General features: G+C 41.0%; 5 protein-coding genes and 1 long non-coding RNA gene across 9 annotated transcripts; 3 read left to right on the top strand and 3 right to left on the bottom strand.

Annotated features, from left to right (window-relative positions):
• Positions 1-14,117: 14,117 nt before the first annotated feature.
• Positions 14,118-39,400, top strand: LOC125314195 (cactin-like). Its single transcript, XM_048275731.1, has 3 exons — positions 14,118-14,143; positions 38,760-39,182; positions 39,271-39,400. Exons 2-3 carry the CDS (start codon positions 38,760-38,762, stop codon positions 39,388-39,390), a joined length of 543 nt encoding a protein of 180 aa, XP_048131688.1. The 5' UTR covers positions 14,118-14,143; the 3' UTR covers positions 39,391-39,400.
• LOC115730416 (F-box/LRR-repeat protein At3g26922-like) lies at positions 32,403-60,752 on the top strand. Of its 3 annotated transcripts, XM_048275726.1 has the most exons (5): positions 32,403-32,539; positions 57,971-57,993; positions 59,033-59,966; positions 60,082-60,231; positions 60,325-60,752. In XM_048275726.1, the coding sequence occupies exons 2-5, from the start codon at positions 57,971-57,973 to the stop codon at positions 60,604-60,606; spliced, it is 1,389 nt and encodes a 462-aa protein (XP_048131683.1). In that variant the 5' UTR covers positions 32,403-32,539; the 3' UTR covers positions 60,607-60,752. The 3 variants fall into 3 exon arrangements, with proteins under 3 accessions (XP_048131683.1, XP_048131684.1, XP_048131685.1); XM_048275727.1 differs by lacking the exon at positions 32,403-32,539 and having other exon boundaries at positions 57,862-57,993; positions 60,082-60,226; positions 60,320-60,752; XM_048275728.1 differs by lacking the exon at positions 32,403-32,539 and having other exon boundaries at positions 57,862-57,993; positions 60,305-60,444.
• LOC115731088 (ferredoxin C 2, chloroplastic-like) lies at positions 41,535-43,013 on the bottom strand. The gene is made up of 3 exons (XM_030661714.2): positions 42,730-43,013; positions 42,319-42,382; positions 41,535-41,624 (listed from the first exon to the last, which is right to left on the bottom strand). Exons 1-3 carry the CDS (start codon positions 42,973-42,975, stop codon positions 41,575-41,577), a joined length of 360 nt encoding a protein of 119 aa, XP_030517574.1. The 5' UTR covers positions 42,976-43,013; the 3' UTR covers positions 41,535-41,574.
• On the bottom strand, positions 44,428-45,580 carry LOC115731087 (cactin-like). The gene is made up of 3 exons (XM_048275730.1): positions 45,442-45,580; positions 45,177-45,353; positions 44,428-45,079 (listed from the first exon to the last, which is right to left on the bottom strand). The coding sequence occupies exons 1-3, from the start codon at positions 45,571-45,573 to the stop codon at positions 44,771-44,773; spliced, it is 618 nt and encodes a 205-aa protein (XP_048131687.1). The 5' UTR covers positions 45,574-45,580; the 3' UTR covers positions 44,428-44,770.
• LOC125314196 lies at positions 47,890-50,191 on the bottom strand. Of its 2 annotated transcripts, none has more exons than XR_007197750.1 (3): positions 49,699-50,191; positions 48,197-48,372; positions 47,890-48,158 (listed from the first exon to the last, which is right to left on the bottom strand). It is a non-coding gene; the product is annotated as an uncharacterized LOC125314196 (long non-coding RNA). The 2 variants fall into 2 exon arrangements; XR_007197749.1 differs by having other exon boundaries at positions 47,940-47,998; positions 48,106-48,372.
• A 3,292-nt stretch (positions 60,753-64,044) lies between the features above and the next one.
• On the top strand, positions 64,045-65,832 carry LOC115730415 (F-box/FBD/LRR-repeat protein At5g53840-like). The gene is made up of 3 exons (XM_048276251.1): positions 64,045-64,836; positions 65,309-65,458; positions 65,551-65,832. Exons 1-3 carry the CDS (start codon positions 64,045-64,047, stop codon positions 65,830-65,832), a joined length of 1,224 nt encoding a protein of 407 aa, XP_048132208.1.
• Positions 65,833-71,132: the final 5,300 nt, after the last annotated feature.

Genomic DNA, 71,132 nt, shown 5'->3' with positions numbered 1-71,132 from the left:
GCAAGCGCCACAATTGAGAGGACCACTAAGGGGAGCCATGCCACAAAACTTCCGGAATCGTCCCCAGGCTCAAGGAAGGGTGTTTGCTGTCACCCGTGAGGAGGCGAAGGATTCGCCGACCGTTCTAGGTACGGTCCTCTTGCATAATCAAGTCGCCTATGCTTTGTTTGATCCGGGTGCTACGCATTCCTTTGTTGTTGATAGATTTGTTAAACTGGCTGATTTGAGTGTAGTACCATTGGATGTTGTTTTTAAGATTTCTACACCTTTAAAGGATAGCGTAGTGGCTGCAAATGGATGTCCTAACTGTAGGCTGATTATAGATGGACATGAGGGTAGAATAGACTTGATTGTGCTGGAAATGTATGACTTTGATGTGATTGTGGGGATGGATTGGTTGATGAAACAAAAGGCTGTAGTGGATTGTTATCGTAAGGCCATCCAGTTTAACCCGTTGGATGGAATGGATTTTGAATTTGTTGGGAGTCGAGGTGGAACCTCAACCTTGTTGATTTCGTCGTTGGAAGCGACGCGTCTGTTGGAAAGTGGATGCCAAGGGTATTTGGCGGCCGTATTGGATGTATCGGTTGAGGAACTGAAGATTGAGAACATCGCAGTAGTTCGCGAGTTTCCGGATGTCTTTCCTCGAGAACCGCCCGGTTTACCGCGGAAAGGGCAATAGAATTTGTAATAGAGTTAGCTCCGGGGACGGAGCCAATCTCTAAAGCGCCGTATGGGATGGCGTTGTCAGAATTGAAGGAACTGAAGAAGCAAATGCAAGAACCGTTGGATAAAGGATTTATCCGCCCTAGTGCGTCGCCATAGGGAGCACCCGTATTGTTTGTTAAGAAAAAGGATGGATCTATGAGGTTGTGTATAGATTACAGGCAGTTGAATCAAGTAACGATCAAGAATAAGTACCCACTGCCTAGGATTGATGATCCGTTCGATCGATTGCAGGGAGCATCGGTGTTTTCTAAGATTGATCTACGGACGGGCTACCATCGGTTGAGGATAAGGAAAGAAGATATACCGAAGACGGCATTCGGGACGCGCTATGGACACTATGAGTTCACAGTAATGCCATTTGGTCTTACGAATGCTCCTGCTGCTTTTATGGATCTGATGAACAGGGTGTTCAAAGAGTTCTTAGATCTCTTTGTGATCGTATTTATAGACGACATTACAGTGTACTCGAAGAGCCTAGAGGAGCACGAGCAACATCCGAGAGTTGTTTTGGAAACACCGAGGGTACATCGGCTTTATGCGAAGTTTAGCAAGTGCGAGTTTTGGTTAACTCGTGTGGCGTTCCTAGGCCACGTGGTTTTCGGAGAAGGAATTGAAGTAGATCCATCGAAGATCGAGGCGATTATGGATTGGCCAAGACCGACGACGATGGATCGAGATTAGAAGCTTCTTGGGATTGGCGGGCTACTATAGACGATTTGTGGAGAAGTTTTCCACTATAGCCTCGCCTTATGACTAAGTTGTTGAAGAAGGATGTGAAGTATGAATGGACAGGACCCGGTGCGAGCGTAGCTTTCAAGAGCTTAAACATAAGGCGACTACGGCTCCCGTGTTGACTATTCCGTCCGGGTCTGGAGGATTCGAGATCTATAGTGACACGTCTCTCGGAGGTCCGGGTTGCGTGCTGATGCAACATGGAAGAGTGGTAGCGTATGCATCTCGCCGATTGAGACCCCACGAGTTGAATTATCCAACGCACGACTTAGAATTGGCTGCGGTCGTATTCGCCTTGAAGATTTGGAGGCATTATCGATCGGAGAAAGTTTTCAAGTGTATACCGATCATCGAGCTTGAAGTACTGTTCTCTCGAAAAGAGTTGAACATGAGGCAGCGTCGATGGATGGAGCTGCTCAAGGATTATGATTGCGAGATCTTGTATCATCCGGGTAAGGCGAATAAGGTTGCAGATGCCCTAAGTAGAAAATCGGTGATTGCTCAATTATGTGTACATGAATGGCGTTTGCTTGAGCAAGTGAGAGACTCGGACTTTAAGTTGGAGATTAGTCGTCTGTCGAGCCTAGTGGCTACATTGAGAATTGAGCCGAAAGTGCGGACTAGAATTAAGACCACCGGGTCAACGGACCCTACTATACGTAAGATCCCTGCAAGAAGATGCGGCTAAGCGAAGGGTAGATTTTCAAGTGGCCGAGGATGGGATATGAAGTTTAGAGGACGTCTAGTTGTGCCGGTCGATGAAAGTTTAAGGGAGGATATCTTATCGGAGGCACATCGTAGCGGTTATAGTATCCATCCGGATAGTACGAAGATGTATCAGAATCTGAAGCAACACTACTGGTGGAATGGCATGAAAGCGGATATAGCCAAGCATGTGGCTAAGTGTTTGACTTGTCGGCGGGTTAAGGCGCAGCACTGTAAACCTGGAGGTTTTCTGCAGCCTTTGGAGATTCCGGAGTGGAAATGGGAGCATATCACGATGGACTTCGTGATGGGATTGCCAAGAAGTCAAAGAGGACATGATTCAATCTGGGTTGTGGTAGACAGATTGACGAAGTCGGCGCACTTCATTCCAAGAAGAAAAGACTTCGCTTTGGATAGATATGCAGAGCTTTATGTGAGGCATATTGTGAGATTGCATGGAGTGCCGGTGACGATCACCTCGGATCGTGACCCTAAGTTTACTGCCACGTTTTGGAAGAGTCACGAGACTACTTTAGGAACGAAGCTGCAATTTAGTACGGCCTATCACCCGCAGACAGATGGTCGGTGCGAAAGGACGATACAGACTTTGGAGGATATGTTAAGAGCCTGTGTTTTAGTTTTCAAAGGCGGTTGGGAAGAGCGATTGCATTTGGTTGAGTTCGCCTACAACAATAGTTTTCAGCAGAGTATTAAGATGGCACCGTTTGAAGCGTTGTATGGTAGAGCGTGCCGAACGCCGGTTTGTTGGGACGAAGTAGGTGAAAGGAAAATCACTGGTCCCGAGTTGGTGGAACGATCTATGGAAGCGGTCAAAGTTATCAGAAACAGACCGAGAACCGCTCAGAGCCGTCAGAAGAGCTATGCAGATAGGGAGCGCAGACCTTTGGAATTCCAAGTGGGCGATCATGTTTTTCTCAAGGTGTCGCCTATGAGAGGGACATCTCGTTTTGGCAAGAAAGGAAAGTTGAGCCCTAGATATGTCGGGCCTTTTGAGATTTTGGAGCGGATCGGAAATTTGGCATATCGTCTTGCATTGCCGCCAAGACTAGCTCAAGTACATAATGTGTTCCACGTGTCGATGTTAAGAAAGTACGAACCGGACCCCGTTCATGTCCCGAGTTATGAAGAAATTGAGCTAGATGAGCGAGCTGCGTACGTGGAACGTCCGGTCAGAATCGTGGATAGGAAGGAGCAAGTGCTCCGGAGCAAGACGATTAAGTTAGTCAAGGTGGTTTGGCAACACCATGGGCCCGGAAGGAGCTACCGGGAGAATGAGGAAGTTATGAAGAGTAGCTACCCGTATCTTTTGAAGAATCGTGGTATCTTGTAATTTCGGGGACGAAATTTCCTAAGGTGGGGAGAGTTGTGACGCCACGGAAATTAGGCCATCGGTACAGAGACCGAGTTCAATAAAAAGGATTATTATTGATCTTTAGTTGGTATAAAATTTCGGATCGAAAGGACGTACGTGACGAAATTTGTACAATTCCCGAAATATCGTTCGATTTCGATTGGGTCTCGAAATCTTGGTCATCGTGACTTAGGATTTTCATTCGTCGCGCCTAAAGTTTTCCCGGACCGAACCTAGCCCGTAGAAATCCAAATTTTATTCCCAATCGGTTGAGCCAAAAATCCGATCGATCCCGAATTGTCAAATTACGGAACCGCCCTTGGATATTATACGTATATGACGAAAACATTTATTTTTGAGGTGACCGTGGGCCCCACTTTCAGTCCAATCTTCTGCCCACCTCGGTCAAAGCGTGGTCAAAGTTTTCTCTCTCCTCCCTCTTTTCTCTCTCCCGTCTGCTCCCTTTCTTCCTCTGTTTTGTGCGACAACCCCCTCCCCCTAGCCGAACCGAACTTCATCTCCTCCTCCCTTCTTCATTTTCGCGAGCCACCACGTCCATCCACCACCTTACTCCTCGGTCCACTGCTCCTCGCCGCCACCACCGCCATCTCGGCCGCCGTTCGCCGCTGCGAGCAGCCCACAGAAGCCCCGGCGCCCCCTGTGCTCTGTTTTGGAGTTAGAGGGCTGTCCAAGCTTTAGCCGCCTTTGTCACCGCCTCGGACCGCCACCAACCACTGGGTCTTTGTCCTCCGCCCTCCCACAACCCTCTCAACTCTGTTTCGCCGCCCGTACCTCGTCGGACCGCCGCGATTCAGCCCGGAACAGCATCTCGGCGCAGCTTCCCACTTTTGCGCCGAGCCACTGTTCAGCCGTTCTCCGCTGCGATTGAGCTGCACCCATTGGCCGCCGACCACCCCAAACCATCGTCCTCCACCTCTAGTTGTCCCACGAAGTCGCCGGAAGCCGATCGCCGCCCGTAGAGCTCGATTTGAGCCCCGATCGGACCTCCCACGTTTCGCGCCCGTTTCCCCTGTTTTCTGCGCGATTCTGTACAGCCGCTGTTCGGCCGCTTCCGGTCGCCATCCGCCGCCCCCAGCTGGTCCCGAAGGTCGTCCTCGACCTGTAAGTGAGTCCCCCAGCCTTCCCCCAGCCTCGCCTCAGCCCGTGAGATCGTTTTCCCCCAAATTCAGCCCGGTTTCCCCTGTTTTACCTCTGTTAATTCTGTTTTCCAGCTTTCGTCGCTCGCCGGACCTCCAATCGCTGAGCCGCCACCGTTTGCATTAATTTCACCGCCGAACTCGTCACTGTTTTCGGCCGTGAACAGTGTCGCCGGAACAGTGTCGCGGTGAACAGTGTTTCCGGCGTGAACAGTATTTTCCGGCGTGAATAGTGATTTTCGGCCCCGACCTCGAAATTCGTGCCCGACCCGACCTCGACCTCCATTGTTGGTGAGTTGACCCTAATCCTTGGTTAGGGCGCTAATTGCGCCTAGAATTAGTTAGCTAGTCGGTAGGGCAATTAGGTAGATTTGATTATGGTCGGATTAGTTAGAAACCCGGTTTAGGGTAAATGACCATAATCGATTAAATTAGAATTGTCTGTGGCTAATTGTTGTTAGATGAATTTGACTGTATATTGTGATTTGATCGCGAGCGAGCGATAGGTTAAGGACGAGCGATCGATTGGCGATTTTAAATCAAAATGGGCTAATTAATGACTACGGCACGAAATTGAGTCCGTATGTGGCCTAATCGAATTGGTTTATTCGTGTTGAATTGATGACTTTGTTTGGGCGGATCGCCATGTTGAAATGTTGATTTGAGTATCCTGGATGCTCGTTGAGTGAATTGGCGTCTGCATATGCATATGACCGTGTGCAAATCAAAGACATATTTTAGCATGAAAATGGCCTTGGGCCGAGTCTTTGAGCACGTTGTGTGAGCATCCGGCCTAAATCAAAGAGAATAAATTGATTGATGTGTCGGGTGTCTTGTATGGTCATATGAAGGAACGATGATGGGTTTTCCTGGCAAGTTCGATCTGTACACATAGTACACACCGTACCATTTTTATGGAACCACACGACTTGCTAGAAGCACGATAATTCATGCCCCGTATGGTACGTACGGTTTTAAGGGATTATCGGATGCCGGTCGCAGCTTGTGATGGACCGAAGCCCCGTATAGGGATGCCTACTTGCCGTGCCGTGCGGGGTGCACTGGATACACCGCTTGTAGTAGCCGTTGCCGAGAGGGAAAAGGAACGTAGCCCGGTCCCGCCGGAAGAATGCGGGATCGCATTAATTGTGAGAGTCGATCGCGCCGGTCGCGTGGATCCTCATCACCGTGGCGCCGAGGGCGCGATCATCGTTAATAAATGGACTTGTGTGGTGTCCAGTGCATACTTGTGAGTGTGATGCGTGTTCGGATGGTTGTCTGATGTGGCTGTTGAGTGGAGTCAAGCATTGCATTATGTGTGGCTGAAGATTGGTAAGTATGCATGTGGGTGATTATTGTCATGTGATATGATTGTTGGATATATGGTTATATCGTGGTGTTATAATCCTCGTGGTTAGGATGTTTTAGGTGAATCGGTGTCCTAACCGAGCTTAGGCTTGATTCACCGAGATTTATATCTCACCCCGTTGTGGGAACCACTTTCGGGTCCCAAGTGATGGAGCTTTGCGGATTCCAAGGCCAGGTTGAGGATAGTCTTTTGGAGTAGATGAAAAGTTAACCTTATCCGACCTAGTACCCTTTGGAGGTCTTAGCGAGCCGCCCCGAAGTATGGGGTTGTATATCTTTACGTAGCTCAGTAGGGTTAAGGCTCATCTGCTGTTTGGTGATTGTATATGTTACCTTTTGTTTATCTGCCTTGGTATGTATTTCCTACTATGCTATCCCCGTTTGTTTTTATGTTGTCCGGGAGTAAACCGTTTCCGCATGGGTATATAATTGAAAGGTCGATAACGCGCCTGGGACGTTATCCTTCGTGACCTCGTGGCGAATTGGTAGGGATGTCGCGGGCTCGAGAGTCGGGGCGTGACGGTTCTTTTTTCCATAACTTAGGCAACAAGCCTTAAAAGTTGAGGAAGAACAAGACATCATCAATTAAATCTGAATTTTTGACCTCCGATAACCTGAGGACGACATCTAACACTGGACTAAAGTTGTGGGACTTGATTGCACAAATTAAGAATCAAAATTCATGTGAGTTATAGGATGAAAGGGAAACTACATTTAAAATTATGTCTTAGATAAGAAAAAAATCAACCCCATTTGAAGAGTGACGATACGAGTTGACCCAATCTTAACCACTTGCTTTATATACACTTCAAAATCGCCAAAAGAGAAACTTTTTTTTTTTTTTTTGCTTCTTTGTTCTGAGCTAAGTTTACAGCGGATAGCTTGTTTCACCAAGATTTCTGCTAAAAGATGAAGTTTACTGGTAGTCTTGTTATCGATCAGATTATGTTAGGAAGTATTGTTGTAATTGTGGATGAGGGGATGAATGACGGGTTGGATATTAATCCGTGAGAGTTGAATGTCTAGAGTAAAGAAATATGATTTTTCCGACCTTCTGTTGTGAACCGAAGATATATGTTTTGGCTCTAGTTATTGCATCTGATGGTGCTTTTCATCCTCTAGATAAACCAGGTTCAAGTTACGGATGAATCTGCAGTCGCTAAGAAATCGAAGTATCGGAAGCTGAATGAAGAGCAAGGCGTGGATGCGGTTGCTTACAACATTGATGATCTTCCAGAGGCAATCCTTGAACACATCCTATCATTTGTTCCGATGAAGGATGCTGTTAGAACTTGTGTACTGTCGAAAAAGTGGCGATATCTTTGGACCTCTCGTCCTAATCTTGCACTTATGGAGTGGCGCTTCTCGGGGAGGGAGCATTTTACCGTGGCTCCGCTCACATGAAACGGTTCAACCTCAATTGTGATGTTTTCGGCGACGCATCCCGTGTTAGTTTATGGGTATCCACTGTTGTAAAGCGGAATGTCGAAGAGTGCTTTGTCGACCTTTCGGATATCCAAGGAAATTTCATCTTGCCTTATTGCTTGTTCGCTTGCGCAACACTGACTCACTTGGTATTATCCATCCCCAGGGCATTGAAACTACCTTCTCGAATTCGCCTTCCAAATCTTGAAGTCTTTCATCCCATGAACATCACATTTGCAGACGAGTGCTCGACCGAGCTGCTGTTGTCAAGCCCGGTGCTTGAGGAGTTGAGCGTAGAGGAATGTACTTGGGATAATCTCGGGACACTGACTATTTGCGCTCCCATGCTGAAGTTCTTGACCATACACGACGAGGATTTCGATTGTTCATTGATTGACCCATATAGCTGTCGAGTTTCAATATGTGGAAATTATCTCGAAAGTTTGCATTGCATAAGTCCATTCCTGAATGATTATCAGGTCGAAAACACATGCTCACTATTGGAGGCGCACATCAGTGTCACCGACTGTCGTCCAAGTAGGACTGAACAACTGGCCTACCATCTAAATGAGCTTCTCGAAGCGATATGTTCCGTCAAAACTTTGAAACTTTCAAGTAGGACTGTCGACATACCTATCCCTGTGCTTACATGACCAAATCTGGAAGTTCTATCTAGCCTCCTTTAAATATCAGTTCCGAATTCTTTTGGTAGATGTTGTTATGTCTCTCACCCGATTCCTCAATAGTATTCTGATTAGCGAGGATGTCTTGGTTTGCCTTCTTTGCAGGTTCTAAGGAGTGCAGACGAGCTATACTTGCATCTGCCTGTCTTTCCTAATCTGAAGTCATTGGAAGTCGGGCGTTTAGACTTGAATTGTCGAGTGCTTTTTAAGTTGGTGCATAATTCCCCGCATCTTGAAGCGCTTCAATGCGAAGAGGTGACCGGATTTAAAAGATGAACATCATTCCTTCTTGTCTTCTGCCATCAAAACACGTCAATGTCTAAATCGTACTGCTCTTTGATAATCAGGGTATCGAACTACCTCCGAATGATGAAGAAGATGGTGCAGTACTGGATCCGGCACCCCCCTGTTTCGGCTCACACCGTAGGGAGATTGAATTATTTGATTTGTTCCTGTGTGAGGAGAAGGTTCGCACGTTGGAATTGTTTCTGAAGCATGTGACGGTCCTGGAAAAATTAATGATATGCAGCAGCTGGCTCCCTGTGGAGCGGAGAATCAAGGAGATGTTCCAGGAAATATTACTAGAGACCCGTTGTGGATCGAAACGTCTAGAAATTGCCTTTTCCTGACCCTAAAGAGTTAAGATTAACCCAAAGCCCCTGGTATAATCTGTAAGTTGCTGTCTTGAAAGTGCACATTTCTATTGTTGTTCCAGGAAGCTGGATTTCTTTTATGGTTATCATATCTCACTCTACAAGCGCAACTATGCCGATGCCCTTGTATTCGAATGATCCTAATTTTGCTAAGTCATGGAGAGTCGGTGTGATGATACATGTTCTATAATTGAGCTATTTCTTCAGATCTGCTCGGAAATAGAAAAAAATTGCGTCACAACGAATTCACCATTCCAAATAGTTCAGTTTGAATTTTTCACCTATAAAAGGTAAGCAATTTTATTAATGAGCGTGTTCAGTTTATTCCTAATCGTTCTTCTTCTTCGTCTTTTTTTTTTCTTTTTGAGGAGGACAATGTGCACTTCCGACGATCTAGAGACCAAGCCTTCCCAAGCTTTAAATTTTTGTTCTTGGAGAAGTTTGTTCTCCTAATGTGGAGCTCGATCTCCACCTCAGGTTTGGGCTCGGGCTTGAGTTCCCCCTTTGACCTGCCCTAATCGTCAAGTCCTGATTCTCAAGCATGTGCACCGATTAGGTTCTTCTTCAGCCATAGTCAGAGGAAGCAAAACCCAACAACCTACCCAAACCTACCCAAACCTGCCTTGAAAAATAGATCATGGAGTGTACCTTCTTCTTCTTTTTTCTTTGAAGAGGGAGGGGGGGAGAGGCGGGGGGCATTTTCAAAAGCCAAGGTCAACCCGACCCAAATGTAGAAAATTCCGGGTAGAATCGAGTCAAAACTATTTAACCTGACTTGACCAGATGATTTTTTGCCGGAATCATAGTCAAAATTACATAATGTTCAATCTAGTTAGCCAACATATGTATATTATCTTGAAGAGATGTGGTACATACGATTTCCTATAGTGAATTGGTGAATCAATATAATTTGACAAATTTTTTAGACGTACTAAGACCCGTGTCTACTAAACTTGCTTGGGAAAAAATATGGCAAATTTCGGTACAATTGCCAAAAAAGTCCTAAACCTATTGCAATTGTGCCACTTGAGTTCCGAACCTTTGGTTTTTTTTTTTTGGTTAATTGATTCCTAAACCTGTTACATTTGTGTCAATTCAATTCATTTGACCAATTTTAGTCAAAATCTCTTACGTGGCCAAATTTTAAGGATATGTAAATATTTTTTGAACTTTTTTATTTTTCTCCTTTTTTGTGCTTTTGTTTCTCTTTTCTCTTTTCCTTCTTTCTATATTCGATACCGACCACCAGCCATTGGTGAGGGCTGACAATGTTGACCTCGCGGGCAGGAGCTAGTTTCATCACCTTACCTTTGGTGGGTTGCTAGAATCGGTGACTGGCTGGAGGAAGAATAAAGAAAAAAAGAGAGAAAAAAATAAAAAAATAAAAATGAAAATAAAATAAAAAATAAAAAAATTGAAAAATAAAAATATATGATTAAAAATTGGCCACATTAATGCTGACTAGGCCACGTCGGCGATTGCTGTCCAAAATTAGCCGGATGGTCCGAATCGGCAAAAGTGCAAATGGTTTAGGACTCGATTGGCAAAAAAAATGTTTAGTGAATTAGCACAATTACAATAGATCTAGGACTTCCTTACCAAAAAATAGATTTAGGACTTCTTTGGTAATTCTCCCGACAAATTTCTGATTCTTTTTTGAATAAGCCTACTGGCGTAGTAATTACTTAAATTATCACATTAGTTAGTAAAGTAATTTACTAGACAATCTTGGTAACTTTAGCATCGTGAAGTGATTTATATTGAAGTTATGTAGATCTCTTTCAATCTTGCTTTGTTTTAATTTCTATATTTATCTTAAAGCTATGTACCTCTCTTTCAAGTAAAATGAAAATATCCTTATGACAAAAAAAAAAGGTGATTTATAGACTGGGTTTGGTCAATGGGGTTTAACTTGACTTGACTCAACGTATAAAGAATCTCCTCTCTCTCTCTTTACAATCTCTTTTTTGTGAATCATAGCTGGAATTTATAATAATCAATACCACATATTCAGCATTATAAGCTAAGATATGTGTAAGATTCTAAAATATTTATATAACTTTTATAATTTCTCAGCATTATCATTTTTTATAATGGAAGCTCAATTTTTTTCTTTTTGGTCGAAGGAAGCTCAAGTTGGATGGGAGGTTTTGTTTGAAAAATATTAGATAACATAAAAACATAAGAATTGTTCTAAATCTATAGAAAAATATGAGAAAATAAGATCAATTGTTTAAAGCGTGCAAACAATGTACTTAAGGATAATTCTGCCCCTTGGAATATGAAACTCGCTGCGATAGGCTTCTAGCATATAACAAACCTTCTTGTATAATTTGCACTGCATATTACAATGAGCAGGAGCAAGTTATGTGTACAACATAGCGAAGAAGAGAAAAGAAAGAAAGGAAAAATTCTTTCTTGTAATTCGTAGTCTCTTGAAGATTGTCTTTTGAAGTTCAATGTTATATTCAAACAAAAGAAAGCTGTTATGAAACCGTTATAAAGCCGTCATAAAAGTAAGAAAGATTTCTAAAAATAAATCACATGCTACAAAACCATCATATGACCGTTAGAAAGCCGTTAATATAATGATAGCTTCCCGACCCCTCCCTCCCTCTCTCTCTCTCTCTCTCTCTCTCTCTCTCTCTCTCTCTCTCTCTATATATATATATATATATATATATATATGATAGCTTCCATTGTGGTCATTACTTCTATCAAAGCGATTTTAAAATATTTCAAAACTGCTGAAATATCAACAATCTATGTGTTTATCTTGTTTAAGGTACTTTTCTTTATTGGTTAATAAATATATGTACATATATATATCTTGGTAAATTATTTTGCTTTCTTTTGGTTGAAAGATAATTTATTTTATTACTAAGGCTAAACATAACAGCCCATAGCTGGAGCATCATTACATAGCAGAGTCCTTAAAGCTTTGGGAAGAGAATAAAAAGTCAATTTCTTGTAAGTTATTTCCGACGGCTTTTGCGATCCAATTTGCTATCGAGTTGGCTTCTCTTAATAATTCGCTAACCGGATATTAGTGAATTGGAATAAAAGATTCAAGCTCTCGAGGGTAAGCACTCTCAACTCCTAGAGAAACCGATATGCACTATACAAAGTGCTTATTAGATCAGATCTATGAGTTAGTGAATTGTGGAATCAAGTCCTATAACCCTTAATATATGCAATCAATTCCTATAATTCCTAATATGTGCAAACAAGTGCTGTAACTTTAGTACATTTTCAAAATTGTCCTCCGAGGACTCAAGATCTCAAAATTTGCTCGAATTGATAACCGGACTTACGTGTAAATTTAACCTTGAAAAATGACGTGCCATCCTACTAAGGAAAAGGTAAGTACCAGCTTGTAGTCAATATAAAAAATATTTATATATACACACACCTAAATGGTTTGATTGTGGTAGGACAAACAAATTGATAAAGCAACAAGCTCGGAAGTTAAAGGAAGAAAACAAGAACAAGACGTCATCAATTTGGTCAACATTTCTTATCTTTCGTAACTAGAGGACTACATCGGACTAATATGGACTTGATTAAACAAATTAAGATTTATAGGAGTTGGTTATACAAATCACATAAGTTAAAAAGTTTTGTTTTTAATAAAAGATAAAATAAAGAAAGATCAATCCGTCCAAATAGAAAAAAAAAAAAAAAAAAAACCTTAATCTTCAAAGATCCAGATTCATTTAGATTTATCCTATATTTCCTTTTTCTCCCTTCCTCGCCGAGCTCACACATATATATCCCCGCAAAACTCTCTAATACCATATACCTTCTATGAGCAGCGGTGGCAGCAACAGCAACAGGTTGTCCAACCTCCAAGTGCCATTGTCTTTTTTAAGCTGATACTTTTACTTCTTCCTAATAGCTTAACATTGCATATTGATGCCCTTCTTCTTCTTCATCATCATCACCATCATCATCATCATCATCTTCTTCTTCTTCTTCTTCTTCTTCTTCTTCTTCTTCATTTTTGCTGTTTTATTATGGACGAAGTTCACAGGGAACAACCTGTTTTAGAAAAGAAAAAAAAGCAAGCAATTTTGGAGCATGATGACCCATAATATTACCGATTCATTTTAGCAATTATCAACCATAATTAGAGAGATTTGCAGATTTTTCTCCGATTAAGTTACCAACTAGCTTCGGACTAACAACTTTGAACTGAATTATTATCAACTTTTCTTATATTATACCAACTTTTAGTTACCTTCTTATGTAAGCTTTAAGTTTAATCGTGAATTCACTTACTTTAAGTTAAGTGACTTATCAACTATTCTTCAATTAAGTTATCAATCAGTTCTGGATTACCTATTAACAATTTAGTTTGCTACCAACGTATTGATTTATCAACTTTTTCTTTTAGCTTAGGGAAAATGACACAAATAGTTCATGAAGTTTGGCACGATGCGCAATATCGTTCCAGAACTTTTAATTTGTTTAATATAATTCCTGAACTTTAACTCGATCTGCAATGTCATCTTGAGCTTTTAATCTGTTTAATGTAAATCCTAAACTTTTTGGTGCATGTTCAATTTAGTGTTCGGACAATATGAAAATATTCAATGTTGATCTTGAACTTGAATTAATGCAAAAATAATATTAAATATATTCATATAGTCTAGAAACTAGATTAATCATTTACCAAAACAATAATGGAACATTTGCAATAATGTTTTATTAGGCTTATATAATAGCATTTAAATTGGGCCAGCGGATGATGGACTTAAATAAATGGTTCCGGGCGTAGATAAGCCCGCGGGATGTAGGATTTTCCCAAGCTAATGATGTGTTTTAATGTACTCACAATAGGAAAGAAAGTCTGGACTCTTTCTTTGATAAACCCTAGTCGTCCCCTCACCTATAAAAAGCTTTTCAGAGAAAGAAGAATCTTCGGTCCATATCCTTGCACACGACGGAGAAGAACAGAGAGAAAATTCGGGAGAAGGAGAAGAGGGTTCGGTTTTGGCCTCCCGCCTCCGTCCCAGAGAAAGAAAAAGCTTCGATTGTCATCAGCCGCTGCCGTAGCCTTTGGGTCCATATCCTTGCACACGACGGTTTTGCACACGTGCGGCTTGCATTGTTTTGCTGCTAATCGCCCCCGCGCACGACCAGGCGGCTACTTATTCCCTTCACCTCTATTGCCATCAGCCGATGCCGTAGCCTTCACTAACAAATCCCGGGGCCTACGCTAGCTGTTGCACTCTTTGCCGTCGCATACCCCGCAGTCGGTCCAAGCTTGGTTGGCCACCCTTAGCTGCCGCTGGTCCCCGTGATCCATCGTTCTCGGTTTGATTTGGTAACTTTCCAAGCCCAATTTGATATTTTGTCGCCTAAAATTGATTTATTGATACTAATACTATCTCTCAAGATGTTTAGGCACTATCATTGTATGTATAAAAATCGTTATAATCACTAATTTGAGCCAAGAGACTTCGGAATCATTCTTTTCCATTATCTTGATTTTTTACGTTGAGTTTTGTTGAATATCGCATTGTGGGTTTGATATATTTCATGTTTCTTTTAATTTCATGCACTTTCTTGCGCTGAAAATATGAAATATAAAAAAATTTATGTTGCTCTACATGATAGTGTAGAGTAGTTTCTTTTTACAATTGCGTGTTTAGGAAGTATTGATCATTTATGAAATTTTCCAACTTTGAATTGGATTTGACATAAATTATTTCGTAACTTTGTCGATAATCTCACACTTTAGATAATTTTTGTATGTCGAATTTAGAAGGGAAAAAAAAAGTAAATACACGTGCATATAATGTAGATTTAGTTGCGGTGTCATCATTCTTGCCACGTCATTGCCATGTCATCATGTATGACAAGTCACATACCATGTCACATATTTCATGTCGTTTAGATATTGCATGGTCAGGTCATTTGATTTAAATTGCCTGGAACAAAGACGGATGCAAGAAGCAATGGCGTCAAAGCCATCTCCATCATCAGAAGATAACTTTGAATGGAAGGCCATCAAAGCCATGGGAGCCACGGAGGAAGGTGATGCAGTTTTTGGCACCGGTGCGGAGGTGAATCTGGACTCACAAGTGCTCCATGTCTCCGATTTTCTCGACTATTGCCTGAGAAAACCAAAATACTTCAACCGTGTCCACACCGGCTATGAGTGGAACAAGTACGATAAAACGTATTATGATCACGAAAATCCACCCCGAAGATGGTGCAAGGGTATAGGTTTAACATCTTTTACCCCGACCTTGTCGACAAGATCGAGGCCCCGACATGCATGATCGAAAAGGATGGGAATAGCACAGAGACGTGTATCATCCGATTCCATGCCGGGTCTCCATACGAGGACATAGTGAGTTTACTAGATCAGAAAACTCATAAATTTGTTGGCGATTATGTTGATTTACATACTTCTGGTGTACTGCAGGCTTTTAGGATTGTGAATAAAGAATGGGAATATTCACACAAGAAGGGATTCAAATGCACTTTTGAAGGAGGGATTATGCATGTTTATTTCAACTTCGGACGTCATCGCTACCGTCGATGAACAGATTTGTCTTTTTCCATGGAAACCATAGGTGAACACTTACTTGTTTTGAATTATTAGATTAAATATATTAAAGTGGGGTCTACAGGAGATACGGTGTGCGCCCATGCGGGCAACCACACCCCAATGAGCGATTATATGCTCAAACGTGAAAAGTCACGTTGGTTGGTTTTACGTCAATAACCGACGTAGTCTCCATCGTTCTCCAAAGTTACTTCATTCTGTCACTTCAAGAAAATAAAAAAAACGCAGAACGCTCCTCCCATCGTTGATTGTCGTTTGACAGAGAAAAACTCCAAGATCGCAAAGGGCATCTAATCGGTGATCAATAAGGTATGTCCTCGTGATGTATCTTCGTCGATCGCTGAATCCGGTGATCTATTGGGCATGTTTCCACTGTTTGTTGAGTATGTATTAGATCGGATTTAGTATCCTACATTGGTATCAGAGCATGTGTTACTTGATTCCCGATCGTTTTTGTGTTGATATGGTGCGTTTTGAAGATTTTTAACCATAATCGCGAAGTTACTGTTCATAGCCTTTTGATTATGATTTGTTCGTCAAAATAGTAAATTGAACATACCAATAGAACGGGCTCGTCGAGACGATCGTTTTGAGTGGTTGCCGGCCCCGAGGGTCCGCCGGAAGCCGCCGCACGCGCGCCACGCGCCGCGACGGGGCGAAGTCCCGCGGGGCCGTGGCGATTCGTCCCTTTTTATGCCATTTTTGTTCACCTTTTTTGAGTTATGAATATACCATCGTGTTCGTCTCGAAAATACGAAAATTTTGACGAAAATTTGGTCGCCGAAGAATGCCGGAAGGCGGCCCACGCGCCGGCACGCATCGGCGGAGCCGGCTGCGCGCGCGGCGAGCCACGCGCCGCACGTGCGGCGCACGTGGGGAGACCCGGGCCGCGCGGGAGGAGGAGGCCCGCGGCGCATTGGGCCAGAACAGGCCCAATACTAAAATCCTTTTGTTTTAATATAAACAGGCCTGAAGAGAAAAAAGGCCCAATCCAACCCATTTGATTATAAACCCAGGCCTTTTAATAAAAACAAAAGGGAGAGGAAATTGGGCCGGCCCATTTCATTTTTTTTTATCCGGCCCGCGACACATTACAGACCCGACCCGATCTGACCTTTGACCCGCGCCGTTGACCCGTTGACTATTGACCCATTGACCGTTGACTTTGACCGTTGACCCCGAAAAAAAAAAATGTCTTGTTGGTCAATATTAAAGGGTCCTGTTTTACCTATTATTTTATTTATTATGATATGTTCATAATAGTTACAAAATAATTGGATTTGCGTAATCCATTTGTGTTCCGCATTCGTTGCGGGAACAATGCAATGGGTAAGACGAAATGTGAGAACACCCCAAAGGCCAAGGAGAGTCAAGCTCGGCCAAGCTCTAAGGGAAAAGATTACAAAATTGGGTCTTTATAAATGGGATAATGCTTCTGACATTATAACCCATGTTATTAAGGTCAACGAAATGATCCAAGAAATCGTATGGGCTGGACAAGAAATGACCCCAGTAGATGCATTTTATGCACTACGTAACACTATACCCGTAGAATGGCATGGTTTGATGAATAGTGCGTGGTGGAATAACGCTGCTACATATAAGAAATCCGTGCTACATTTCTTACACGATTTTATAAGGATCGGAGCGATGAAGACGTCATCGCTTGCAATGAATATATCTTGGCGCAGACAAAATGCGCCATGGCGTAAAGGCAAGGGTCCTCAAAGGTTTTGTCCAAAGGAGCTGATTTTGGCCCCCGATTTGATTCATAATCCTCCTCGAGACCTTAATTATTTTTTTCTTTGTACCAAGGAAATTACATATGCTCATGTTGTAACCGGAGCTAGGAGGATCACACGTTATTATATTTAGACTTTTATTTTTAGCTAGTTCCTTTCCCGTTTGCCTTAGGAGACTTTTAGGGACTTGTGATTGTTGTATTGATGATTTTTGTATATGCATTATGTTATGTGTATATATTTCGAGTGGGAGTGTTCACAAGTTTTAGTAATCGTATGATGAACACATAGTGATGATTGTATTGGTATTGGTTTTAGATAAGAAAATCTAGATGATGATGGGGAACTTAGTGAACTGTTGATTTTAGAATTCTTTTTTGAAACTATATACCAGTATAATCGAGATGCATGAATATGATTGCATTTGTTGCATACAAATAGACTTTAAACACGTGCTAAATGTTATACTCAGATACTATGGCAACGGCACCTAAGAATATTGTTGCTGAGCTCAACAAGGGTGAGAAATTGAATGGCAAAAATTATGAAATCTGGAGTATGAAAATCCAGTATGTGCTTGAAGAACTAGAGGCACTGGAAGCTCTTAACCCGACCATGACAGAGCCAGAGGATGGTAATACTGCACAACACAGAAGAGACAAAGAAGCCTCCGCTGCCCGGAAGAAAAAGAACTCAACTGCTCGCATTATGTTGTTGAGTAGTATGGATAATGACATCATGAGGGAGTTCAGGCAGCATGAAAATGCTAAAGACATGTGGGATGCATTGAAGGCTAGATTTGGTCGGACTTCTGTCACCAAGCCGAGGCGGCTTACAATCAGGTTCGACACTTATAAGATGCCACATGAGCAGAATATAAAGCAACATTTGAGGAAGATGTCGAACATGATTAGTGAGCTAAAGGATGCTGGACATGTATTGTCCGATGAACAACAAGTGCAGGCTGTAATTCGCTCTTTGCCTCACAATTGGGAACACATGAAGGTGAACCCGACCCACAATGTGAATGTCACAACCTTTGAGGATGTTGTGCGCCATTTGGAGCTAGAGGAGGATCGTCTTTCGGCGGCTAAGATACAATCCGATGTATATGTTATCGGATCTAGCTCACATGGAGCTTCGGGCTTCAAGCGCAAGCACCCTGGAAAGTTCAAGAAGTGGACAGGCAAAAGAGTTGAACCATCCGGCAAGAAACCAAAGTTTGAGAAGCATGGAAAAGGGAATCGTCCCATGAAGAAGAACATTTCGAGGATGAAATGTTACAAGCGTGGCAAGAAGGGTCACTTCGCTCGCGATCGTGGTGAGCCGAAAAAGGTAGAAACCCTTAACACACTTAAAAGTGTTTGTTATGTATCAAGTTCTGTATTTTTAACTGAATCCCATCCTTTGTGGACAGTAGATTCGGGAGCCACGGACCATGTAGCCGGAGATCGAAATACGTTTGTGGAATTTCGACGAATTCCAAGTGGAGTGAGATGGATTTATGTAGGAAACAATTCCAGAGTAGAAGTAAAAGGAATTGGCACTTGCCAACTTATCATGCGTGGTGGACGTACTTTATTTCTACATGATGTTCAGTACGCTCCGGAGATTCGTCGAAATCTTGTCTCTGTGTTGGTATTAGTCAAACTTGGTTTTAGTATGAATTTTCACAATAATTGTGTGGATTTGTTTTTAGGAACAACTTTTTATGGTTCCGGTTATTTCACGGATGGCTTTGTTGTATTGGATATTGAACATGCTAGTGTGAATGTATGTTATTCCCTGTTTGCATCTTCTAGTTCTAATGAGAATGATGTGAATACATGGCATGCTAGACTTGGTCATATTGGCCAACAAAGAATGAATAGATTAGCCAAAGATGGCTTATTAGGCAATATTGAGAAAGTTGAATTGCCTACCCGTGAGCATTGCCTAATGGGAAAAACAACTAGAAAGCCATTTGGAAAAGGGACAAGAGCTGAATTTCCATTGCAATTAATTCATACCGACATCCGTGGTCCGATGAATGTTAGGGCAAGGCATGATGCTGTTTATTTCATCACATTTATTGATGATTATACTCGATATGGATATGTCTATCTAATATCTCATAAATCAGAAGCATTTAGTTGCTTCAAGAAATTTATGACCTTAGTAGAAAATCGCTTAGATAAGAAAATAAAAACTTTGAGATCCGATCGAGGTCGAGAATATTTATCCGATGAGTTCAGAAATCTATGTGATGAAAAGGGAATAGATAGACAGTTATCTATTCCATATACTCCGCAACAAAATGGTGTTGCCGAAAGACGAAACAGAACCCTACTTGAAATGGTTAGGTCCATGATGGCACAAGCTAATTTACCAATTGCCTTTTGGGGCGATGCTTTATTAATCTGCTGCCTATGTACTTAACCGAGTGCCTTCCAAATCGCTCACTTCTACCCCATATGAATTGTGGACGGGTTGAAAGCCCGATTTAAGCTTTCTCAAACCTTGGGGTTGTGCTGCCTATACTCATGAGTCCTCACATAAATATGGAAAATTAGAACCAAGAGGCAAAAAGAGTATCTTTATAAGGTACTCAGAACACTCAAAAGGATATGTGTTCATAGGTGAGCAAGAAAGTGGAAATGTGACTGAATTTGAATCACGAGATGTCACATTCTTAGAGAATGAATTTCCAAGAAAGGGCGAAATAGGTGAAGATTATTCCCTATTTGAGACATTGGATCAAGATAATGAGACCGTTGGAAATAATGATCCAAGTGGAAGCAATGTGAGAGGTGGGGAGTTGAATACAAATCAATCTCCATTGCAACCACTTGATGAATCAATGCCATTATCCGGTCCGAGTGGGAGCATATTGGAGGACGAAGTGCCATTGGTACAATCTTCTCCACGACGAACCGGTCGCAAAAGCATTCCTCGACGACGCTTTGAAATTGAAGGGGAAGCTTTCATGATCGCTCCATTGGATGAAGATGAGCCAAGAAATGTGAATGAGGCTCTATCTTGCCCCGATAAGAAAAAATGGATGAAAGCAATGAAAGAAGAAATGGAGTCAATGAAAACAAACCAAGTTTGGGAACTGGTTGATCTTCCGAAAGGACGCAAAGCCATTGGGAACAAATGGGTTCTCAAAATAAAGCGCAAGGCTGATGGCTCAATTGAGAAATATAAGGCACGCCTTGTGGCGAAAGGATATAACCAACAGGAATGAATTGACTATGAAGATACTTTTTCTCCCGTGGTAAGATTTACCTCGATTCGCCTCATTCTAGCAATAGTGGTTAGTTTGGATCTTGAATTACATCAGATGGATGTAAAGACCGCTTTTCTCAATGGAGAATTAGATGAAGAGATTTACATGGAACAACCCGTTGGGTTTGTTAAAAAGGGCCAAGAACAAAAGGTATGTCGACTTTTGAGATCGATATATGGCCTTAAGCAGTCTTCAAGACAATGGTATATACGCTTCAATAATGCCATAGTGGCATATGATTTTGAAATAATTAATGAAGATAATTGCGTCTATATCAAAAGGTCCAAAGGTCACTTTGTAATTTTATCATTATATGTTGATGATATATTGATTGCTGAAAATAATATGGAGTTTGTGAAGACAATCAAAAGTTGGCTATCTTCTAATTTTGAAATGAAAGATATTGGTGAAGCTACATACATTCTCGGAGTTAAGATTTCGAGAGATCGTTCGAAAAGGTCATTGTCTCTTTCGCAAGAGACGTACGTCAATAAAATTCTCGAACAATTTTGTATGCAAGATTGCAAATCCATTGATACTCCTATTGCGAAAAGTAATGGGTTGAGCCGAAGAATGTGTCCTAAGACTCCACAAGAGCAAGAACGTATGAAAAATGTTCCATATGCCGGTGTTATTGGAAGTCTCATGTACGCCATGATGTGTACAAGACCCGATATTTGTTATGCAGTTGGATTGGTCAAGAGATACCAATCCAATTCAGGTCAAGCACATTGGATTGCCGTTAAGAGAATTTTGAGGTATCCGAAAGGAACTGCCGATTACTCGCTAACTTATCAAAGAAGTGATCCGCACCTAGAGGGCTACACTGATGTTGATTGGGGAGGAGATTTGGATGAGAGAAAATCCACTTCTGGAAATGTATTCTTATTGAATAATGGCGCCATATCGTAGAGCAAGAAGAAACAACAATGTATAGCCTTATCCACCATGGAAGCCGAGTTCGTGGCATTATCGGCGGCAAGACAAGAAGGTGTTTGGCTTAGAAGATTTATGGATCACTTGGGTATTACAGGAGATGCTGCAAAACCCGTGAAGGTTTATTGTGATAGTCAAGCAGCAATGGCTTATACTAAGGATCCTAAGTTTCATAATAAGACCAAACACATAGACATTAAGTATAACTATGTCAAGGACATGGAAGCACGAAAGGAAGTGAACCTACAGTATATATCTACGCATAGAATGTTAGCAGATCCCCCGACAAAGCCAATTCCTAGAGATGCTTTCTTTGGTCATATAAAGACTCTAGGAATGCGTAGAGGTTAATGTATTGAATATTTGTAATTTTTCCCTAAACGTCAATAATTGATGATGTTGTTTATCAATATTAAAAGTCTATAAGTTTATTTGATATTCATGCATGTTAATGCTTGGTGCACTATATGTTAAAAAGGTATGTCGGACAGATGAGAGGTTAGCCCACTCACACGGGTAACCGCCTCTATTTATTATGTAGTGAATAGAGATGAGGTAATTTTAAGCTTATTATCTATGTGATAATTGAGAGCTCAAGCTTAAAATACTAATACCGCCTTAACATGATGTTAAGATGAGGACTTATTACTTACAATGTCCGAAAGTGAAATAACCCACATATTTCGCTTTATCTGTCTTAAACGCCGGATGAGAGTTCTGATGAAAACTCGTGGCTGGAGTTGTTACGTGAACTTAAGTTAAACATTGAGTGTGTCAAGATGATCATCCATACGGTATTAAAATAGAAAGACATACGCTCCATAGGGAAGGAGAACATACCGTAATACGTATTTCATATTACATATGCACTATCGACCAATGAGAGTAGGCAAGAGTTTTGATCTCAACTTCTCTATGCCGTGTGAGACTCTCGAGGATAAAATTCCTCATTTTTGTACCCTCATGACTCTTCGTTATTCTCAAGGTCTCTATTTAGTGTTTGCTATCTTAGGGTGTTGCCTATGGTCATGAAATTGATTCGATCTAAAGGGACATTTCTAGAAAAGCGAGCTGAACCGAGATTGAGAGATCTAATGAATGAGGAAGATTGATTTGGAGTTTTAAGTCACATTATGAATTATATTCACGGACCGGTCAATTATGATTATTTGGTGTGATCATAATTGTGAATACAATATGTCAATTTTAAAATGAGATCTAGTGAGAAATTTATATGTGATCGATCGATCTAGGGTACAACATACAATTCATTTCTTTTTATGTCCAATTTTAGAGCTGTCATATACTCCCCACGGATATATGACAACGAGCTCTCAGTGTATGCTGGTCGCACGGATTATTTGCCAATATGAACTTTGCGAAGATAAAAAGTTAAGTTATTAGTCCTCCGTGGACAAATAGGAGTTGTTTGCCCTACATGGGCGAGTGGGAGATATTAGATTAAATATATTAAAGTGGGGTCTACAGGAGATACGGTGTGCGCCCATGCGGGCAACCACACCCCAATGAGCAAGTATATGCTCAAACGTGAAAAGTCACGTTGGTTGGTTTTACGTCAATAATCGACGTGGTCTCCATCGTTCTCCAAAGTTACTTCATTCTGTCATTTCAAGAAAATAAAAAAAACACAGAACGCTCCTCCCATCGTTGATTGTCGTTTGACAGAGAAAAACTCCGAGATCGCAAAGGGCATCTAATCGGTGATCAATAAGGTATGTCCTCGTGATGTATCTTCGTCGATCGGTGAATCCGGTGATCTATTGGGCATGTTTCCGCTGTTTGTTGAGTATGTATTAGATCGGATTTAGTATCCTACATGAATCGTCTCTGGCACTAGGAATTGCCAGTGGGATGTGGATTCTAACTTCTAAGCTTAAACTAGTAGTGTGATGACCATTTTGGGAGCTAGGAGACTGAATTTTGCATCATGGAATATTCAGTCAACAATCCGCCCGTTGGTTATCCTTCATCTACGATGTTATTGATATTTTCTTCCTAGGAATATTTGAGGTGGCTGCCCTTGGTTATCCTTTTATCGATTTGACAATAAAACCGGCTATTTTCATGAAACAATTACATGTAGTTCTCCGGCAAGATATTATCCGTATTTTGTTCCATTTCCGGATCCATTTGTGTTGGGTAGTGATACACGGCGGGTGGACACGATCGAGGAGGGACATGGAGATGGTGAAACATGTGTTCGGGAATGAGTTTTTTTCTTGAGGTTTGCTGCATCCCATTCATTTCCGGATCGTTTCCTCGACATTGTGACTGTAAGTAAGGAATGGCTTGAGGTGATTGTGTATGGTGTTGTCCGGTGGCAGCGGTGGTCAGCGACAACGGTGATCGGAGACTCTGGTTGTTGTTAGCAGCGATACTCAGCAATGGAATGGAACGAGCAGTGATGAAGCCTAAGTTAATTATGGGTTATTTTAGTTGAGGCCAAAGTTTTAGTAATCAGATTATTGAGCTTTCCTAATCTGGTTATTATGCTTGATAATCGGATTAAACTTAGCCTAATGACTATCAATTTCAATGCTGTCGTTGGGTAACATGGGAGTTTCGAGGTCCCATTCCCACATAATGTCTCTTACAAGTTACAATCATATCCGAAATATGATGCATAGTATCTTTACCATTTGCATTTCACCTGGTCAACTCCTACAATAGGAGGTCGGAGCAAACTTCTCTTGGCTTCAAGCGCCAAATTCAAAACAATGTCTCCACAAAGCCATTGCGAAAATGCCACCATGCCCACAAAAATCACAAATTAGTATACCTATGACAAATTTACCTTCCATTAGTTTCCGTTAAATTTTACGGTTAAATTGCTGAGATGTCGGGTGCAACAGTTTGGGGTTTTACTTTCCATTTGTAATTTGGTAACAAATATATTAATTCAGGTTTTTTTTTTGTAGTGTTAATCCAATTGAATGGAAACTAATGGAGAGTGAATTTGTCATCACATTGAAATTTTTGGTAGTGAATTATTTAGGGTAAACTTGTCACGGTGTATCGGATTGAGATTTTTCAAATAAAAAAATACACAAAAAAGGGTTAAGATTTGGACCGTCATTACATTACAGTAGGCTAATTGGATATTAGTGACTTGAGATAGCAAATTCAAGTTCTCGAGTATAAACACTTAGAACTCACGGGGTTAGCCGATATGCGCTTTTGAGAATGCTTATCGGATCTATGACCGGGTGAATAGTGCGATCAAGTCTTACAACTCTTAGTTTAAGTAGTCAAGTCCTGTAACTCTTAATGTATGCAATCAAGTCCTGTAACTCTTAATGTATGCAATCAAGTCCTGTAACTTTAGTATATTGTCCAATGTAATCCTCCGTTGACTGGAGACCTTAAATTTTGTTCAAATTGATGACTAGGTCTATGTATATTTTTTGTCTTAAAAAGTTGGCATTGTCACACCTCGACTCTCAAGCTCCCGATATCCCTACCTTACTAGCCTCAGGTCATGAATGATAGTGTCCCAAGTAAGCTATCGACCTACGAAATTACGGCGCATGCAAAATATACAATTCTCCCAAATAATCAAAATCAGCGGGATAGAATAGTAGGAAAATCATCACACTCAATTCACAAAAGACAATTTCAATCACATGCAAGCTTACCCTCCAAGCCCCACATAATGCGATGCAGACTCTACTCAATAGTCAAACCATCCAAACTAATTCAATCCATTGGCAAAGCATCACAGCACTTGCATGCACATGACACTACACATAGTCCATTTATTATCATAATCAACCCGTAAGTCCAGCACACTAGTTAGTTAGTGCTCTCCCGGTAGGACCGGACATCGTCCCTTACTTCCGGCGACGACTTATGATAGTCCATGTGACTCTACTCGACCAACCATAAGACAATAATTATTGACACGACACGGAGCTAACAGGAATCCTTAAAGGTTTCGATCCATCACAAGTTGCGACCGGCAAACGAACAACCAGAAGATAATGGGTGACGCGCATCCAGCAACTAGAAGACAATGATTGCCAGGACCGATTGACCGGAAGATAATGATCGTCGGAATTATCCCATCATGTGAGCACTCAAGCACTTTGACAACCAGCCAGTTCATTTCTTTGAATTAGGTCGAATGTTCACGCTCACATGTTCAAATACTTGGCCCAAGGCCGTTTTCATGTAAAACCATGCAATTTAATCTCATACGTGATCACATAAATGTGCAATTATATTGATTGACAACTCAAGCAATTTGGGGCGATTAACCTCTAATTGGACCCCCACGGCAATCAACAATCAATCCGGCATTCACAACCAACACTTCATAAATCAATTAGTCAATTGCACCCAGTCAATTATTAATTCCAATTCCAATTCCAATTGCGCACTCGTCTCTGACCTATCGCTCGCTTGCGATCAACTAATACAATCACTCAAATCAATCAATTCTACTCACCAATTAGCCACAGACAACCTAACTAATTGACTAATCTAACTAATTACGATCATTTAGCCTAAACCACGTTTCTATCTAGCCCAACCGTAATTAATCTACCTAAACATCCTAATTATCTAATTAATCTAAATTCGAACGCAATTAGTGTCCTAACCAAGAGTTAGGGGCTAACTCACAATTAAAAATAGCTCGGGCGGTCTCCACTCGAGCAGTGGCGACACAAACTTGGCCTGGCCCGCAACAACGATTATTGGCTACTCGCGGCCTAAATCGAGCTTCGGGCTCCAACTCGGTCCGCGATAGCTTGAAAGACTTGGTGACACCTCGGGACGGTAACACGGGGCTCGGGACGGTGGCCGATGGTCGAAGTTGGCCGAAACAAGGACCGGACAGAGAAAAACAAGGAAAACCGGGGCTGTTTTGGGGTGGTTCGGGTGGTGTAAGGGCTGGGAAAGGTTCGGCCGGGGTCGAGGGTCTTCGGGGTAGCCGGAGGTGGCGTTGGTGGTGGCGGCGGATGGCCGAAGGCGGCACAACAGCAGCTCGGCCAAAACAGGGTAGCTTAACCCGAAACAAGGGATGTCCGGTCGGGACTCAATCCGAGCTCTACGAGCGGTGACCGGCTTCCGGTGACCTTGGGGATGGTGGGGGGTCGATGGTGGTTGCTCGAGTGGCCGGCAACCGGCGGATCTAGGCGGAGACGACCGGAACAGAGGCGGTGGCTAGGTGACGTAGAAATAGGGCAGACGGGTTTCAAGTCTGTTCCGGGTCGTTTCTAGGTCTTGTGACAGTGAACGACGGCTAGGATGGTGGCATTAAGGTGGCGTAACGACGGTGGAGGCCTAAGGTGGTGACCGTTGGTAGCTGAAGGCGTCGGCGAGGGCGGCCGGAGATCGAGCGGCCCACGAACGCAAAACAAAGCAAGGGTTTTTCCGGGTCTGTTCTCGGGTTTCGCGGTGGCGCGAGCGGCTATCGGACGGAGGCGAGCTAAGGTACGACAACGTGGAGCCGAGGTGGTGGTGGCCGGAGGCGATGGTTGCGCGAAAAAGGTTGAAGGAGAAGAAGAGGAGGCTCGGTGTGTAGAGGGGAGGGCGGTCTCGCACGGTACAAGGGAGGGAAAAGGGGTAGATGGGAGAGAGAGAGGAGGGAGGAGAGAGAGTGGGTTGACTGACTTTGACTGGTAGGTAGGCTGAAGATTTGACCGATATGGGGCCCTCGGGTCTCTTCAGATTTAAATGTTTTCGTCCCACATAGGGGTGTGTATGGTCCGGGCCGGCCTGATCTCGGTATGGAACCGGGGACCGGACTAGTAGTCTCGGTCCCCAAATTTTCGGAACCAAGGACATGACCAAGATCGGATCGGACCAGGACCGGCGGTTAGGTCCGGTCCCGGCCTAGTGGGACCGCTAAAATATAACCCTTGAAATATAATATGCTTCGATTGTATGTTAATTTACAATCTATACCCCCGGTTGAATAAAAAACCACGCTGGTCCGGTTTGCTCACCTTATAATGAAAGCGTGTCTTCACATAATGGTAGGTTTAATAATGACATTAGTCTAATTGCTAACACAATAGAGATATATAAAGGACATAATTGAAAAAACTTAGCTAGCGAAGACATACTAACAATGATGTTGTTTACTAAACGAATTCCACATCCAAGCAACGTGCAAAAACAAAATACAGGATTACTCATTGAAATAAACAACCAAAACACATGAACATGAAGAAATTGCTACCATTATATTAAATGAACCGATTGAATCATTTCTTTCTAGAAAGAACATGCTAGCGTATATTCACCACACAATGCCTTGGAAAAGACCATAATAAATAGGATATACCGCATTCATAACATTGATGCTGTCCGAGTTTAAAAAATGTACAGCCTAAAAATAGAAATAGCTCTAGAAATGAACATTGAAAACAAATGAAACCTTCATTTTTTTAATTATATATATTATGGGTGGTTCAATACGGGCGGTCCGGGCCGGTCCCATCCACCTGGAACCAAGGACCGGACCGCCCGGCCACCGGTCCCATTTATTGAGACCGAGGACCGGACCACCCCACTCAAGGACCGGACCAACCCTCCCGATCCGGTCCGGTTCTGGGCTAGTCCGGGCCGGTCCGGTTCAGTTTGCTCACTCCTAGTCCCACATGCATAATATCCAAGAGCGCTTGCGTAATTTGATAAATCGGGACCGATCGGATTTTTAACTCAACCAATTGGGAATAAAATTTGAATTTTCACGCGCTAGGTTCGGTCCAAAAAAGTCTTAGGCGTGAGGATTAGAAATCCTAAGTCGCGGTGACCACGATTTCGAGACCCAATCGAAATCGAACAACAAATCGGGACTCATCCAAATTCGTCACTTAATTCCTTACAATCCAAAATTTGCACCGACTAAAATTCAATTTTCTTCCTTTTATTGAATTCGGACAAATTACAAAATTTGAATTTCTCGGGCGTCACAGGCATGACACATTACTTAGGCAAAGGTGAGTGCTAACATGTAGTCAATAACAATCTACATAATTGTTTAATTGTGGTAGGACAAACAAGTTGATAAAGCAACACGCCCTGGAAGTTAAGGAAGGATAAGAACAAGACGTCGTCAATTTGATCGGAATCTCCTATCTTTAGTGACTAGAGAACTACATCGAACCCTACACTAATATGGACTTGATTAAACAAATCACGATTTATAGGACTTGATTAAACAAAAAAATCAATCCGATTTAATTCGCGTTGACCTATCTGATCAAACCCGCCCGTTTGCCTTATATGCTTGTTGTTCAAGGATAGGAGATTCGTTGAGATTCACCCTAAATTTCCTTTTTCTCCCTTCCTTGCACATTTATCCCTGCCAAACCCTCACTGTGGGAAGAAGCAGCAGCTTGTCCAACCTCCAAGCGCCGTCTTCCTTCTTAAGGTGCTACTTTTACTTCTTGCTAACAGCTTAACATTGCATGTTGATGCCCTCCTCCTCCTCCTTCCTTCTTTTTGCTCATTTTAGAAAAGAATTAAAAGCCAGCGACTTTAGAGCCTGATCACGAAGAACTCGACTAAAGAGACAATTTGCGGCTGTTGTAATTGTAGACAAGGGGATGAATGATGGGTTGGATTTCATATTGATAAGAGTTGAATGTCTAGTCTAAAGAAATGGAGTAATTCCGAACTTGTGTGGTGGATCGAAGATGTACATTTTAGCTCAATCGATTGCATGTGTTGTTCATTGATGTATGATGGCGCTTTTCGTGCTCTATATAGACCAGTTCAAGCTTATGGATGAAACTTTGCTAGCAAATCTGAGTATTCGGAAGCCAAATGAAGAACACGACACGGATGCGGTAGTTTACAACTGGGACGATCTTCCTAAGGTGATTCTTGAACACATCCTATCTTTTGTTCCATTGAAGGATGCTGTCAGGACGTGCGTGCTGTCGAAAAAGTGGCGATACCTCTGGACTGCATATCCTAGTCTTGCACTTCACGAGCGGAACGTTTCCAGGAGGGAGCATTTTGCCAACTTCATGGAAGGAGTACTTCTTCAAGGCTCCTCTCGCCTAAAACGGTTCCACCTCTCTCGTGATCTTTTGGGAGACGCATCTCGTGTTAATCTATGGATACCGCCGCCGTGAAGCGGGATGTCGAAGAGTTCTGTGTCTACCTTTCAGATTTTCCAGGAAATTTCGCCTTGCCGTGTGGCTTGTTCACTAGTGCAACACTGACTCACTTGAAATTATTCATCAAGGTGGCATTGAAACTACCTTCTCTAATTCGCCTTCCGAATCTCAAACTCCTGCTTCTCGTGAGCATCATGTTTGTGGACGAGGGCTCAACGGAGCAGCTGTTATCCAGCCCGGCGCTTGAGGAGTTGACCATTGTCAACTGTACTTGGGCTAATCTCGAGACACTGACTATTCACACTCCCATGCTGAAGATCTTGACCATACTCGACAAGGATTTGGATCGTTCATGGATTCAAGCACATAGCTGTCGAGTTTCGATACTTGGAAATAATCTCAAAAGGATGCATTTCAGGAGTCGATTCTTGAATGATTATCAAGTCCCAAAGTCATGCTCACTACTGGAGGCGTGCATCAATGTCCCTGGCTGTCATCCGCTTAGGACTGGACAAGTTGCATCCCGTCTAAATGAGATGCTGGAAGCAATGTGTTCTGCCAAAACATTGAAACTGTCGAGCAAGGCCGTCGATGTAGGTATCTCTGCTTGCCTGGCGAAATCCAGAAGTTCTATCTCTCCTCATTTGTTGTTTGATCTCTTGCCCGATTCCTGGAGATTATTCTTACTAGCAAGCATGTCTGTTTTGCCTTCTTTGCAGATTCTAAGTAGTGCAGATGATATCCGCTCGAACCTGCCCATCTTTCCTAATCTGAAGTTATTGGACTTCGGGCGTTTGCACTTGAAACATCAAGCAATTACTAACTTGCTGCATAATTCCCCGAATCTGGAAACGCTTAAATTTAGAGAGGTAACTGGGTTTCGATTTAAAAAAAGAACTTCTTGCTGCCTTCTGCAGTCGAAAAGCATGATGTCTAAGCCGTGCCTCTCTCATTTTGATAATCAGGGCATCGAACTATATCCCAGTGGCGCGATATTCGATCCCGCACCTCGATGTTTCGGCTCGCATCTTAGGCGGATTGAATGGCGTAATGTTATCCTGCACGAGGAGGAGCTGGTTCGCGTGTTGGAATTGTTACTGAAGCATGCGGTGGTCCTGGAAGAACTCATGATATGGCCCCCAAGGGGTTGTAGAGATTACAGGTGGGATACCAAGGAGTGGTTAGAGAAAAAGTTACTAGCGATCCTCTGTGGATCGAAAAGCTTAGAAAGCACCTTTTGCGGACCGAGGTCAACTGGTATAATCTGTAAGTTGCTGTCTTGAAAGTGCACATGTTTTGGTTGTTCCAGGAAGCTGGATTTCTTCTTTGGTCATCATATAAACTCTATAAGCAGAACTATGCAGACGGCTTTGTGCTCATTGTCCTGCCCTTGCGAGTATAGGAAATCATATGTATCATGCATACATACATACATATATATATATATGTGTGTGTGTTTTGCCGTTTTAATTTTTTTCCCTTTTTCTTTCCCTCCCTTGGCAACTACTGGCGTCTGGCGGCCGTTGTGTTCATATGTCCTGCCCTCGTGTTTTTATATATATATAAAGAAAAAGGGAAAAAAATTTAAAACGGCAAAACAAGAAATTTTCCTTTGGCCAGACCATTCTTTAAAACAAAAAGGGCACTTTAGGTCTTTTTTTTTTCTTTTAAACAGAGTTCACTTTGGGCTTTTATTTAAGAAAATCAGAATACTTTAGGCCCTTATTTGAAATTGTTCTTATATTGTCTTACTAAGGCTAAACAAAACAGCCCATAGCTGGAGACAAAACAGAGTCCATAAACCTTGAGGGGGAGACTTGACCAAAAGAAAAAAGTCAATTTTGGGTTGAAAGTTATATACAATAGGTTTTTGCGATCCAATTTGCCAACGAGTTGGCCTTTCTGTAGCAATTTGCTAACTAGATATTAATGAATTGAAATAGCATATTCGAGTTATCTAGGATAAGCACTCTCAACTCCTGGGAAAACCGATCTACACTATTCAAAGTACTTATCAGATCAGATCTATGACTTACTAAATTGTGCAATCAAGTCCTATAACCCTTCATATATGCAAGCAATGCCCGTTCTTAATGTGTGCAATCAAGTCTTTCAACTTTAGTCCACTATAGATGTTGTCCTCCGATGACTCAAGCTAAAAAAAAGGGTCAAATTCATAAATGGACTTATGTATATATTTAGACTTGCGAAATGACATGCCTTTCTACCAAGGAAAAGGTAAGTACTAGCATGTAGTTAATTTGAAAACGGAATTTTATAAAAGGAAATTTTTGCGCAAGGAAAAAGGAATTTTTGATGAGGAAGATATATTCAACTGCAAGAGTTTTCGTATGAGAAAGCTTCAAGGTGGATCTATGGTGCATCCCCGTCGTCCATAATTGTGGTGGATAGTACGTCCCTATTTTCATGTTATATCCAAATATTCACCAAACACGTGATTGGATTTTTCACAATCCGAAGAACAATCCGGAAGATTTCTAATCCTGCCTTATCCTATCATAACCCAATCCATATCTGGACAACCAAACGCACCTAATAATATACAGTATTATTGTAAATCTTCTGGGCGCCGATGGTCTACAGCACAAGCCCAGATTCATAAACTGGGTAGGGATTCATTCCCAAACCCGAAATTTCTGGGTCTGTGACCCGCTTCTTCTCCCGGTGCGCCATGTTGAGTCCATGTCTAATTTGGCATGGCGGACCATTGGCCTACTGATGGTCACTGGACCAGGCCAGGAATTTGAACGGAGGTGGAAGTAGATCAAACAGGGTATTGGGTAGAAGACCGCTCATCTTGAGGTACATTGATTTGATCCGAGGTTTGATTTCGAGGTGGGTTGGACATTTCTTCCAACATAGGGTCACGGATTGAAATCCCTTCGTATCTTCAATCATATCTCCAACATTCTCTTCCCCTCCTTCTCTGTGCTTGCCGCATTTATGCCCGCCAAAACCTCACAAGCGGAGCAGAGCAAAACCACGTAGTCGTCGTCGTCGTCTCGCAGAGTTGTGAAAGGTACCATCTTTTCGGCTCAATCATTCAGTGATCGTTTCGCAGACCCTGTTGTTGTGGAGTTGCGAAAGGTACTGCCTTTTCTCCTAAAAAATTCACTGCACCGCATGATCATGCTCTTTTTTTTTTCTTTTTGACATCCATTTTTCCTCTGGATGAACACACAGAGTAAGTGGGTAACCCAGTTTTGAGCGAAATCTGGCAACTTTATTGCATGATCCCTGAGTGTTCGACTAATTTCATATGTTCATAGGACTACGTGGGAACTGTGTTAGGTAGATTTCTCCAATCCCCAAATGCCAAATTACTCATTAGATTGCGCGAATTTCGTGTTGGTTTTTTGGGTGGGGAATCATGGATGAACATTGCACTAGATTTGAACCATACTTTTAGGTCCTGATTTGAAGGAATACAATTGTTCTCAGGTTGATTTTGTGGCTCACGGTGGCTTTTTGTAGAAAACAGTGGGCTTAGAATTCCTGATTCAGAAACATTTCGCAATGAGAGCATGTGGGTTCCTGTGAGATTGGTCTTGGCCAAAGCAATGACCTGCAACGTGGATATGTTGCCCAGGAAGCTCGGAATTTGACCTGGTAACGCGTTCAAGCTAAGAAACAGTTGTTGCAACTTAGGGAAGGTGCCGAATTCTCTCGGTATGCCACCCGTTAGCTTGTTATCCAAGAGTGACATCAGTTCAAGGTTTTGGCACTGGGCTAAGTTAGGAGGAATGTTTCCTTCAAACTGGTTATATTGGAGTATTGAGTTTTTTCAGGCGGCGTAAACGACCGATTTCTATCGGAATCGTCCCATAGAAACTGTTGTTGCGAAGATCAAGAAAAGCCAGAAAAGAGAGATTGCCCAGATAAGGAGACAGTCTTCCGTGGAGGCTTGCATTTTTTTTTTTTTCCTTTTTGACATCCATTTTTCTTCTGGATGAAGACACAGAGTAAGTGGGTAACCCAGTTTTGAGCGAAATCTGGCAACTTTATAGCATGATCCCTGAGTGTTCGACTAATTTCATATGTTCATAGGACTACTTTTAGGTCCTGATTTGAAGGAATACAATTGTTCTCAGGTTGATTTTGTGGCTCACGGTGGCTTTTTGTAGAAAACAGTGGGCTTAGAATTCCTGATTCAGAAACATTTCGCAATGAGAGCATGATCTTGCTTTTCATCTTGGCTTCTCTTTTTCTCACGAAAATATTTGACCACGAAAGATCGCAATAGCAAACCCTGTGGATGGGTATATCTTTCTTGAGATACTTGTGTAAGTAGACGACTTGTGCGATCATGAGATAACTGGGTTCATAATGTAAGGATTTGGCATGTTGTCCTAGCCTTGGAGTTTTACTCTAACTTGCCCTCCTTTGATTTAAGAAGTACTGTTCTCGACTTACATGTGTTCTGCGGAGGGAGGACCGATAAAGTAATGTCTCATTTCAGAAACTTGTTCATATTTTAAAAACATTATAAGATCTTTATAGTTCCTCGAAAGTGTCTTTCAAGTTGGATGGTGTCATGCAAAAAGTCAGAGCTTTATGGCATTGCCCTTTTGTTGAGTTTTTCTTCTTTGTTTTAAAACATATATAATTTGGTAAAATATTTGCTTTTGGTTATATCCTTGTAAAGTATCCTTATAAACGATTAATGCATTTTTATTAATTTTTTAGTAAAACAATTCTAGAAATGTACCAATTCAGTTCGAAGCAACAAAGAAGCATATCTATTCTATATTCAACGCAATGGGGGTGATCCCATTTTCTATGGACGAATGCAAGCATATTTGTTAATCATTCAAAAGATATTTTCATCATTAATTTTTTCAATCTATGGGCAAATTTGGAAAAGTAGTGTTATTAAGAAAATAAAAGCATAGTTACGCTTCCACATCAAAGTGAAGATAGCACTTAATCCATTTCTGGAAAAATGACACAAATAGTCTATGAACTTTCGCCTAATAAGCAATTTGGTTCTTGAACTTTAGCCCAATGTTCAATGTTATCTCTGATATTAAATTAACGAAATAACTAATTGAACATTTTCGTATAATTCATAGACTACATTTAACATTTATCAAATATCCAGAAATCACATTGAATAAATTAAAAGTTCAGAGACTACATTAAACATGAGACTAAAATTTAGGGATCACATTGAATTAATTAAAATACCGGTGATCATATTGCATATTAAGCCAAAGTTCATGGATCATTTGTATCATTATCCCTTCTTCTTTCTTTTTTATGCCTATTGGTGCTCCAAAAGTGCCCTTTCGAAGTCCCGGAGAGGAAGATGTCTCTTGGGTTGATGTATAGTGCAATTGTCGGATATATTTAGGGGTGATTGGCTCCTGGTTCGATATGATTCCACCCTGGATTGGGAATCGGTCCCTCTGGACCGATTCCTAATCTCTAGAACTAGGGATTGGATCGGAGGTGCCCGGAAAGGTCCGATTCGATTCTCAAGCGATCTAGTGGAACCAATCGCATTTGCTTGAAACACATATTCACATTTTAAATGTGTAGAATGACCCATAATAATTAAGAGAAGGTCTTTAAGAAATAAAATTAAGATAAATAAAGAAACAGTTGGTTCATGTGGGCGGTTCCACTTTTGGAATCGGGAACCGGACTAACAATTACCAATTCCAATTTTATGGGACCGGAACGACGCCCTTAGAATTGGTTAGGTCCGGTCTGGGCGCTTCCCGGTTCGGTTGGTTCTTTTTGCACACCCTTAGATATATTGTGTCATATGGGATTTCCACATTCTCTTTCCGAAGGAGATATCCTTTATTTCACCCAAAAAAAGATGTTGGATTATCAAAAAATTGCAGCGTAAATTGAAGTCAAGTGAAACTATATCTTTTTTATTTTAGAGATTATTCAAATTGGTATTATCAATTAGAAAAATCTATAAAGTAATTTGTGGTTAGATTGGGAGGACCAATAAACTGAAGTATTCAGCCATTACAAAGTTTTTGACCGTCACATATTGCGCACTTACTTTACCGCTAATTTTAGTATGCTCACTTCATTTAACACAAAAGACAAAACTACTTTTAATTTCTTCTATTTTTTTTCATTAACAAGTAAAAAAAGTCAAGTTTGATTCAAATTAATCACTTTGACTGACTGTTTTCACATACATTATAAGTAAAAAGAAAAAGATGTAGGAACCAAAATGAAGAGTGTAGTCCTTACCAAAAAAAAAAAAAAATGAAGAGTGTAGTAGCTATAAATACAAGAATATTTACTTCCATAATCTCATTGTTTTTATGCTATTTTGGCAATAACTCGAGATTTAATCTCATAGAAATGATAAATGTTTTGATTATAAATTCAATTGAATGAATTACACCTTGGCAATATCGAATCAAATTAATATCACAAGCAACAATATCTGAGCTATCAAATCAAATCATCATTGACAATTGAATAGTATATCTTAGGAAAATCTTTTATCCACACCGAATCCAAAATTCAATTCCTCATCAATCGCCCTTACTTTTACTTTTTGTTGAAATTTCTCCTTATTCTTCATTCTTCATTGTTGTTTTTTCCATAACTTAGGCAACAAGCCTTAAAAGTTGAGAAAGAACAAGATATCATCAATTAACACGGATATGGTGCAACGTTTCAGGTGGGCAGACTGGGGAACCGAAGCTTGGGAAATGGAGCATTCCTCGAGTGATAAGCGATGAGGACTCGTATAGGGCAAACACGCGAAGTGCCGCATCGACAAGTTGTCCGGACTCAGCATGATAACTGCTGCTGTGATGCTCTGTGGCATTTGTGGGGCTCATTTCATGATCAATGCTCATGAAGTGCCGAAACTGGTGGTAACACTCCCAGTCATGGTTGCCATTGAACTGTGCAGATGAAAGCGGGAACCAAAGAATCTTTCCCTTATATAGCTATTCATATACAATGTGGTTTTTGTAAAACGCGCCGTCTGCGTGTAGAGTTTTTCTTTCACCCACGAGGTGTTCCTGATCACGACATGTATAGCACATTTGAGCCCAAGGCATGCAACATCTGCAAACAGAGGCGCTTCCTGTGGAAGCAAATCCAACCCGATTGAATTTCTTGCGAGATAAAACCAATTTCCACACCGTCTGCTTGCTAGATGTAAATGTAGCCTTTAACATTAGCGAAAGAGATTGCCGTGTCCCTCCATGAACATTCATTTCGGCAACTTTCCAGACTTCTTTCGCTTCTTAAAAGTTGCGTCCGAGGAAATGAGATTTTATCGTTTGAAATTCTTTTATACGGAATATGGGAAATAATGGCTATTAATTTTAGTCTAGACGATAAAGGTTAAATATACGGATTAGGCGGCCGACGGCCTAGTGCAGTCCCAAAGTTTTATTGTCGAGCACAATCCATGTACCCATAGCTCCTAGCCGAGTCTCAAAGCAGCGAACGCAAGGTAACGCGATTAAACCGAGCTTGATTCAATTGTCTTGTTACCTAAACTGGAGGTTTTTTTTTTTTTTGGTTCTTATCTTTTTAGATTCGTAGACATAACCGACAAGGGGTGATTCCATAAATAAAGATCCCCATAATCTTGAAAATATCTTATTCATGATTATTTTGGTTTTACTTTGAAATGTAGTGATATTATGAGAATTTGGTGAATATTTGATTGGTGTTTCGTTTGTGTTGATTTGGGCTATCTTAAAGGCAAAAACAACCTCCAAAATTTTCCTTGCATGGTAGATTAGAGTGCATACTTAGGATTATATATACATATATATTAGAATTTCAGGTTTAGGATGACGTAGGATTTGAGAAGGAATTATCGAATCTTGAATAGGATTTAACTTTGCTTATTCATATGCTAGGATAGTTCAACGAAAAAAGTCACAAAGAATGATATATAAGATAAAAATTACAAATAACATAAGCATATCATATAAAACAGGTCATGCCAAGTCACGTGACATCTCGTTTAGGTACGTCACGTCATCCTGCCACGTCATCTTACCACGTCATTCAACGTCATACACCATCTCATTTATATATGGCATTCCATGCATATGGCACGTCATTCCATGTCGTTTAGTGAATGCGTATTTAGGATTCGCATGAGTTAGATTACATAGCATGTTAGAATAGCCTATGATTTTTGCCTGTCATTAGAAATAGTTTATATTAATTGCATGTCACGTCTCATTAGAATAGAAAGTCTGGACTCTTTCTTTGATAAACCCACCCTATTCGCCCCCTCACCTATAAAATACGCTTTAGAGAAAAAAAAGGAAAAAAAAAAGAGAAAGGGTCTCTCTTTTTCCTTACCCCGTCACACGCGACAGAGAAGAATAGAGAGAAAAATCGTGCGAAGGAGAAGAGGGTTCGGTTTTGCCTCCTGCCTCCGTCGCAGCTCCGTCCTGCTGCTCACCGTCACCGCCGCGCACGGCCAGTCTGCTGCTCAGTCCCGTCACCGTCGTACCTTACTGCGATCAGCCGCTACCGTAGCCTTCACTACCAACTCCCAGGGCCCGCGCTAGCTGTTGCCCTCTTTGCCGTCGCACACCCCACCGTCGGTCCAAGCGTCGCTGGTGGCCCTTAGCTGCGACCGTGAGTCAGCTGTCGTTTGTTTTGGAAGTGAATCGTCCGAACTAGGTAATTTGCCAAGCCCTAATTTGATTTCAATTTTTTTTGTTGCCTAAAATTGATTTATTGATACTAATACTACTTCTCAAGATGTTGAGGCATTATCCTTTTTATGTGTAAAATTCATCATAATCACTAATTTGAGCCAAGAGACTTGGGAATCATTCCGTTCTATTATCTTGATTTTTCATGTTGAGTTTTGGTGAATATTGCATTGTGGGTTTGATATATTTCGTGTTTCTTTCAATTTTTCATGCACTTTCTTGTGTTGAATAAATATAAATTACTGCGCTACATAATAGGATAGATTTGTTTCTTATTCAGAATTGCATGTTTAGGAAGTATTGATCGTTTAGGAAATTTTCCAACTTTGAATAGGATTTAACATAAATTATTGCCTAGCTTCAATGCGATAATCTCGCACTTTATATACTTTTTGTATCTTGAATTTGGAAGAAATTTATTTTAAAAAAAAATTACATGTGCATATTATATAGATTTTGTTGCGCGTCATCGTCCATGTCATAATATATGACATGTCACGTATTTCATGTCATTTAATTATTGCATGTTCAAGTCATTTGATTTGAATTGCATGCCATGTTATAATAGTTTTTACTCGTCATTAGAATTTTAAATAGATGGCATGTCGCAGATGGAAGAAAGACGGATGCAAGAAGCAACGGCGTCAAATCCAGCTCAATCAGCAGATAATTTTGAAATGAAGGCCATCAAAGCCATGGGAGCCACGGAGGAAGGTGATGCAGTTTTTGGCACCGGTGCAGAGGTGAATCTGGACTCACAGGTGCTTCGTGTCTCCAATTGTCTCGACTATCGACCGAGAAAACCAAAATATTTCAACCACGTCCACACTGGATATGAGTGGGATAAGTTCGCTCAAACGTATTACGATCACAATAATCCACCTCCGAAGATTGTGCAAGGTTATAAGTTTAACATCTTTTACCCTGACCTTGTCGACAAGACTGAGGCCCCAACATACGCGATTGAAAAGGATGGGAATAGCACAGAGACGTGTATCATCCGGTTCCACGCCGGGGCCCCATATGAGGACATTGTGAGTCTACTTGATCAGAAAATTACCCTTGATTTGTTCATGAGCCTTTTGGCTGTTATATGATTCACATGTTGCTGGGGTGCTGCAGGGTTTTAGGATTGTTAATAAAGAATGGGAATATTCACACAAGAAGGGATTCAAATGCGCTTTTGAAGGAGGGATTTTCCAGGTTTATTTCATCTTCAGACGTCATCGCTACCGTCGGTGAACAGATTTGTCTTTTGAATCTTCTGTGACACTGGGAATTGCCAGTGGGATATGGATTCTAACTTCTAAGCTTAAACTGGTAGTGTGATGACAATTTTGGGAGGTAGCAGACAGGAATTTTGCATCATGGAATAATCATTCAACAGTCTGGTAATACTCGCTGAACAGCTATTTTAGTTATTAGCTTGTAGTAGTTGTAATTTTTTGTTTCTTTTTTCTAAATTTGTTTTCTTGGCCAAAGCTATTTTAGAATTACGGGTTGGAAATTAAGACAGACATTGTTATTGATATTTGCTTCCTAGGAATATGCAAGGCAGCTGTCCATTGGTTATCGTTTTACCGATTTAACGATAAAACCAGCTATTTTCGTGAAGTAACTACATGTAGTTCCCCGGCAGAACATAATCTATAGTTTGTTCCATTTCTGGATCCATTTGTCTTGGCGGTGATACCCGGTGGACACGGATGAGGAGTGACATGGAGATGGTGAATTGGGGTTTGCTGCATCTCATTAATTTCCACATCATTTCCTCGATATTGTGACTGTTAAGTAAGGAATGGCTTGAGGCGATTGGGGATGGCGTTGTGCGGTGGCGGCGGTTGTCAGCGACAACGTTCGTTGATCGGAAACGCAGGTTGTTGGTAGCATCGATACTCATGAAAACAGAACTAACAGTGGTGAAGCCTAAGTTAATCCTGGGTTGTTTTAGTTCAGGCTAAAGTTTTAGTATTCAGATTATTAAGCTTTAGTAAGCTGGTTATTAGGCTTGAGATAAGGTAAGTCTTGGAATAATGGGCATTGGAAGGAAATTGCAGATGCTTAGTTAACGGGGGCTCATTTTGATTAAATCACGGAACACCACTACGGCCTGAATATCACGACAATGCCCTCCATCGTAGGGGTGAGCATGGGCCGGGTGGGCAAGGTTCGGACCTAGATCCCGAAACAGATCATGTAATAACCGGTTCTCAGTTTTTGGAATTGAGAACCTACCCTGTTTCTCTTGGATCCTATTTTGGAATTGACCTTGATTTTCGGTCCGATTCCCGGTCTACCCGAGAATCTGTTTTCCTTTTGTTTCTTTTTTTTATTTCATTTTTTCCATCAAAATAATGAGTATCGATGAAATGATCCGATTGTGACGACAACGAGAGAGAGAGAGCCGATTGTGGTGACAATGAGAGAGAGCTCGATGAGATGGCCTTCGGAAACACGAAATAGAGAAAGTGAGGTAAGGGTTGCAAGCGAGATAGTTTTTTTTTTTTTCAATATAGAAGTTACAAACCGGTTCTAAAACCGGTCCGGGCGGGTCTTCACCTGGAATCGGAAATCGGATCGGTTTCAACCGGTTCGCAAAAATTGCAATCGGTTTTCGGACCGGTTTGAACATGAATCGATTCCTGACTTTATTTTTCGAGTGGGCCGATTCGGGTACCGGGGTAAACCCGATCCGATTGCACATCCTTACTCCGCCGTAGTTTTGGAGGCCGGCTGCCTCTGCCACCATATGATCGGCCTCATCAAATACATTGATTGATAGGGGTGAGCGGTTCCGGGTTCCGGGTAGGTTCCACCTGGAACCCGGAACCTACCCGCTATTACGAGTTCTTTATTTTTCGGACCCTAGAACCTACCCTCTATACCTTGGAACCCGGAACCTACCCCATTACAGTTTCCGGGTCCGTTTCCAAGGTACCCTAGAACTTGTCAATACAATTCGCTTTGCATCAAAATAGAAAAAAGAGTTCAAAATATCCACTTCGGAGGAAATGCCAAAGCCTATTTAGAACAATTTTCTGAGCATTCAAAAAAAGTCCAACAATCTGGGAATATTTTTGAAAAGATCAACACCACACCCCACATCAGTGCATGACAGGAAAAATCTTTTTCTTGAAAGGCACCCAATATTGAGGACAACAAGCTTGTACCTAGATAATGTTAAAACTTGCAGCAACAGTGCACAAGACTAAATCAATATGATAGGCTAAACTAGCAAACGGAAGCCTCACAGCTATCATCCATTATTGTAAGCGCCACAGCTAGCTTGAAGTTGCATTCCACCCTCCGAGGAAGCCCTCGAAGAGGCATATCTGAATCTGCATCTATCCTGCGAATGAGAGACCATGAAAATCCACCTTCTATTTCCTTAGACTTTAATTCAGCAGAAATCTCCAGTGCTTCAGGCTACCTGATTTGTCCTGATTTTATTCGAACGGCACAGCTAGTACAACAACCTGTCACAGTAGCTCTCAGCAAATTTGTTTGTGTATTTCAACATTCTTATAGCACTAGCAGTAGTAACTCAGATAGTAAAAGTAATGCATGAGACAATAAAAATCCAAAAGCTTCTCGAGCCAGCAAAATAGGCCTCTCTATTTGTCATTTTCAGGTTACCAAAAAGTGGTGACAGAATGGTGAGATCCAAAGGCAGGACTAGTGCATGAGAAGGGCGGTCCATAGCAATTGAGACAACCACATTGATCTAGGAGTCATCGACATTAAACGACATGTTTTGCAAGGACTGATTTTCTCATAACAGCGAACCGACAGCTCTTACCAAGGTTGCAACTTGAAGGTGCATATCATATAGTAGGTGCATGTACACTGCATTCTTTGCCTCACCAAGGGAGCATTCGCTGTGAACCTTTTATACTCTGTTCAACAAGGTTCTTACATTCCTAAAATTGGAAAAATAGAAGACGAATTTCTCATATTTGGTCCATCGGCTCAGTGGATTCTGTGATACTATTGAGACACAAGCTGAAGACCACAATAAGGAAATCATGCGAAAATAGTATATGGACTGTTAGTAGAGTAAAATGCTGGTCGTTCCCACGCTTGTCCTGAACACTAAAAGCAAAATCTGCACCATGCACAATCTATGCACAGTGGACCAACATATTCTCAAATTACAGCACAAACCAATACCGTGCCTGCAAGCGAAAGGAAGGGAGACGTTCTGAGACTCAGCCGTGTGCAGTATATACTGATCCTGCATCCAGATTCAAATGCACCGACATTAGACAAGGAAGAACCGATACCATGATAATAAGCCACTAAATAATGCTCTTTCCTGGCACCTCCCGCGTTTTTTTCCTTTTCTCTTCGATTGTGTTGAGCAATAAGCAGCTGGAAATATAATGTCATGAAGAAATTCGCAGACAAACTCAGTCGAAGTTTTGCAGGTCAGTTTGATCGATTAGAGTGCCATTGAAGCAATTCACAGGATGCATATGTGCTCGCTCTACATTATCTCTGACTGAGATCCTAACGACTTAATCGCTAGAGGCAGAAAGAAAGCATTTGTCCGTCTACATTACCTCTGCGCAGAATTCTCACCTCAGGGACCGAAAACTCGTGAACAACGCCTCGCTGCCGATCGTGGACGGTGACCTTGTGGACCGGTACGGAGGCCGCGTGGCTCCCGCTCCGGCCGCCGGGCCCGGCCGCCGTCTGGAGCTCGCCGAACGTCTTTCCACGGCGACATCTCGCGGCGGCGAGGTGGCGGCTGCTCCCGGCGGGAGAAAGGAGGCGGCGATGGCGGCTGAGCGAGGTGGAGGGAGTGAAGGTTAATGAAATGTCCATCGGAGAGAGCGAGAGCGAGCTTGTGCGCTGCAGAGTGGTGAGGAGGAAGAGATAGCGTGGGGGCCGAAAGTAGGAATTAGGAAATTAGGGTTTTAAAAAAGCCGGTTCCGGTTCCGGTTCCGGTTCGGTTCCATATGGAACCGAGAACCGGAACCGGAACCGGCGGTTCTTCAAAATGCAGAACCGAAAACCGGATCCTCGCGTCTCAGAACCGGGAACCGAACCGGAACCGGCGGTTCGGTTCTCCGGTTCTCGGTTTTACCCTGGAACCATGCTCACCCCTATTGATTGATCACGACTTGCGTCGGTACATACAAAAGAAAACCCTAGCGCAGGATAGATGGATGGATTACCGCACCCTTGTGATGTTAGAATCCTCAGGTTCTCGTCGATGTCATGGGCGCTGCAACTCTGCTCCTCCGCCAGCGGAGCTGTCGGTGGCGATGGAGTTTTGCGTCGGCCATTGAGCGTCGGGGAGGCTTAGCCTTAGAGGTGATGCCGACTCAGTGATATTTCAATTCCTTTTTCTTTTTCTTTTTTTTTTTTTTTTTTGCTGGGGTTGTTGTGGGGGGGATCACCTCTGTGGTGAATAGTTTTATCTTATGGGATGCTATTCTGAGGAAATAAATGATTAAAAATTCTTAAAAGTTCATTAATTATTGAAAGATCATATTGCACTTTCGCGAATCCTACTTCTACGAATATAATGTTCAGTCCAGTTAACAGTACTACTTATATGGCATCACGAATGATATAATTTGAGCAAATGTTCGAGTTAATATCACGAAAAAAACCTACATTGATACAATTGTGTTAAATTTATCCTAAATTATTATTTTTTTACCACAAAAATTTTTAAATTGATACACCTATGATAGATTTATCCTAAATTATTTTTTTGACCATAAAAAATGTCCAAACCGGTACTTCTGTGATAAACTTACCCCAAATTGATACACATGTGACAAATTTACTCTTTGTTAGTTTTAGTAAATTTTTATCATTAAATTGTTGAGTTAGATAACACGTGACAGTTCATGGATATATCATTTTGGAATTTTTACCCTCTGTTCATCACGGGTGTATTAGTTTGGAATTTTTCGTGGTAACTCAATTTAAGGAAAACTAACGGAGGGTAAATTTGTTATTGACGTATTTGCTTAAAGTAAATTTATAATAGGCGTACCGTTTTGAGGTTTTTCATGATCAAAAAGATAATTTTGAGATATATTTATCGGAGGTATGTCGGGTTTAGGATTTTTTAGGTCAATTTGCCATAGGTGTACCGCTCTAAAATTTTTTGTGAAAGTAATGCCAAAAATTTATAGTAAGAAATCAATTCATCAATGGATTTAATTCAAATAAAGAGTCTCTTGCGACATACTATTCTTTCCAATCTCGAGTCTCAACTATCCATCCATTCCCATCCCATCCCATACACTCTTCATTACCAGACTGTTAAATGAATATGCCACGATGCATAGCTCCCGAAATGGTCACCACACTACTAGTTTACGCTTAGAAGTTAGAATACACATTCCACTGGCAATTCCCAGTGTCAGAGAACATTTAAAAAAAAAAAAAGTAGTAAGTGTTCGAGTATGGTTTCCATAGGAAAGGAAAATCTGTTCATCGACAGTAGCGTTGACGTTTGAAGTTGAAATAAATATGCAAAATTCCTCTTTCAAACGTGCATTTGAATCCCCTCTTGTGTGAATATTCCCATTCTTTATTCACGATCCTAAAAGCCTGCAGTACACCAGCAGCATGTGAATCACATAACGGCAAAAAGGTTTTACGAACGAATAAAGGTGACCTTCTGATCAAGTAGACTCACAGTGTCCTCATATGGGGGCCCAGTGTGGAACCGGATGATGCACGTCTCTGTGCTATTCCCATCCTTTCCAATCGCGTATGTCGGGGCCTTAGCTTTGTCGACGAGGTCAGGGTAAAAGATGTTGAACTTGTACCCTTGCACCATCTTTGGAGGGGGATTATCGTGATCGTAATGTGTTTGATTGTACTTATTCCACTCGTATCCAGTGTGGACACGGTTAAAATATTTTGGTTTTCTCGGTCGATACTTATCATGCCACCAATAAACCTGCATCGCCATGGATAAATTCAATGATCAGGTTATCCGGAAAAAGTATGACACAAATAAGTCAAAACCAGTCAAGAAAATTGGAGGCATGAAGCACCTGTGAGTCCAGATTCACCTCCGCACCAGTGCCAAAAGCTGCATCACCTTCCTTCTTGGCTCCCATGGCTTTGATGGCCTTCATTTCAAAATTACCTCCCGATGGAGCTGGCTTCGACGCCATTACTTCTTGCATCTGTCTTTGTTGTTCTTCTAGTACATCCACTCTTTTCCGTTCCTAAGAATATAGACCAGAAACCTCTGGTTAGATGAACACCCTCAACTCACTCTCCACTAAGTAGTCTGCAGGGAGCAAAGGAAGATACCAATGCAGCCCTGTCCCCTTCAGGGTCAGCGGCCCCTTCAGTTTCATTACCATGTAGCAGTTGCGGAGAAAATGATCCAGCCTCCTCTTCTGACTGCAACATCTCTTCTTTAGGTAAGGGTTCTGGGGACATTTATCCTTCATCTAAACATCAAAACCATGGAAATGGTAACTTAACACCCAGTCTGAACTGAAACGGGACACTACTTTGAGGTAACGTCCTTGCACTGCTCAAAGGCCAAACAACCATGCTAAGTGTCAATGATCGCATAGAGCTCATATAGCACTTCCATGACTAGGATAGATACCAAAATCAAGGACGCTGAGAGGCGAGTTATATAATGACTATTAGACACTAAACGAAAGTGGCTAAGCCATTCGCGTGAAAATAAAATGAATATAAAAAGAAGCATATTACCTTCCAGTACTGAACATGTGTCGGCGTGTCCATGTCCAAATCAAGACGCATTTTGAGGTCACCACGAAGCTCTTCCATTTCTTTCACTGTTAAGCCCTGAATCAAAAGCAGGGACGAGGATAGCTAAGCTAACATCATAATAAGCCTCACCAAATTCAACTTTTCAAAAATTTATTTTGAATACTTTATCAGGATAACAAACAACAAAACGAGTTCTCATTTCACACATTTCTTTGGAGACACCTACAGGGATACTTATACACCATGGTTTTACAATAAATTCACTCCATAGCCAATTAAAGCACAGTTTTTATGGCCAACAGTTTATGATCCACCTCCTATCCACCTCTGAAGTCGAGTATCAAACTGCTGAATCAAATCCCAAAGGGAAAAAGATGCACTTCCAAAGCAGCTTAATTGTCTGGTTGAAATAAAATACAATATTTAGAGCTTGTTTGAGGAGCTTTTATCCAGACTGTTTTGTGGCTTAGGACTTTCAAACCAACGAGTTGTCTGGCACCAAAGCCACAGAAAGAGAAGCTAGCGCCAGAAGCAGCCCCCTATTCCCCAACCTTTTGATGAGAGATTGACTTCCGAGTGAATGTGAAATTACTCCATAAATTGCAAGGACGTCTTCTTGATAATTTCTTCCTTTTGTTGTCTTTGGAAATGCAACAATTTCAAAAGTTTCGACTCCTAAGTACTCAATCCAATAAAAGTCAAAATGAGGGAAAAGAGGAGGGCAGGAAAAGAGGACTTAAGACTAAAATTCAATTTAGAAAGTAACAACAGCAAAGCCAGAGGCAGCTCAAACAAGCTCTTCTCAACTCAAATCCAGGTAACAGCAAACATGATCTTCAAGCAAAGTGAAAGAATCTATCAATCCAATCTTCTATACAAAAGAGATCTGGCCATTAGATGCTACTGAAGAAACTTTCGACAATGATAGGAAATAAAACCATGGTAAAATATATTCAGTTACTATTGGAGGAAGAGGTACATCTGACAATATGGTAAAATATATTCAGTTACTATTGGAGGAAGAGGTACATCTGTCAATTGTCAGAATAACATGGACTGCGGATACCACAGGTTTAAAAGATCATGGATAGAAAAGAGTATGCTGGATTATCCTTAACGGAGAATCCAATCCTTTCCTTCCCCCGCCCTCCACACCCCCCCCGGACATTTTCAGGTCAGCCACAGATGAGGAGGGTATATTTGTTGCTTTCCAAACATGAATGACCGTAATCCAGTGGAGCTATTCATGCGCATGGATGGCTCAAAAGTGGCAGGTAAAACATTTTAATTAGATGTATAAGCTTCAGCCAACCCTTACTGAACTCCCTCGTTAAAAGATATTTCATCTTAAGCGTATTATCTCAATCAGATAATCTGAGTGACTTTCACCGTTCGTAGGCTCTCTAAGAGGGCATCTTAACAAGGGACAGTATGCAGAATAGAGGTTACAGGCTGGCATATAAATGTCCTCCTATAAAAGAGCATGTGAATTTGTAAACCATGGATCAATTAATTGCTCTTTGTTGAGTCGACACCTCGATCGGTAGCTGCAATTCTTCGAATGCAGGAGGCATGAGCATTTTAAGTAGCTCAGGGCTTTGAAAGGCATTTGCTTTATCAATGACAAAAACGAGAGAAACCTGTTATGTCATATTCCTCCTCCAATTTCTAGACCTGTTTCAAGGGTGGGGAAAGTTCTACCCTTTAAGAACCAATCAACTAGATGTATGGTGAATAACTTATACACTTTACACAAGTTGAGTTAGCATTAACAAAAGAGAGACTTCTCTTTTTCCTAATCACAGTTATTAGCATACTCTCTTTTCATTAATTTACATCGAAGAGTACCTCCTCAAATCCTTGTATATGTAACAGATCATTTAGCTTGTCAAGAAAAGAAAATACAAGTGGAAAAGGCAAAGAAGCACAATGTCTGTCAGAATATGCAATATAATATTAGAATAAATTAAATTTCCACCTCGAAGACCATGAAAGGTGCCTTCAATTCCATATCCAGAGCATATGAACCAATGAGGTGCTTAGATAGGATATCAATCGCTTTTGCATGCCCTTCACGCAATCTGATCTCTGACCTGACTTTGCTTTGATCCAAGTGAAACTGCAAGAGAAAATGCGTGAAAGACTCACCATATTCAAAATGACGTCTCTGAAGGCTAGACCACGAGAGATGGGGAACTTGAAATACAGCATGACGAGTAGCCGCACCTCCTCTTCATTCTTCTCCCAATCTTGAAACTCTGCTCCAGCGCGCTCTCTGGCTAGCATTGCCTGCAGAAAGCAGGAACATAGAAATCACAAATCATCTTTCTGTACCAGCAAAACTTGTAGAGTTTCACTCCCATCAAGCCCATCACCTATTCAACCAGAGAAATCTTGCTTTGGTGACTGCACCAAACATTCCATTCCCTCCTCATGCTGAGCCTTTTGAAGCACTCTTTCTTCCCTTCTCTTCTTCACTTTCTCAATCTCTGCCTGTATAGAAATAATACTTTAAGACTTTTTGCTCTAGAACTTGAGATTTCACATTTATTTCATACAGCACTACCTATTCTTAAAAACGTGTATATAAATCAACCTATAAAGTCACTTGCGATCATGCAATTTTTTGTCAAAATTTTCAAATCTGACCTGAATTTTTCCTATCGGTGGGGAAGTTGATAAGAAACGTTTTGCTTAAAGAAAGTGGAAACAAACAGCACAAATAGTTTGATCTCACTAAAGGGAAAGTTAAAGAAGTAAACTTGAAAATAACCACCTTCCACTGAAATGCAGAGGAATGTCGAATGCTGGAATGAAAGGATAAGTTATCCTGCACTATTGCTAAGAAAAGATCACTCAAGGCTCATACAATGTAATGAAAGATGCGTGACCTAAAGAACCAAATGTAATTTGACAACCTCAGAGAAAAGGCGTAAAATAAAGGGGATGCTCGATGTAGGAAAGGAATTTCTGACATTAATGCTGCCCAAAAGACATACATCATGGTTCAGAGATTTGTGTCTTCAGTCAAAAGTGATTTTACATAAGAAATCCAAGAGCCTCAGCCCTAACCTAGTACCACTTGTTTAAGGATAAACCAACTAGGCAAATGCAAAAGGAATTTCACGGTGCATTTTTTGTGCGGAGATATTGAATGGACAAAAGCTGGGATGCAATGATCCTTTAAATCAGATTGTAGAGGCATGCTGTTAAATCTAAACGATTGAGCTGGATTACATGGATTTAGGAACATAACAATGACAAGAAAATGCCGACTAAGGTATAACTAAGAGCCACAAGTCTCACTAGGCAGGGTTTCTACTTCATAGTGACTACTACATACAAAAACATCACTACACCGAGTAGTAAACTTAATAGCATAACCAGAGAAGCGGAAGGGGCTCCATCCGAAAGGTCGAGAAACATTAAGAGGACTGTTAAGCCAACTATCTCCTAAAGGCATTCGAACACCAAGTTTTTAAGAAAATAAAAACAGGACTCTGCAATGACAATGCATTTGAAGCATAGTACAGGAAATAGCGGATTCTTAAACGAGAAGATTAGATGAAGCAAAAAAGGCTTCAAATAGTCCCCCCTGATCTTTTTGTCATGCATATTCATGCGCTTTATTTTGATCCCTTCTCAATTTATTATAGAGTTGCAAATGCATTTCTGATTTCCATTGTAAAAACTAATTTCATTACATAACCACCAGCATCAAATAAGCCAACATCAAGCACACAGATTCTGCAGGAAACAAAGTATCACCAAGAAAAAGAGAACCAAAATTACGAGGAAAAATTTAACAACTTTTTATACCATTCTTTTTTTCTGCCTCTTTTTCTCTGCTTTGATAGAGAACATGTCAAGAGCTGCACCAAAGGCGACGTCACGCTTAATCTTCTTTTTCCATACAAACCTGTAATTTCGTTACCCCATGTCAGATATCACAATCATCAAGAACGAAAACTTTAATGTTAGTCTTCTTCACAAGAGTGCATTATCCACAAATAATTTTGGAAAGTCCATGCTGCAGATAATATTCTTGCTACTTAGAGCATGGACACAACAATTCTGAGACGCCCTTGTTTAACCTGCATCTCCAAATATGGAGGGAAAGAAATAACAGCGAAGAGCCTAGTATTATAGATGGTAAACAGTAAGTTGATAACAATGGGAAAGGACAATTTCATCTTCACACCATTAGCCAACATGTCCGCATGCAAAAAGTGACACCAGTAAAGGTCGAATTCATGTTATAAGACTCAAAGTAAAAGTACGTAAGCTAGATATGTTAGGTAACTGGCAGCTAGACGGTATTCAGTCCCGTCTTTGTCCTCAACACCCAGTGCAGATTACTCGCTGTTAAGACCAGCTGTTTCGACAACTATTGTGTATGCAGTTTAAGGATCGAAAAATGCCAGTCGTGCTAGAAAAAGTAGTCACAGAAATCTAGTTTAGCAAGGAGTAGGCTAGCTGATTTGTCGTTTTCTTAATTCAGTAGTAGGCCTAGTGCTTGCCATGTGATTTGTACTTCAGCTTGTTTTGCTTCCTTAAGAGAAAACTTGCAAGTTCCAAACTACACATGATGAAGGACTCTTGAGATGGGCTTATAACTGAAAAAATGAAGTAGACTAACAACAAAAATACCTCAAGAATTTTGTCGACTCTACCACTAACTTCAGAAACTTAACGTTTCATCTTGAATTTTAAGGTACGTACAAGTTTTACCCTGCCTCTAGTACTTAATTACCATGACCATTAAGCACCGATATGACAGCTGGCTAGGCACTACATGGCACTACTGTGAAGCTGATTCCTGAAACACCAGCTAGAAGAAGAAGAAGAGAGAGAGAGAGAGAGAGGTAAGATCAACGTCCATCGGTACTGCCGAAACTAGTGACTAACAGGATCCATCGCGATTTGATAGCTGGAACTAAATTTTACAGAATCCAGTTCTGTGACTATTTACCACCGATACGAATGTGTCAGGTGGGATCCTCCGCTTAACAACCAAATCCACTAAGGTTCTCTGTCCATTTTACGACAATCCTAGCAAATCTGGCAGCAGCATTAGATCTAAAATGAAATTAAATGTGTTTCGATTAATTCTACGTCAAACTATATTAGATTTTCATGTTTAGCATCATATCATCACCAAGTCGTCATGTCACCCCAATAGGATGTGTACTGACAGTAATAACCGTCGGCGTAAGATTGAAGGTTTCACAATTAGGGTTACAATTTAAAAAGCAAACACACATAAGGCTAGTTTTCAGTCCATGCCCAAGAAGAAAGCACCCATTTGTTCAACCAAATCAACGACAAAGAAACCTTTTGTTCGCTTGGTGAAGTCATCCATTGCTTATATCTGATAGTAGCTTCATTGAGTGACGAGGCGGCGCATCAAAAAATTGAATCTATCCTCACGAAGAGTACCAATCAACAGTATTGACTGTGGTTAAGTTTAAAACTCAGATACAATTAGAGAATCCCAGTTTGGAAGTAATTCGGAAGACCTCTTTCCACGTAATCGCATAGGAGCAATAACATAGAAAACACAAGCAGCCAAGGAATACGCATAAAACTCTGTTTCCAAGGAAGACACTACTTTCGAATTAACATACGAAAGAACTCTTACAACTTTTTTCTCCACTTTACAATATACCAGTAGATAGCTCACATCTGTTGACATTGTTAAGATGGTTCATTCCTATCCTATTTTTCGTACGGACGGTCTTCTTCTGTGTTTCTTTTCTCGATGATTTTAAGAACTCCATTGTTTCGTTCTTTCATTTTCTGATAACGATGTCATCAAGAGAGCTGCAGAAGCTGCCGTTGTTGATCCATGCGATGCCACACTGGTGGTGGGAGAACTCGCTCCGGAGCTTGGCCTTCTTGGAGGAGCACTGGTAGGGGTCGCACTTGCCGTTTTGCGAGCTGTGGCGGTCGTCGCACTCTATGGGGGAGGGCGCTTGACTCAGTGTGTTAGAGGGAGTGGTGGAGTGCTTGCTGCCAACATCTAGGGCTAAAAAGTGGGAGCCTATGTGATTCTTGTTGCAGAGCTCGTAGGAGAGAGGTTAAATTCAAATCATGAAGTCGTTAGTGATGGAAAAAGATAATCGATCAAATAGGGTCACATCTCACGGTGGCGACGATGGGCGGCGGTGGTAGGTGGGCAGCGGTGGGCAAACGGACAAGCGGGCCGCGGGGGCAGGGCGGCGGCGGCGGGCTACGTCGACAACGGTGGGCAATGGCGGGCGGTGGCGGCGAGCTTGCGGTGGAGCGCGACGTCGATGATGGTGGGTCGGGGCGGCAATCGACAAAACAATTTTTATATTTTTTTTAATTTTATAAAATAAATATTTCATGATTTGGTCAAATATATAAATATTTAAATAATACGGGTTGGGTTGGATCGGGTATGAATCGGGTCGGATATATGTCATAAAATTTGCACTGTATGAAAATGAGTCAAAACGGGTTAAATGGGTCAATATGGATCGGATCATATTTGACTTGACCCAAACCCGACTCGACCCACCCATTTGACACCTCTTATGCATGAGAGAAGCACCGTTCGAAGGAAATGAAAGAGGAGAGAGAGAAGGCAATGAATGTTTTGCTTTTGCTCATCACTTTCGGGGGTTTTTTTTTAATTTAATTTTTTTAAAATAAATGTTTACGAAATTATTTTTTTAAAGAAATTATTTACAATTTTGGGCCTCGCTCGACAGTTGGGTTTGTCGAGCAATTGTCTCGGGCCTAGCCCGGTATCGAATCTCACTTGCTCTAAGCGGCCCAGTACATGCGACGGGCCTCTCCTTTTTTTTTTTAATTTCATTTTTTTAAGTGTTTTAATTATTTATACTTATAATATTTAGTTTATTATGTATTTTTTTAACATGTTTATATTTTTTTATTTATAATTTTTTTCTTGCAAAGCTTATCTTTATAACATAATTAATAATAATTAATATAAAAAATTATTAAGATCTATAATTCATAAATAATGTTGTAATTATGTAATTAATTGAAAATATTCATAAAATAAAATTGGTAAGATATATGAAATTAAGGAGGACGAGGATCTAGATGTCATTTCGTAAATATTTTTTTTAAATTAAATTGGAAAAAAAATCCTTCTTTTGCCATTTTCCCTACATTTCATAAATGACAAATTTTATCGGCTTTTGTAGTTTTGCCGGAGTGATGCGGAATGTATTAGTAGTGCGTTTTTAGATCGATTTGTGAGACAAAAATCCAATCGGAAGGCGAAACAGCGATGTGTTAAGAACCGGCGGATCGGGTCGACGACATCGGATCGGGCTCAAATTTGGTTGGCTAAAGCGAAACGGCATCCTAATTAATATTCACCGCCGTTGGCAGTGATGAACGATGGATTTTTGCGATTTGAGATCGTTTAGATGGGTTTTTCTATTTTTTTTACTATTTTTGGGATTTATTAATGGTAATTTTTGCGATTTGGGATCGTCTAGATGGGTTTTCGATTGATTATGTTATAAAGATATTGAATTAAGAAGGGGGTTCCTTAATTTCATATATCTTACTAATTTTATTTTATGAATATTTTTAATTAATACATAATTACAATATTATTTATTAATTATAGATCTTAATAATTTTTATATTAATTATTACTAATTATGTTATAAATATAAGCTTCACAAGAAAAAAAATTATAAATAAAATAAATATAAACATGTTAAAAAATACAAAATAAACTAAATATTATAAGTATAAATAATTAAAACACTTAAAAAATGAAATTAAAAAAAAAAAAGGAAGAAGCCCAGCCCCGCTCGGCAGCTGGGCTGCCGAGCGAGACCCAAAATTGTAAATACTTTTTTTAAAAAATAATTTCGTAAATATTTATTTTAAAAAAATAAAATTGGAAAAAAGCCCTACTTTCGGCAACCTTATGTCAGAGGAGAGAGAAGAGACTTCGGATTTTAATCTTTTATGCCACATCAGAGCACACGTGTTTCTTTTTTAGTGGAGCCACATGAGCTTATGCACGCGCTGATGTGGTGATTGACCACCACTGAATATTTTCTCTCTTTTGCTGCTGCTTCTTCTTTTGCTTGTTCTTCTTTTTCTTTCCTTTATATGCTTTTTCATTCTGGACGAAGTTTACAGTGGATAGATTGTTTCAGAAGAAAAAGCCACGTTAGAACTGTGTTCCTGGCCGAGGGAATGTCGTGATGAGAGCCAATAATCATGCCATTCTTCCAGGATAGACTGTACATTGGCAAACTTCATAAATCGGAACCTGAAAATTAAAGTGTGACCGTTAGCTCAAAGTTGCTTTAAAATTAATCTTTTACCAAGCAAAATTTGCATTTTCCTAAAGTCTCTTAGGCTAAGGGCCTTTGCATTTCCTCAAGGCTCGCTTCCAAAGCTAAATCAAATGCACCCTGACATAGTCTTCAAACGCTAATTACCAAATACTGTGTGTCTGGTTCATGCTAGCTTGGATGGGGTTCAGGGCCTTCTTGTGCCATCCTTATTATATTGGTCTAGAGATTATGATCTTGATAATATTGTATGGGATTAAGTAATTAATTGGTCAAGTCATTTCCAATAGGTTGGTACTTCGGTTCTCGAATTGGAATTAGGGGAAGTCCAAGATTCTGCCTAAACCGTGCTTCTCTCATGTTGATAATCAAGGCATCGAATTACATCCCAGTGGTGCGATATTCGATCCCGCACCCCGATGTTTCGGCTCGCATCTTAGGCAGATTGAATTACGCAATGTATCCCTGTACATGGAGAAGCAGAGTCGCATGCTGGAATTGTTGTTGAAGCATGCGGTGGTCCTAGAACAACTCGTGATATGGCCCTCAAGGGATTGTAGAGATTACAGGTGGGGTACCAAGAAGTGGTCAGAGAAAAAGTTAGTGGCGATCCTCTGTGGATCGAAAAGCTTAGAAATCGCCATTTGCGGACCAAAGTCAACTGGTATAATCTACAAGTTGCTGTCTTGAAAGTGCACATGTTTTGGTTGTTCCAGGAAGCTGGAATTTCTTCTTTGGTCGTCATATGATCTCCATAAGCAGAACTATGCAGACGGCTTTCTATTCGTTGTCCCGCCCTTGCCAGTATAGGAAATCATATATATATAGGCCAAGGGAGGGAAAGAAAAAGGGAAAAAAAAAAATTAAAACGGCATAACATGAAAATTTCCTTCGGCCAAAGCATTCTTTGAAACAAAAAGGATACTTCATGCCCTTTTTTGAAACAAAATCTATTTTAAGCTCTTATTTAAGAAAACTAGAACACTTTAGGCCCTTATTTGAAAATTTTCCTATATTAATTTACTATGGCTAAACAAAACAGCCCATAGCTGGAGACAAAACAGAGTTCATAAACCTTGAGGGGAGAAAAAAAGTCAGTTTTGGGTTGAAAGTTATATAGGATAGATTTTTGGAATCCAATTTGCCAACGAGTTGGCCTTTCTATAGCAATTCGATAACTAGATATTAATGAATTGAAATAGCATGTTCAAGTTATCGGGGACAAGCACTCTCAACAGCTAGGAAAACCGATCTACACTATTCAAAGTGCTTATCAGATCGGATCTACGACTACAATCAAGCAATGCTCATTCTTAATGTGTGCAGTCAAGTCCTGTAACTTTAGTACACTTTAGATATTGTCCTCCGAAGACTCATGCTAAAAAAGAAAGGGTCAAATTCATAACTGGACTTACGTGTATATTTAGTCTTGCAAAATGATTTGTCTGTCTACCAAGGAAAAGGTAAGTACTAGCATGTAGTTGATTTGAAAAATATAGCTAAATCATTTGATTGTGGTAGGACAAACAAATTGATGAAGCAACAAGCCTAAGGAATTTACTACCTAATGTGACAATTCAAATAATTATTACCAAGTCCGTTGATGCAAGAAGACCAGGCGGATCTAGGGTGCATCACCATTGTCCATAGGTGTGGGTGGATAGCATATCCCTGTTTCCATGTTATCCGGATATTCACCAAACATATTATGTGTTTTTTTATGATCCGAAGAATTTCCAATCTCGCTTTATCCTATCATATCCAAATCCATATTCAGATAATCAAACGCACCTAACAATATATAGTACTATTGTATATCTTCTGGGCGTCAATGATGTACATCACAAGCCCAGATTGATAAATTAGGTAAGGATTCATTCCCAAACTTAAGGGTGAGCATGGATCCAAGGTAAAATCGGAAACTAGAGAACCAAACTTGCGGTTTCCACTCCGGTTCCCGATTCTGGTAAAACAAGGTTCCGATTCTCGATTTTGCATTTATAGGAACCGCCAGTTCCGGTTCCGATTCCCGATTCTCTATGGAACCGCATCGGAACCGGAACCGAACCGGAACCGACATGTATAAACCCCAGTTTAGGCTTTCTAACTGTCTATTCCTCTTTCTTCCTCTCAAGTCTCCCGACACAAATAGACGGAGCACACCCGGTCGCAGCCAAAAAATAAAAAAAAGGCGATTTCTGCAGTTCGACAAAATCGTCACGTCGCTCTTTGTTTTTGGGATCAAGCAGTTCCTTTCGTTCTCGGAGAAGGCGTGAGGTAAGAAGTACTGCAAAACATCTTCTGGGTTTTGTTCTTCGTGATCATGAAGTGTGATCTTGTGAGCTGTTAGATGCTTACATAGGAAACTTTCTTGCTCTTCGTATTGCCTGTTTCGTGTTTGTCGAAATTTAGGCATTCCGCTGTCTTTCAATCAATAATTTCGGGTAGTTGATGGTTTGTGGCGCGAGAGTACGGATTTGGGGATGAATAATCATGGGGCAATTGTGGGTCTTGGTGATGGCCGTTCTGTTCTAGCCAAGTGATCAATTGCAATCCGTAGATGTGCTTAGACTCCTACCAGAACCGACTCCCTCTGTTGCAGATTGCAATTGGTATAGCACCTTCTTGTTTATATTGGGCTGCTTTTGTTCTGAAGTTTTCATCTATATGAAGTATTTTCTTTTAGCTTTTCTCAGGCTGTCATTCTCAGTCGTGAATGCATTAAGGTCATCATTAATTAAGCAAGATCGAAACATAGTCGATAAGTACATAAAAGCAAAAAGTGCATAAAATCCTCCATAATTACTCCTGCCCATTCACTACCAATACTAGAAGCCACTAGTGAAGTCACCATATAAGCTGTATAGGGCAACCATTCAACTTAGTTAAAACCAATTCTCGCAGCTCCATTGGACTCTATATGAATGTCTTCTATTTTGATGCAAAGGGGGTTGTATTGACAGGTTCTCGGGTACCTTGGAACCGAACCCGGAACCCGTGATAGGGTAGGTTTCAAGTTCCAAGGTATGCGGGGTAGATTCTAAATTCCAAAAAATGATGAACTTGTACTAGCGGGTAGGTTCTAGGTTCCAGGTGGAACCTACCCGGAGCCTAAAACTACTCACCCCTATCCAAACTCAAGATTTTGGGTCTATGACCTGCTTTTTCTCCCAGTGCGCCATGTTGAATCCTTGTCTAATTTGGCATGGCGGCCCATTGGCCCTAGACCAGAAACCAGTAGACTGGTGGTCACTGGAGCTTGCCAGAAATTTGAACAGGGGTAGAAGTAGATCAAACGGGGTATTGGGTAGGAGACCGTTCATTTTGAGACAGATTGATTTGATCCGAGGCATGATTTCGAGGTGAGTTGGATATTTCTTTTGACGTAGGGTCACGGATTTGATCGGAGACTGTTTTTTTCGATCTTTTGTCATGGTATCATAGGTGGGGATTCCTACCAAGGTTGCAAGAACAAATGAGAAAAACAAAACCGGAGGCAATTCCAGAAGAATTTTGAAGAAAGACGAAAATAGAAAGAACATATAAAAGAATACTTTTTCATATTTTACGAAACCAGAATGTGTCACGTTCAAATCCCTTTGAATCTTCAATCATATCTCCAACATCCTCCTCCTCTGTGCTTGCCGCATTTATTCCCGCCAAAACCTCACAAGCGAAGTGGAGCAAAACCACGTAGTCGTCGTCGTCGTCGTCACGCAGAGTTGTGAAAGGTACCATCTTTTCTGCTCAATCATTCGCTGATCGTTTTGCAGATGGTGTTATGGAGTTGTGAAAGGTACTGCCTTTTCTCCTAAAAAATTCACTGCACCGCATGATCATGGTAACCCAGTTTTGAGCTAAATCTAGCAACTTTATTGCATGATCCCGGAGTGTTCCACTAATTTCATATGTTCATCGGACTACTTGGGAACTCTGTTAGGTAGATTTCTTCAATCCCCAAATGCTAAATTACCCATTAGATATCGCGAATTTCGTGTTGGTATTTTGAGTGGAGAATCGTGGATGAAGGGGATGAACATTGCACTGGATTTGAATGATACTTTCAGGTTCTAATTTGAAGGAATACAATTGTTCTCAGGTTGATTTTGTGGCTCACAGTGGCTTTTTGAAGAAAGGAGTGGGCTTAGAATTCCTGATTCAGAAACATTTTGCAATGAGAGCATCATCCTGCTTTTCATCTTGGCTTCTCTTTTTCTCCCGAAAATATTTGACGACTAGAATAGAGCAGCCGATCACAATAGCAAACCCTGTGGATGGGTATATCTTTCTTGAGATACTTGCATAAGTAGACGACTTGTGCGATCATGAGATAACAGGGTTCATAATGTAAGAATTCGGCATGTTGTCCTAACCTTGGAGTTTTATTCTGACTTGCCCTCCTTTGATTTAGCAAGTACCGTTTTCGACTTACATGTGTTCTGCTGAGAGAGGACCATTAAAATAATGTCCAAAAAACCAGCATATCTTTGTCTCATGTCAGAAACTTGTTGATATTGGATGTCGCCGCTTAATGCTGAACCATGTTGCAATGGCTTCATCAATCATTGTGAATTGAATGCATGTGCAGTTGCATATTACATGGCTTTAGTGCTATGCGCTAGTCACGTCCTGAGCCCTAGTAAGGATCTCATGGTTGGTTGTTTCCAGTCTTATACTAGAGAGATGTAGTACTTCTCCACTTTTCCTGTTCTCTCATTAACCTGAGTTGTGGTCATCGTTGCAGATATTGAAAACTTCAATATGCAAGTTTCAATTGTTGCTCTAGCAATTCCATGAATCATTCTTTAATGATGGTGGACAATATGCGCTAGTAGGTCGTCACAAGTTATGGATGAAAGTACTGTCAATGGCAAACCCAAGTGTCAGAGGTTGCATAAAGGGAAAGATGCTGGTATTGACAAGATAAACAGGCTACCCGAGGCAATACTAGAACACATCCTGTCTTTTCTTCCAACGGTGGATGCCGTCAAAACAAGTGTATTGTGCAAAAAGTGGCAATATCTGTGGACATCTATTCCTAATGTAGAATTTGAGGAAGATTCTAGCTCTAAGAGAGAGCTCTTCATGAATTCTGTGGAAAGAGTACTTCTCCTTCGTGGGTGCTCTCACATAAGACGGTTCTACATTGCTTGCAATGTGTTTGATGATGCATACCGTGTCAATTTATGGGTATCCGCGGCGGTTCAGCAAAATGTTGAGGAGTGCTCTCTTTGCCTTTCAGGCATCAAAGGACCATTTGCCTTGCCGCACTGCTTATTCATTTCCACATCATTGACCAACCTGGAATTATACGTGGCAGGGGCCTTAAAGCTACCTTCTAAAATAGACCTTCCTAATCTCAAATACTTGATTCTTATGAAGATCAAATTTTTAGACGAGCGCTCGACCGAGCAGCTATTGTCTTGCCCAGCTCTTCAGGAGTTATTTGTAGAGGACTGTAATTGGTCTCATCTCCGGGCAGTGACTATTTTTACTCCCATGCTAAAGAGCTTGACAATACGGGATAAGGATCGTCACCGGGTTGGATGCCAAGTTATGATATGTGCAAATAATCTAGAAAGTATCTATTGCAAAAGTGCTTTTGTGAATGACTACTGCTTGAGAGAATCATGCTCATTGATGGAGGCGGTCATTGATGTTGCGGAGTTTCCTTTGAGTAGATCAAGAGAAGCTGCTTACCGCATAAGCAAGCTTCTTCAAGGGATGCGGTCCGTGAAAAGTTTGGAATTGTCATCCAAGACTATTGAGGTCCCTCTACTTATCCTGTGAAATTCCTGTGTTCATTTTTCTTGTCTCGTCCAATTTTCTGATATAACTCTAAATGGCGTTAGTCTTAGTATGAGTTATATTGCCTTGTTCCTAGGTGCTAACTAGCGCAGACGAGATCTATATCCATCTGCTTGTCTTTGGTAATTTGAGAAGCTTGAACTTGGGGCGTCTAGACTTGAAATGCGGAGCGGTTTGGGGCCTACTGCATCATTCGCCACATCTTGAAATGCTTGAATTCCGTGAGGTAACTGGATGGATATCATTTCTTGTTTCGATGTTTTTGGCGGCTTTGGAACTGCATGATGGCTGAATTGTAGAAAGTCACTTCGATTACCAGATGATCGGACTAACTTCAGACGACGTAGAGAACAGCAGCCTGTTGAATCCCACACCCGGATGTTTCGCATCTCACCTTAAGCAGATCAAGATTGATGATTTCATCACCAGTTTCGAAATGATTCGTGTGGTGAAAGTATTGCTCGAGCATGCTGTGGTTCTGGAAACACTCACCATCTGTTCTACCGGGAATCCTGCGGAGCCGGAGATGGAGAAGGTGTTCCGCGAAGAACTACTAAAGCTTCCCTGTGGATCGAAGGGCTGCCAGATTATCCTCTCTTGAACCTTTGTGAGCTCTACTTTTCCAGCGAGCGTTAGATTCTCTGATGTTGATTGTTTTGAAATGAACAAGGTTATTTGTGTTGTTCCTCGGAAACTGGATTCTGTTCTCAGGTTGACTCGTTAGATGGAACTATTATGCAGCTGTTGGACCTTAAGTAGATTAAAAAAAAAAAAACTTTAGTAGATATGTTTTTTTTTTTAAATAAGTGTAAAGTCATCTACATATATCAATTATTTTGTTAAAGAGACATGTGAAGAGGTTTGGAGTATCTAATATCCAATCTACATAAACGAATCTTAGTATCTTTAGCCTTGGTCAAATAACAGGGGAGTGTTCTACCACTGAGCTAATAGCCCGTCGTGTGGGCGTAAGGTTAATCAGGTTAGACTCGACTTGACTCAATCTTTAGTCTTTATTTTTATTTTTATTTTTCAGTTTTTCCCTCCAATCGTCGTAGGGTTTTGGAATAATCAAATATTACAAAATCTTCGGTAAGATTTTAAAAACATTATAAGATCTTTATAATTCCTCGGAAGCGTCTTTCAAGTTGGATGGTGTCATGCAAAAAGTCAGAGCTTTATGGCATTGCCTTTTTGTTGCGTTTTTCTTCTTTGTTTTAAAAAATATATAATTTGGTAAAATATTTGCTTTTGGTGATATCCTTATAAAGTATCCTTATAAACGATTAATGCATTTTTATTAATTTTTTTGGTAAAAAAATTCTACAAATGTACCAATTCGGTTTGTAGCAACAAAGAGAAGCATACCTATTCTATATTCATTAATTGCAATGGGGGTGATCCCATTTTCTATGGACGAATGCATGCGTATTTGTTAATCATTCAAAAGATATATTCATCATTAATTTTTTCAATCTATGGACAAATTTGGAAAAGTAGTATTATTAAGAAAATCATTGTTATGCTTCCACATCAAAGTGAAGATAGTACTAAATCCTTTTCTAGAAAAATGATACGAATGATCCCTGAACTTTGGCTCAATGAGCAATTTGGTCCTTGAACATTAGCTCAATGTTCAATGTTGTCCCCGATATTAAATTAACGGTATGGCTACATTGAATATTCTCGTATAATTCATGGACTACATTGAACATTTATCAAATATCCATGAATCACATTAAACAAATTAAAAGTTCAAAGACCACATTAAACATTAGGCTAAAATTTAGGGATCGTATTGAATTAATTAAAACACTAGTGACCACATTGTATATTGAGCTAAAGTTCGGAAACCATTTATATTATTATCCCTTCTTCTTCTTCTTCTTCTTCTTTTATGCCTATTGGTGTTCCAAAAGTGCCCTTTCGAAGTCCCAAAGAGGAAGATGTCTATTGGGTTGATGTATAGTGCGATTGTGTCAAATATATTTAGGGGTGATTGGTTCCTGGTTCGATCCGATCCCACCCCGGATTGGGAATCGGTCCGGGGATCAAAGATGCTTGGAACGGTCCGGTTCGATCCTCGAGCGGCCTAGTGAAACTAGTCACGTGTGCTTGAAACACATATTTTAAATGTGTAGAAGGACCCATAATAATTAAGAGAAGATCTTTAAGAAAAAAATTAAAATAAAATAAATAGTTGGTCCAATTATGGTGGTCCAGGTTGGCGGGTCTACTTCTGGAACCAGGAACTAGACTGACAATTACCATTTCCAATTTTATGGAATTGGGAACTGGATCTCCTCCCCCCCAAAATGGTTAAGTCCGGTCCAGGCACTTCCCGGTTTAGTTGGTTCTTTTAGCTCACCCCATATGTGATTTCCATGTTCACTTTCCCGAACGAGATATCCTCTATTTCACCCGAAGAAAGTTGTTGGATTATCAAAAAATTGGAGAGTAAATTGAAGTCAAGTGTAATTATATCTTTTTTATTTTGGAGATTATTCAAATTGGCATTATCAATTAGAAAAATCTATAAACTAATTTGTGGTTGGATTGGTAGGACCAATAAACTGAAGTATTCAGCCATTACATAGTGTTTGACCGTCATATATTGCGCACTTACTTTACTTCTAATTTGAGTATGCTCGCTTCATTTAAGACAAAAGACAAAACTACTTTTAATTTCTTATATTTCTTTTTTCATTAACTAGGAAAAGAAGTCAAGTTTGACTCAAATTAATCACTTTGACCGACTGTTTTTACGTACATTAAAAGTAAAAAGAAAAAGCTATAGGAACCAGAATGAAGAGTGTAGTAGCAATAAATACAGGAATATTTACTTCCATAATCTCATTGTTTTTATGCTATTTTGGCAATAACTATGGATTTAATCTTATAGAGATGATAAATCTTTTGCTTGTAAATTCAATGGAATGAATTACACCTTGGCGATATTGAATCGAATTAATATCACGAACAACAAATATCTGAGCTATCAAATCAATTTATCATTGAGAATTGAATAGTATATCATAGGAAGATTTTTTATCCACACCGAATCCAAAATTCGATTCCTCATCCAACCCCCTTACTTTTATTTTTTGTTGAAATTTCTCCTTCTTCTTCATTCTTCATCGTTGTTTTTTCCCATAACTTAGGCAACAAGCCTTAAAAGTTGAGAAAGAACAAGACATCATCAATTAAATTCGAATTTTCGACCTCCGATAACCTGAGGACGACATCTAACACTGGACTAAAATTGTGGGACTTGATTGCACAAAATTAAGAATCAAAATTCATGTGAGTTATAGGATGAAAGTGAAACTACATTTAAAATGATGTCTTAGATAAGAAAAAAATCAACCCCATTTGAAGAGTGACTATATGAGTTGACCCAATCTTGACCACTTGCTTTATATACACTTCAAAATCGCCAAAAGAGAAACTTTATTTTTTTTTGGTCAGATCCAAAAGAGAAACTTTGATCGTCCGGATTCATTGATATTCTCGCTAACGTTCCATACAGGTACCTTCAATTTGAAGAAGAAAAAAAGGCAGCAGCAGCTTGTCCAACCTCCAAGCATCGTCGTCTTTTTGACAGGGTACTTTCACTTCTTCCTGTTAGCTTAACATTGCATGTTGATGCCCCTTCTTCCTCCTCCTCGTCCTCCTCCCCCCCTAAAACTTCTTCTTCCTCCTTTGTTTTGTGCTTCTTTGTTCTGAACCAAGTTTACAGCGGATAGCTTGTTTCAGAAGAAAAAAGCTAGCAACTTTAGAGCGTGGTCACCAAGATTTCTGCTAAAAGATGAAGTTTAGTGGTAGTCTTGTTATCGATCAGATTATGTTAGGAAGTATTGTTGTAATTGTGGACGAGGGGATGAATGACGGGTTGGATATTAATCCGTGAGAGTTGAATGTCTAGAGTAAAGAAATATGGTGTTTCCGACCTTCTGTTGTGAACCGAAGATATATGTTTTAGCTCTAGTTATTGCATCTGATGGTGCTTTTCATCCTCTAGATAAACCAGGTTCAAGTTATGGATGAATCTGCAGTCGCTAAGAAATCTAAGTATCGGAAGCTGAATGAAGAGCAAGGCAGGGATGCGGCTGCTTACAACATTGATGATCTTCCGGAGGCAATCCTTGAACACATCCTATCGTTTGTTCCGATGAAGGATGCTGTTAGAACTTGTGTACTGTCGAAAAAGTGGCGATATCTTTGGACCTCTCGTCCTAATCTTGCACTTATGGAGTGGCGCTTCTCAGGGAGGGAGCATTTTACCAATTTCGTGGAAAGAGTACTTGTTCTCCGAGGCTCCGCTCGCATGAAACGGTTCAACCTCGATTGTGATGTTTTGGGCGACGCATCCTGTGTTAGTTTATGGGTATCCACTGCTGTAAAGCGGAATGTTGAAGAGTGCTTTGTCGACCTTTTGGATATCCAAGGAAATTTCATCTTGCCTTATTGCTTGTTCACTTGCGCAACACTGACTCACTTGGTATTATCCATCCCCGGGGCATTGAAACTACCTTCTCGAATTCGCCTTCCAAATCTTAAAGTCTTGCATCTCGTGAACATCACATTTGTAGACGAGTGCTCGACCGAGCAGCTGTTGTCAAGCCCGGTGCTTGAGGAGTTGAGCATAGAGGAATGTACTTGGGATAATCTCGGGACACTGACTATTTGCGCTCCCATGCTGAAGTTCTTGACCATACGCGACGAGGATTTCGATTGTTCATTGATTGACCCATATAGCTGTCGAGTTTCAATATGTGGAAATAATCTCGAAAGTTTGCATTGCATAAGTCCATTCCTGAATGATTATCAGGTCGAAAGCACATGCTCACTACTGGAGGCGCACATCAGTGTCACCGACTGTCGTCCAAGTAGGACTGAACAACTGGCCTACCATCTAAATGAGCTTCTGGAATTTTGACGTCAAAAAAATTGATAGATTAATGATTGTAGATCGGTAAATAAATTTGAATTTTTGAGGGAAAAAAGTGGGGTTTTCCTGAGATGTCGATTAGAGTAACTTATTTCAAGTAGTTAGACGTCATGTAAATTCGAACCGCGAACTAACCGTCCGATCCCTTGTCCCCTCACAGAGTTTAGAAAAAGCCCAAAACAATTAAAGACACGTACGTATCCCTGTGCTTACATGACCAAATCTGGAAGTTCTATCTAGCCTCCTTTAAATATCAGTTCCGAATTCTATTGGTAGATGTTGTTATGTCTCTCACCCGATTCCTCAATAGTATTCTCATTAGCGAGCATATCTTGGTTTGCCTTCTTTGCAGGTTCTAAGGAGTGCAGACGAGCTATACTTGCATCTGCCTATCTTTCCTAATCTGAAGTCATTGGAAGTCGGGCGTTTAGACTTGAAGTGTCGAGTGCTTGTTAAGTTGCTGCATAATTCCCCGCATCTTGAAGCGCTTCAATGCGAAGAGGTGACCGGATTTAAAAGAGCAACATCATTCCTTCTTGTCTTCTGCCATCAAAACACGTCAATGTCTAAATCGTACCGCTCTTTGATAATCAGGGTATCGAACTACCTCCGAATGATGAAGAAGATGGTGCGGTACTGGATCTGGCACCCCCCTGTTCCGGCTCACACCTTAGGCAGATTGAATTATTTGATTTGTTCCCGTGCGAGGAGAAGGTTCGCACGCTGGAATTGTTTCTAAAGCATGCGACAGTCCTGGAAAAATTAATGATATGCAGCTGCTGGCTCCCTGTGGAGCGGAGAATCAAGGAGATGTTCCAGGAAAAATTACTAGAGACCCGCTGTGGATTGAAACGTCTCGAAATCGCGTTTTCCTGACCCTAAAGAATTAAGATTAACCAAAAGACATTGGTATAATCTGTAAGTTGCTGTCTTGAAAGTGCACACTTCTTTTGTTGTTCCAGGAAGCTGGATTTCTTTTATGGTTATCATATCTCACTCTATAAGCGCAACTATGCCGATGCCCTTGTATTCGAATGATCCTAATTTTGCTAAGTCATGGAGAGTCGGTGTGATGATACAAGTTTTATAATTGAGCAACTTCTTCAGATCTGCTCGGAAATAGTTCAGTTTGGATTTTTCACCTATAAAAGGTAAGCAATTTTATTAATGAACGTGTTCGATTATTCCTAATCATTCAATTTCTTCGTCTTTTTTTTTTTTTTAGGAGGACAATGTGCACTTCCGACGATCTTGAGACCAAACCTTTCCAAGCTTTAAATTTTTGTTCTTGGAGAAGGTTGTTCTCCTAATGTGGAGCTCGATCTCCACCTCAGGTTCGGGCTCGGGCATGAGCTCGCCCTTAACCTGCCCCAGTGGTCAAGGCCTGATTCTCGAGCATGTGCACCGATTAGGTCTTCTTGAGCCATAGTCAGTGGAAGCAAAACCCCACAACCTACCAAAACCTGCCTTGAAAAATAGAGCATGCGGTGTACTTTCTCTTTTTTTTTTTTTTATTTGCAAACGCCAAGTCAACCCGACCCAAATGTAGAAAATTCCGGGTTAGCCAATCATAGTCAAAATTACATGATGTTCGATCTAGTTAGCCAATATATGTATATTATCTTGAAGAGATATGATACATATGATTTCCTATATTGAATTGGTGAATCAATATACTTAGACAAATTTTTTAGTCGTACTAAGACTCTGTCTACAAAACTTGCTTGTGAAGAGATATGGCAAATTTCGGTACAGTTTCTAAAAAAGTCCTAAACTTATTGCAATTGTGCTACTTAAATACTAAATCTTTTTTTTTTTTTGTGCCAATTGATTCCTAAAACTTTTGCATTTGTAACAATTCAATTCATATGACCAAACCAAAATCTCTTAAGTGGCCAAATTAAAGATATGTAAATATTTTTCGAACATTTTTATTTTTCTCCGCTATTGTTTCTCTTTTTTCTTTTCTTCTTTTTCCAACTGATACTGACCACCAGCTAGAGGCCAGGGCGGGTAATGTTGACCTCACCGGCGGGGACTAGCTTCACCACCTCGCCTCCGGTGGGTCGCTAGAATCGGCGACTAGCTGGAGGAAGAAGAAAGAAAGAAAAGAAGAGAAAGAAAAGAAAAAAAGGAAAATGAAAATAAAAATGAAAAATTTGAAAAATAAAAACTATAATTAAAAATTGGCCATATCGGTGCCGACTATGCCATATCGGCGATTTCCATTCAAAATTGGCTGGATGATCCGAATTCGCAAAAATGCAAATGGTTTACAATTCCATTGGCAAAAAATTGTTCAGTGAATTAGCACAATTAGAATAGATTTAGAACTTTTTTGTTAATTCCCCTAACAAATTTCTGATTCTTTCTTGAATAAGTCCATCATTGTAATACTTAAATTGTCACATTAGTTAGTAAAGTATTTTACTGGACAATCTTGGTAACTTTAGCATTGTGAAGTGATTTATATTGAAGTTATGTAGTTCACTTTCAATCTTGTTTTGTTTAATTTCTAACTTTATCTTGAATTTTTATACCTCCTTTTCAAGTGAAATGAAAATACTCCTTCTGACAACAAAAAAAAAAAAAAAAGTGATTTATAGAATAGGTTGCGTCAATGAGGTTTAACATTGACTTGACTCAAGGGATGAAGAGTCTTGCCTCTCTCTCTTTTTACTATCTATTTATGTGAATCATAGTTGGAATTTACAATAACCAATACCACATCTTCAGCATTGTAGGCTAAGATATGTGTCACACCCGGACCCTTAGGCTCACAACATCCCTACCAAATCGCCATGAGTCACGAAAGATAGCGTCCCAAGTACACTATCGACCTATGAATTTACGGCGCATATAGAACGTGCAATTCTCCCAAACAACAAGATCAGCAGAATAGTACGGTAGGAAATCACAACAGTCAATCGCGGCAAAAGACAATTTCATTCATTAAATCAAGGCATATGAGTTTTAACTCTACAGAGCTACAGAAGACATATACAACCCTATTCTTCGAGGCGGCTCACTAGGACCTCAAAAAAATACACAGTCGAGTAAGTTTAAACCATCATCTACTCCCAAAAGACTATAACAACCACGACCTAGCCTTCACGAGGCTCTAAAAAGAGGACTGTCATAACTAAGCCCTAAAACCCCGACTAGAAGAGGGCTCCGACTCCATGTCAAGCTCGGGGTCCACTACCTCACCATCGGACATATCCAAATCCATGGGATCCTAAGAGGGGACGTAAAGGCGCGGATTAGGCGGTCCTTCATGTCTCCTTAGCAGACCATGGAGTATGCCATGGTCATTGAGAAACTTGGCCTGAAAGAGATGCAACATTAGGTGCGACAAACCTTTCTCAACCCAAATCACGGTAACATGTTGCTCCTAGACTCGCCTCAAGGGCACTTTCTCATGGTGGACAATGTAGAACCGTTGGTCGGTAGGGATGTCGAATCGGACCTAGCGCTCCATTACTTGGGACTTGAAATGGTTAAACGACGGGGTGAGAAATAAATCTCGGTGAGTCAACGCCTAAGCCTGGCTAAGGCGTTGATTTGCTTAGACGTCCTAACAAATAGTCACATCATCACAAAGCGTATATCTTAACTATATACAAGGTTACCCTCCAAAAGCCACGCGTAATGCAATGCGGACGCGACATAATAGCCAAATCAATCAAACCAAACCATTGGCAAAGCATCACATCACTTGCATGCACATGACACCACACGTAGTCCATTTATTATCGAGTAAGACCCATAGGTCTAGCACACTAGTCGGTTGGTGCTCTCTTGCGCGAACCAAGCATTGTCCCTTACTTCCGGCAACGGCTTCTAATATTCCATGTGACTCCGCTCGACCAACCATAAGACAGTGATTGTTGACACGGCACGAAGCTAATAGGAATCCTTAAAAAGGCTTCGGCCATTCACAAGCTGCGACCGACAAACGAACAACTACAAGATAATGACTAATGTGCATCCAGCAACCGGAAGACAAGTATTACCAAGACCGACCAATCATAAGACAATGATTGTCAGAATTATCGATTATGTAACCACTCGAGCATTTCAACAACCAACCAATTCATTTCTTTGAATTTAGTCAAATGTTCATACACATATGCTCAAATACTTGGCCCAAGGCCATTTTCGTGCTAAACCATGCAATTTGATTTCATACGTGGTCACATGGATGCACAATTCTATCGACCGACAAATCAAGTAATTTGGGGGTGATTAACCTCTAATTGGATTCCCATGGCAATCAATAGTCAATTTCGGCATTCAAATCCAATAATTCAAGAATCAATTAATCAATCGCAGCCAGTCGATTTTTAAGTACAAATTCAATTTCAATTGACAATCAATCGTATGTTCATCTCTAGCCTATCACTCGCTCACGATCAATTAATACAATCAATCAATTCTAATCATCACTTAGCCACAGACGACCTAGCTAATCGACTAACTTAACTAATTATAGTCATTTAGCTTAACCCCCATTTCTACCTAAATCGACCGCACTTAAACCGCTTAAACACCCTAATTAGCTAATTAGTCCAATTTCGAATGCAATTAGTGTCTTAACCGAGAGTAAGGGGCTAGCTCACAATCGAACTAGCTTGGGCGGTCTCAACTTGGGGGTCGACGATGATCGGTGACTCGCGGTTAACTCAAGGCTTCGGGCTCCCAACTCAATCAAGAATGGTTAGTGGGATGTGGCGACACCTCGGGACAGTGGCATGGGACTCGAGGGTGGCGGTTAGTGGTCGCCGATGGTCGGAATAGTTACGACTAGTGGTGGTGCGGGGTGGAACAATGGTCGGGTAGAGGAAAAATAGGGTAGGCAGTGGCGTTGAAGGCCGATTTGAGGGGTTTGGGTGATCCAAGGGATAAGGGAAGGTTTGGCCATGGTCGGGGGGTCTTCGGGGTGGTTGCAAGTAGCGTTAGTGGTGGCGATGGATGGCCGAAGGTGGCGGAGCAACGACCGAATAGAACCAACGTAAAAATAGGGGACGTGATTTAAAAAATAGGGAAGGTAGTTTCCGAGGCTGTTACGGGCTCTACGGGCGGCGACCGGCTTCCAACGGCTCCGAGGCACAACGAGGGGAGATGGTGGTTGCTGGAGATGGTCGGCGGAGCTGGGTTGGAGGCAGCGAAACAAGAGCGAACCGGCTGGAGAAATAGAACAGGGCATAGAGCATGGGCGCCGGGGTGCGGGCTGTTCGTGGAGGTCTTCGGTGGCGTGCGACGAACGGGGTGGTAGCCGATGGATGGAGGAGCGTCGACGTGGAGGTTGAAAGTGGCTTGAGGTGGCTTAAGGCGCGGCTCGAAGAAGACCGAAGTTGAGACAAGCGTTGAGAAGAACAGAGCAAGGGAGGGGGACGTCGGCTCGCAGAGTTGTCCGACAGCCCGATGGTAGCTCGCGATGGTCGAGCGGAGGTGACGAGGTAGCGGAGCAGCGGATGGGGGGAATGATGGCATCGGAATGGGGGCTACTCACTCAACCACAGAAGGAAGAGGGAGGATGGGCGTTCGATGGGGGAAGAGGCGTAGCACGGTGAACAAGAGGGAGGAGGGGGCAGAGAGAGAGAGAGAGAGAGAGAGAGAGAGAGATGACTAGGGGGTTGGGGATTTGACTAGTGGTTGAGGGATGTGATTGGTGGAAGAGGAAGTGGGGCCACTTGGAGGGTTTGAATTATTTTGGACTCTAGTGAATAATTGGAGGGCAAAAAGATAATTTGACATTTTAGGACCGAACAAAAATTTGACGTATTGCAAGGAGGGTATTTTGGTCTTTTCATAGGGTAGGCTCGGATTTTCGAAACCTAATCCAAATCGAATGACAATTCACGAATCGTCCAAATAATTGTCACTTACGTCTTTACGATTCAAAATTTTATACCGACTGAAATCTAATAATAATCCTTTTATTGAATTCCGAAATCTTACGGTCAACGAATTTTCAGGGCGTCGCAATATGTGTAAGATTCTAAAAAATTTATATAACTTTCATAATGTCTCAAAATTGTCATTTTTTTTATAATGGAAGCTCTTTTTTTTTTTTTTTTTGGTTGAAGGAAATTGAAGTTGGATGGGAGGTTTATCTTTGAAAAATATTAGTTAATATGAAAAATAAAAATTGTTGCAAATCTATAGAAAAA

Source organism: Rhodamnia argentea, chromosome 3 (assembly GCF_020921035.1).
Source record: "Rhodamnia argentea isolate NSW1041297 chromosome 3, ASM2092103v1, whole genome shotgun sequence".
Lineage (NCBI taxonomy): Eukaryota > Viridiplantae > Streptophyta > Magnoliopsida > Myrtales > Myrtaceae > Rhodamnia > Rhodamnia argentea.
Note: the sequence above shows the minus strand (reverse complement) of the source record. Positions and strands in the feature narration are given on the sequence as shown.

Bases quoted from the DNA above. Each gene is read 5' to 3' on its own strand.
- LOC125314195 (XM_048275731.1), top strand. From the start codon at position 38,760: ATGGAAGAAAGACGGATGCAAGAAGCAACGGCGTCAAATCCAGCTCAA. The intron at 39,183-39,270 runs GTGAGTCTACTT...GGGGTGCTGCAG, and splicing joins GGGCCCCATATGAGGACATT to GGTTTTAGGATTGTTAATAA.
- LOC115731088 (XM_030661714.2), bottom strand. From the start codon at position 42,975: ATGGACATTTCATTAACCTTCACTCCCTCCACCTCGCTCAGCCGCCAT. The intron at 42,383-42,729 runs GTGAGAATTCTG...ATCTGGATGCAG, and splicing joins ACGAGTTTTCGGTCCCTGAG to GATCAGTATATACTGCACAC. The intron at 41,625-42,318 runs GTATTGGTTTGT...CTACTGTGACAG, and splicing joins TCCTTTCGCTTGCAGGCACG to GTTGTTGTACTAGCTGTGCC.
- LOC115731087 (XM_048275730.1), bottom strand. From the start codon at position 45,573: ATGTCCCCAGAACCCTTACCTAAAGAAGAGATGTTGCAGTCAGAAGAG. The intron at 45,354-45,441 runs GTATCTTCCTTT...CTATATTCTTAG, and splicing joins AAGGGGACAGGGCTGCATTG to GAACGGAAAAGAGTGGATGT. The intron at 45,080-45,176 runs GTGCTTCATGCC...ATGGCGATGCAG, and splicing joins AGGTGAATCTGGACTCACAG to GTTTATTGGTGGCATGATAA.
- LOC115730416 (XM_048275726.1), top strand. From the start codon at position 57,971: ATGGTGTTATGGAGTTGTGAAAG. The intron at 57,994-59,032 runs GTACTGCCTTTT...ATGCGCTAGTAG, and splicing joins GTGTTATGGAGTTGTGAAAG to GTCGTCACAAGTTATGGATG. The intron at 59,967-60,081 runs GTCCCTCTACTT...CCTTGTTCCTAG, and splicing joins TGTCATCCAAGACTATTGAG to GTGCTAACTAGCGCAGACGA.
- LOC115730415 (XM_048276251.1), top strand. From the start codon at position 64,045: ATGGATGAATCTGCAGTCGCTAAGAAATCTAAGTATCGGAAGCTGAAT. The intron at 64,837-65,308 runs GTCGAAAGCACA...CCTTCTTTGCAG, and splicing joins CATTCCTGAATGATTATCAG to GTTCTAAGGAGTGCAGACGA. The intron at 65,459-65,550 runs GTGACCGGATTT...TTTGATAATCAG, and splicing joins AAGCGCTTCAATGCGAAGAG to GGTATCGAACTACCTCCGAA.